This window comes from Vigna umbellata, chromosome 1 (genome assembly GCF_029865625.1).
Source record: "Vigna umbellata cultivar VRB3 chromosome 1, Vumbellata_1.0, whole genome shotgun sequence".
NCBI classification, from domain to species: Eukaryota; Viridiplantae; Streptophyta; class Magnoliopsida; order Fabales; family Fabaceae; genus Vigna; species Vigna umbellata.
The window spans coordinates 27346200-27418288 of record NC_142165.1 but is presented as its reverse complement, the minus strand read 5'-3'; the positions used below and the strand labels follow the sequence as shown (position 1 = coordinate 27418288).

The 72089-nt window shown below is 34.7% G+C and overlaps 5 protein-coding genes and 1 pseudogene across 7 annotated transcripts; 1 reads left to right on the top strand and 5 right to left on the bottom strand.

The window, feature by feature from the left end:
• Window positions 1-9520: 9520 nt before the first annotated feature.
• On the bottom strand, window positions 9521-12704 carry LOC124826493 (uncharacterized). The gene is made up of 6 exons (XM_047299326.2): window positions 12459-12704; window positions 12307-12361; window positions 12181-12231; window positions 10265-10356; window positions 10107-10184; window positions 9521-9884 (listed from the first exon to the last, which is right to left on the bottom strand). The coding sequence occupies exons 1-6, from the start codon at window positions 12512-12514 to the stop codon at window positions 9737-9739; spliced, it is 480 nt and encodes a 159-aa protein (XP_047155282.1). The 5' UTR covers window positions 12515-12704; the 3' UTR covers window positions 9521-9736.
• Window positions 12705-18411: 5707 nt separating this feature from the next.
• LOC124826494 (zinc finger CCCH domain-containing protein 38-like) lies at window positions 18412-26217 on the top strand. Of its 3 annotated transcripts, none has more exons than XM_088102323.1 (5): window positions 18412-18560; window positions 19711-22100; window positions 22946-24054; window positions 24241-25316; window positions 25834-26217. In XM_088102323.1, the coding sequence occupies exons 2-5, from the start codon at window positions 21736-21738 to the stop codon at window positions 25861-25863; spliced, it is 2580 nt and encodes an 859-aa protein (XP_087958449.1). In that variant the 5' UTR covers window positions 18412-18560; window positions 19711-21735; the 3' UTR covers window positions 25864-26217. The 3 variants fall into 3 exon arrangements, with proteins under 3 accessions (XP_087958449.1, XP_087958440.1, XP_047155283.1); XM_088102314.1 differs by having other exon boundaries at window positions 19711-22109; XM_047299327.2 differs by having other exon boundaries at window positions 18425-18560; window positions 21688-22109.
• A 6193-nt stretch (window positions 26218-32410) lies between these two features.
• On the bottom strand, window positions 32411-35389 carry LOC148205038 (uncharacterized; annotated as a pseudogene).
• A 6601-nt stretch (window positions 35390-41990) lies between these two features.
• Window positions 41991-43896, bottom strand: LOC124826490 (GATA transcription factor 9-like). The gene is made up of 2 exons (XM_047299320.2): window positions 43454-43896; window positions 41991-42892 (listed from the first exon to the last, which is right to left on the bottom strand). The coding sequence occupies exons 1-2, from the start codon at window positions 43745-43747 to the stop codon at window positions 42140-42142; spliced, it is 1047 nt and encodes a 348-aa protein (XP_047155276.1). The 5' UTR covers window positions 43748-43896; the 3' UTR covers window positions 41991-42139.
• Window positions 43897-61067: 17171 nt separating this feature from the next.
• Window positions 61068-62968, bottom strand: LOC148205037 (uncharacterized). Its single transcript, XM_088109723.1, has one exon. It carries the CDS (start codon window positions 62870-62872, stop codon window positions 61361-61363), a length of 1512 nt encoding a protein of 503 aa, XP_087965849.1. The 5' UTR covers window positions 62873-62968; the 3' UTR covers window positions 61068-61360.
• Window positions 62969-68340: 5372 nt separating this feature from the next.
• Window positions 68341-71097, bottom strand: LOC124831847 (putative inactive receptor kinase At4g23740). The gene is made up of 2 exons (XM_047305936.2): window positions 69678-71097; window positions 68341-69198 (listed from the first exon to the last, which is right to left on the bottom strand). Exons 1-2 carry the CDS (start codon window positions 70897-70899, stop codon window positions 68549-68551), a joined length of 1872 nt encoding a protein of 623 aa, XP_047161892.1. The 5' UTR covers window positions 70900-71097; the 3' UTR covers window positions 68341-68548.
• Between the last annotated feature and the right edge of the window lie 992 nt (window positions 71098-72089).

Genomic DNA, 72089 nt, shown 5'->3' with positions numbered 1-72089 from the left:
AAGCATTCAAAACCTTTGCAAAACGTGTTCAAAATGAAAAGGATTTGAAAATCAAAACCTTAAGAAGTAATCACGGTGGTGAATTTCAAAATGAATCTGTTGAGATTGCTGATAGGGGGAACACTGGTTTAGCTGAACCTACAATCTCAGAGTTTCTGGTCTTTTATGATGACAACACATAATTAATAACACATGTGTTTATGTGTTACATGTTCATTACTTTCATGATTATTTGAGAACATGAATTCACTATGTTTTACATGAAATCTTATCTGTGAATGCATGACATATATTTTAGAAAAGGAAAACCATAAACACTTTTGTTGAACTTATAATATGTGGCAAAACAACAGTTTTAAGTCGACTTCATTATGAAGTAAGTCGATTAAAACTCGTGGCTTTGAACAAACTTTTTCAAAGTGTGCTGTGAGGATTTTTGAAGAGAAAGTTTTTCAAAACTTTGTTTAACTGTGTTGTATTGTCGATTACATGCAACCTGCATTCGACTAAGTCTGTTACAGTTTTGAAATTTTGTTAATGCTTGTATTAAATGTTACAACGGCTATATTTTTAAATATGTTGACCAAGCATTTATTGTGATTCGACTGCATTAATTGTCCATTCAATTAACTGCATTGCGTATTGCTAACTTTTATAATTGTTTTGTTATATTCGACTTTATTAGTAGCAAAGTCGATTAAAATGCGTCAAAGTTGCGAATTGCTATAAATTGACGCGAATTTGATTTCTGCAAGAACTTTTGTTATTCTAACGATTTGATTGATTTCTTTCAAATTATTGATCTCTTGCAGAAAGTGTGAAAGCTCCAAGAATTCATCAAGAAGACTATGGTGTTCATCTTTGGTGATTGCTTGACGAGAAAGAATTTGTGTGCTCTTACTGTCTGATCAATCTGCACTTGACGTGTCTATTTCGTGATCAATTTCTATCAATCTTGTGAAGATTGGAGTTGCACTGTTGTGATTACAGGAAGAGAATGTGTGACATTCTGAACTTTGAGGATTGTTCAAAGTGATTAAAGACTGCAGGAGAGGGGACATCTTGTTGTTGTTCTTTGTTTGTGTATGCCTATATTTTGATTAGAGGGTTAGAGATGTGTTTTATATTTTTGACGTGGATGTCGCTATAAAAACCTTGTTGTAAAAACCTTGATCATTATAGTGCATTTGCTTCCTGTGGTGGAAGGACACTGGATTTAGGCTTGGCCGAACTAGTATAAAAACCCAGTGTTTTTCACGCATTTGACTTTATTCTGCTGCACTACAAAGTCTTTTTCCTTGCGTTTCAAGAAAACTTTTAAAGGCATCTACTTTGCGAAAAAGATTTAAAGAAAACATTATTTTTGTGTTTCACCAGTTCCCCCCCCCCCCCCCCCTCTCGGTATTGAAACTAAGCCATTCTATTTTCAATAGAATCTTTTGAAAAGTTTTGTGATGAGTATGGAAAAAATCATAATTTTTCTGCTCCTAAAACTCCCCAACAAAATGTGGTTGTTGAAAGGAAAAATAGATCATTAGAATAATTAGCTAGAACTCTTTTGAATAAATCAAATGTACCTAAATATTTTTGGGCTGATGTAGTTAGTACTGCTTGTTATGTGCTAAATAGAATGCTTATTAGGCATGTTCTTAAGTTAACTCCTTATGAATTGTTTAAAGGAAGAAAACCGAATGTGTCTCATTTAAGAATCTTTGGATGCAAATGCTTTGTTTTAAATAATGGTAAAGATAATCTAGGTAAGTTTGATGCTAAATCTGATGAAGCAATTTTCTTGGGCTATTTTTTGACTAGCAAAGCATATAGGGTGTTTAATAGAAGAACTTTGATAATTGAAGAATCAATGCATGTTGTCTTTGATGAAATTGTGGACCTTGAGGTGAATCCTCTTGAGTCAAATAAACCAATTGCAAGTGATGAGGATTATTTAAGGGAAGCTCTTGAAGAGATGTATCTAAATGAAAACAATCATAGAGAAACTCAAAATCAAGATATGGATCCTAAGAGCTACAAACAACCTCATGGCCTCTCCTTGGACAACATCATTGAAGACATTTCAAAAAAGGTAACTACTTGACACAATCTAAACAATTTTTTATTAACAGTAGCTTTTGTGTCTCAGATAGAACCTAAGAATATAAAAGAAGCTCTTCAAGATGATAAGTTGTGCATTGCTATGCAAGAAGAGCTAAATCAATTTGAAAGGAATGACGTTTGGGAACCCATTCCTAAAAAAGAGGACTATCAAGTCATAGAGACAAAATGGGTTTTTAGAAACAAGCTTGATGAAGATGGAAACATCATAAAGAATAAAGCAAGGCTAGTTGCCAAGGGATACTGTCAAGAGGAAGGTATAGATTATGAGGAGACCTATGCCCAGTAGCCAGGTTAGAAGCAATTAGACTTTTACTTGCTTATGCGTCATTGATGAAATTTAAACTGTATCAAATGGATGTAAAAAGTTCATTTTTTAATGGTTTTATAAAAGAGTTGGTATATGTTAGTCAACCTCCTGGATTTGAAGATTTCAAATTTCCTGATCATGTGTATAAACTGAAAAAGGCATTGTATGGCCTTAAATAGGCACCTACGTCTTGGTTTGAAAGACTTAGTACCTTCTTGATTGAAAATGATTTTTCTAGAGAAAAGGTTGATTCAACCTTATTCATTAATAAATTAGGAAAACATATTTTGATTGTTCAAGTGTATGTGGATGATATTATCTTTGGATCTACTGATGATTCGTTATGTGAGGGTTTTGCAAATATAATGCAAGGTGAATTTGAGATGTCTATGATGGGTGAACTGAATTTATTCTTAGGTTTACAAATTAAGCAAATGGAAGGTGGAACTTTCATTTCCCAAACCAAGTATTGTAGGGAAGTACTTAAGAAGTTTGGAATGGACACCTGTAAAAAAGCCAACACCCCTATGGCAACCTCTTGTTACTTAGATAAGGATGAATCTGGAGAAGAAGTGAATCAAACTATGTATAGAGGGATGATAAGATCTTTGTTGTATCTTACTGCTAGTAGACCTGATATTATGCAAAGTGTTTGTGTATGTGCTAGGTACCAATCAAATCCCAAGGAGTCTCATTTAACTGTTGTTAAGAGAGTGTTAAAATATCTTAAAGGAACCACCTCCTTTGGACTTTGGTATCCCTCTGATGCTACACCTAGTTTGATAGGTTATTGTGATGCAGATTATGGGGGCTGTAAAATAGATAGGAAAAGTACTAGTGGTACTTGTCATTTTCTAGGCTGTTCTTTAGTGTCTTGGCACTCAAAGAAACAAGCGTGTGTAGCCTTATCTACCACTGAAGCTGAATATATAGCAGCAGGCAATTGTTGTGCTCAAATCCTGTGGATGAAACAACAATTGGAGGGTTTTAATATCTTCCTTGATCACATTCCCCTGAAATGTGACAACACTAGTGCAATAAACCTAACCAAGAACACCATAATGCACTCTAGAACTAAGCATATAGAGATTAGGCATCACTTCTTAAGAGATCATATCCAAAAAAGGGACTGAAAGATAGAATATATTGATACTTTGCATCAATTAGCAGACATTTTTACAAAAGCCTTGCCTAAGGATAGGTTCTATGATCTTAGAAGAGAGTTAGGAGTTATAGATATGTCTTAGTCTTAAGATTCATGACTTTTTAAGTTCTTTCGTACTTCCAGCGTATTTAATTGATTATTATAGGAATATAATCGATTATTTCGAGCTTGTAGAAAAGGTTTTCGTTCGCTCATAATCAATTATTACGAGTCATAATCGATTATCCTAATGTGCATTGAAATATGGGTAATCATGAACAGACAATCGATTATCACCAATCAATAATCGATTATCATGCAATTTCTGGAAATTAACTTATGAACAGATATATCACTTACAATAATCGATTATCATGCGTGCAGATTCGAAAATAGAGTCGTTACAACGACTATAAACGGCTATAACCGGCCACAAATGGCTAGTTTTTCAATCTTTCTTATAAATAACCCCTCATAATCGATTAATAGTCACTCCTTTGCACCCAAAAACTCTATCCAACTCATTTTTGCATCAAAATCCCCTCTTCCTCTCATCACTATTCACATATCCAAATTCTCTCATCTTGTCATGGCTTAAGCAAGAAGACCTCGCAAAAGGGCAGTTGGAGCTTCTTCATCCAGACCTCGTGCTCCTCGCCCTACAACCATTGAAGGATGGATCTCTGATCAAGAAGAGCATGCAAAATATATTCACTTCATGCAAGAGCATCAGATTATGGCTGTAGAATTCATCCGACTAGATTTCTACCGATTATATGGCTTCCAATTCCCTGATCTCTTTGGAGCTCAAGGTCTCACTCATCTTGTAGAACAAAAGGGGTGTATATACCCTGATCTCATCATAGTGTTCTATTTCAACCTAAGGTACCGCGATGGAATCATCACCACCAAGGTAAAAGGGGTTCCCATTATTTTGGATGATGACATTTGGACAAATGTTGCACAGCTCACCATTTGGGATGATGTTGTGAAAGTTCATCTTGGGGTGCCAGATTTCAACCGCCTCCTTGCCTTCCAATCCTTTCTCCATCATCTTGAACAGCAAACAAATCATCGTCAATTACTGGTGGGCGGCTTCAAAGTTGAAGAATGCTTAATTCATTATCTGATTGTGTGGCTTTTGTGCCCCCGTGCCACAAATCATGCTCAGTGTTCTGAGCAGAATATTCTTTTTCTGTATGGGATTTTAAATCACATACATATTGATTGGCCTACACTCATCTCAGACACTATGCTGAAGGATAAAAAGTATCATGCATATCATCTTCCTTATGCATTCCTCATTTCTAGAATTCTTGAATACAAAGGAGTAAATGTGGAAGGAGAGCTCACCCAACCCATCCGAGCAATTGGCACTGAAATTGGGGAGACAACGTTTCGTCAAACGGGTTTTGTTGCCCGTGGGCGTGTGATCATTCACAAGGATGACGATCACCAAGATAATGAAGATGATGATATGGACGCTCACATGGTTGAACCAGTCAGAGTTGCTGCTCCTTCTAATGTTGGTCCTTCCCAAATGCCTTCATCTTCCACCCTATCCATGGAAGAATATTTTTTCAATTTGTCCAAACAACTGGAGGTTTAACGACTTTGACACCCATCTTGGAAACATTGAAAATCATCTCAATCTTCATCCTCCAAAAAAATCACCCAGTCCAGAATTTTAGACTTTAGGTCTTGTGTTTGTTTGGTTGCTTGTTTGTTTTGTTTTAAATTGGTAAGATGCTTCTAAATATTTATGTACTTCCTTATGTTACGAATGCCATTTTCTCTACAATTAAATAAAATGCTCTTTTGTTCAAATATAGTGCATACATTGTTTTAAAGAGAGGGAGACCCTTTTGAGGGAGAGATGATTAGTCTTTTTGTTTCTGATAAAAAAGGAGGAGAAGAACAAATTCATAGTGCAGTTACTGCTAACTTGTTTCTTTGTTTGTGAGTTTGAATTTTTTTTGCAGATAACACAAAGTTACTTTTAAACAAATTATTTTTTATCATCATCAAAAAGGGGGAGATTGTTACCAATAAGGTGCATTAGTATTTTTAAAAGATAATGATTTTGATGATGCTGCAAGAGAAGAACTCGAAGAATGAAGTTGTAATTTATTTAAGCTCTTTTGTAGACTGAAAATGTATTAGGAATAACTTTGAACATATAAACACTTAGGAATTTTCTGTAATCATCGATTATCACGAGCCTTTTTGAAAAACCATTGTTCTCGCAAAAAATCGATTATTGCGTGAAATAATCGATTATCCTGGTCTACATGTGAATTGCTCAAGTCTCGCAGATAATCGATTATTCCTTAGGATAATCGATTATCATTCTTTTGAAAACCCTGTAATGGACTTGAATAATTGATTATTACTTACAATAATCGATTATTAGTGGCAGTTGTATTGTCTTTTTAATTTCAGACCTGTGGGCTATATATAGTTGTCTAAAACCCTTAGAGGGTTCATCTAAGTCATTTGAGAATATAGTGTGATCTGGTGAAGTTCTCAAGTGTTAGTTCATCACTCTTGTCAAGTATTGTGAATAGGAGAAGCTCGCGCTTTGTGTGTCAAAGGTCGGAGCAGTTCTCTTTAAGTTGGCAGAGTTGTTTTCTTTCGGTTCGTTGGTCGAAGGAAGATACTTGTTGCACTCTTTCAGTTCGTCTGTTGAAGGAAAGTGTTGGTTGCTCGCTTCTGGTTCGTTTGTTGAAGGAAGTTTCCTTCCAATTCGTTCGTCGAAGGAAGGTTTTGATTTTCTATTTACATTCACTATTTTGTATCTGTAAAACTGTTTGAGTGAAACCGTTAATCACTCTTTATAGTGTTTAACAATTGGATGTAGAATCTTTTGATTCGAACCAGGATAAAAATCATCTGTGTGATTTTTTCTACTCCCTGCACTCTGTACATTTTTTGCACATCAACTGTTTGATAAAATGTTTAAGAGAAAATCAAAAGAACCATTTTTAAAATTGACCGAACAAGCTCTTTACTTTTAACAATTTGTATCGTACTCTGAGTTTTAATATTTTCGCTGCGCAATATCGGTACCGATTGTTCCAGCATAAGATTCTCAACAATGGTAGACTCTTTCATTTCTAAATTGCAAATTTTATTTCTCAAAATTACTTCTTCATCTAAAGCTTTTTCATACTTAATTTGCAAATCATGAAATTCACTTTTTAATTTTTCATTTGTAGCATCCAATTTCTCAAATTCATTTAGCAATTCAAGAAAGCTTTTTGTAAATCAATCTCACTAGTTTCAAAGCTAGAACAACTTACTTGGCTTGTAGTGTCATCAAGATTTTCCATTAAGCAAAAGTTAACTTCTTCATTGGAGTCGCTTGAACTAGACGAGCTTGAGTCATTTTCCTCCCAAGCATTGTACACTTTCTTCTTTTTGTGAAACTTATTTTCCTTCTTTTCCTTACTTTTTTTGTTTTTAGGACAATCCACCTTGACATGACCTTTTTCTCCATGTCCATAGCACTTGTAACTTGAGGAGGCGGTAGGAAACTGCATAAAAGGTTTGACTTAGACCACCAGAGAGGTGGTAAGGAACAACATGAAAGGTTTGACTTGGACGGTCGGGTAGATGGTATGGAACTACATGGAAGGTTTGACCTGAACTATTGGGTAAGCGACAAGGAACTACATTAAAGGTTGTTCAAGGATCGTGAGTGGATTCCCATGATATCCTCTGATGGCAAATCCCCTAACCATGGTCAAGAACTTTCAAGAGAGTGAAAGTCATCCATGAAGATGACATCAACTCTACCTCGTGGGCCACCTTTAGAACCATCATAGAGCATGGATTGAAGAGTAGTGTAGGATATCTAGGTCATTGTATTCGGTCATGTAGTGTAGGTTTAAGGCTTGTATTAAGGCCTAAGTAGCATAGGATTTTCCTTAAGTTAGACATCCAAACCAAGTGAAAAATGTGTGTCATGTGTCATGCTTCCATCGGAAATGATTTGCTTTTTAGAAGTGGCCACACGGCACCCTAGGAGGGGAGAGGATTTCTTTTTGCTAGTGACCACATGGAACTCTAGGAATGAAGAGGATTGTATTTTATGAGTAACCACATGTCCTCCCATCATTTGAGAGGATTTGTGGACAATTGACCACTCCTTAGATGGCCTCATTTTTTGCCAATGAGAGCAAAGATGGGAAATCATATTTTTAGGGTTAAAAGGAGACACTCTTAGCCTATAAATAGAGGTGTCTCCACCCTTGTATTTCATCTTAGATTAATGTAGTGTTATGCTGCCAAATTATGGTCATACACTTCTTAGATCAAAACTAGAGAAACATTAGAGATCCCTCTAGTCACCTTCCTCCTTGAGTTGGCCTCACTTCTTTTGGAGCCACCAAACACTACATCATCACCACGGTATCTCCTAGAGGTTGTGAGCTTCTACACCATCCACAATTTAGCTAAACATCCTTGGACCATTTACCACCACTTTTATGCACCATCCATCCAAGGAAACACCCCTCCATGCACATTTCCTAGTTTTGGCCCAACCTAGCTAAGGAGGTTGTCATCATCCTCAAAGCATGATCCGGAACATATTAAGCATAGGTTGTGTCACCAACCTATTTTCCATGGCTTGGACTCATCATCTTGTCTTGCCTTGGTTGTGACATATGAATTCAATTCACTAAACCTTGAAAAGAAGACCTAAAGACAATTTCACTAATGTAGACAGGAATTCAGAGTCAAGGAAAGGGGGCTAGAGGAAGCTATCGAGAATCTCCAGCTAAGGACTCTCAAGAAATGAAAATGTCTGAAGTGATCTCAACATAGTTTCCATTAAGGAATTCAGAGTCCAAGTGTACAGTGATAGAGGTCTCTATTTATAGGAAAAGAGACCTCCAAGTCTCGATTAACTGATTTCTAGCACATGTCCTATCTTCACATCATGAATCATGGATTAGTGGACAAGTGGCACCACACGCTTTGTATGCTTTTACCCTCATGCGAAATGTGCTAAACATGAGGTGTTCTTGAAGAAAGGTTGGTCTCTTGTACAAAGCTCGACATTTAGTATAGAGCACAACAACCTAACCATCATTATCAGCAGCCTAACAATCAGGATGGAGTTAGGATGAAGGTATAAGAGTTGAGATGAAATAAAGGAGCTCGACAGATTAACATAAGTGCTTCGAATGAAAGCTCGACTAAACACACGGGAGTTTGACTAGTCACATGAGAGCTCAACTAAAAGCTAAGGTGTTCGACTATAATCAGAGGAACCCAGGTGAAAGCATGAAAGCTCAACTACAAACTAAAGAACCGGACTTGAAACAAGGGAGCCTAACTATAAGCAGGTAAGTCCAACAAAAAATAGAAAAGACCAGTTGAAAGCATGAAAACCCGACTAAAAGCAAGGAAAACTCAACTCGTAACAAAGAGAACTCAATTGGCATAGCCAACCTGACATATGGAACTTGGTCTATAAATACAAGGTCCAAAAATAAGGACCTAATACACTTCTACATTATTTGTATATTTTAGAAAAAAAGAAAATTAAGTTAAGTGTATGTAAGCTCTAAGGGTAATTGTAATCACATTAGCACCCTGTTAGGATTTTATGGAAACTCCATAAGTAAACAGAGCAAAACATCTGCGGTAGGATTTTCAACGTAAAATTTCAACTATTCGGATGTACAACATTGGAATGCACTTGCAATGATCCTTTTCAAAAAATAAAGGGGGATCACGAGGTTGCGTAACAAGTTATTGATTATTGATTTAGGTTCAAGATACCGAAAGAGATGGAGATCAGATTTTTCTTGAGTTTTCAAGGACAAGTCGATTCATTAAACCTTTTTTTCCCCTGTAAGGCAGAATAAAAATTCATTCTTTCTGAGATTACAATAAAGCTATCAAGTTTCAACTAAAAATATAATCAAACTAAGGCATCAAACTTCAGAAAGATAAATGTGTTCTGAGATTTTCCTTTTCTTTGGTCAATTATAGATTCAGTTGAATTATTTTTACATAGCGATGAACATTTTCTCTAGTAGTAAGAGAATACTTTTTTTTTCAAACCATTTGAAGATAGATTAAATAAGCAAGACAAAAATTCAGATATCCCATGCTATGGAGGGAAAAGCACAGTATCCGCATTGCTTTCGATAGAATCACAAATCAGATCCAGATTTTTCCTCTTTAGGAGGAGCAAATTGCCTACTGAGATGAGAACGTGTCCAGGGGTCCAGGGGTGCTCTCTGTGGCGGCTGAGGAGTTGGTGGCTTTGCCTGCCTAAGCTCATTTTCTCTGTCAATAAACCTGTTTTAAAGCATACAATGTTTTGAATATAAAGTTTCATTCTCAACCTCGTAATTCTTAAGCACCTTGGAAGATTTAAAGGATTGAACTATGACAACACCTTATGGCAGACAGGCAACAGCAAGAACAATGAGCAAATAAACACTTCTTCAGTGAAATTAAGTGGGGCCACCCAAATAAACGTAAAATGAGTGTAAAACTAGAATATCAAAATGTACTCACTCAATATAGGCCATTGGTGCAGCATCACCCACTCGAATTCGGGTCCGCAGCAATCTGGTGTATCCTCCAGCTCTATCCCTGCACAACATAATCTCCAGTCAGTGTTAAAACAAACTACCATAAATGACAACTGAAACTATATCTAGTTTATTCCTTACTTGTACCGATAAGCCAGTTCTGTAAACAGCTTGTGAAGGACATCATCTCCTCGTACAAAACTAGCAGCACGTCTTGCAGCACATTGAGATCCCTAAAACAATTTATAATATAAACTCTAGGCCAAAGCCAGCAATCAAGCTAAATGAAAAAATTCAAATGATGACCCTGATAAAGAGTTTATTCTCAAGGCCAAAATATATAAATAAATTGACAACATTTATCTGTTTCTAGGGAACTGCATAAATAACAAAGCACAATCCATGGGAACAATAATATCTAACATGGGAAATGATGTATATGTTATTGAAGTTATATGTTATTAATTGTTTCTTTGCATATTTCTATATCTTATATATTGAAGTATATGTTACATTTTTTAATGTTTATGAATATTACTATTCACAACACGATACAATTTCCGATTCAAAATTTAAACTCTTCAATACGTGATACGATTCGTGATTCAACTACCATGCCACAAATAGTTCTAATCTCTATTAATTCTAATTCAAAACTGTTTTTGGTAAAATATACAGTTTCTAACAATCCTCTGCAATATCGTGTAGTTTTGAAGATGCAGAATGGTCATTCCTCACCTTAATTCACATTCAGTTACATACAGTTGCCAATTCTTAACAATTATAATCTAAAGTCCCATAAAAGCAGTGTAAAAGAGTCTTAACAAACTTCGGAAAGGAGTTAGTTGCAACAGGAGTTTGCAGCCCATCATTAGGTTCCACACATTGTTTCATACTCTTTTCAAGTTTCAAGTAATTATATTTCTCCTTCTATGGATCAAACTATCCTTACACTTTTTACTGGGATCAAAATTGGATACAGGAGGGCTGAAAGTCTTTGCCTAGGATAAGTTTCACAAGTAGAAATAAGCTAGCAGTCATTTTAAATAAAAATTTCAAAGATATAAACACAAGTTAACATTTATGTGTTGTCCTTGGACTACTAATTCAAAACTAATCATCATCTTGTGGAGCAATGAGAAAAGAGGAAAGTAAAATGAAAAAAATAGAGGAATAATAATGCATCATTTTATTGCAAATCAAAGTTATAACGCTTCCCACAAAAAGTATGGAGTGCTTTCAAACAGAGTTAAAAAGATCCAGTGATACCGAAGCATGTTATTACTACCTAAGAAATCATGAAATGGTATGAATTTGTTTTTGGACGGAGAAATAGTAAAACAAAGACGAAGATAGCAAAAGAGTTACCAAGGCATGAAGAAATTATGGAACAGGAGCAGCAGGTTTTTCATTCATAGTTTATTAAAGATATTCATAACCAGTGGTGAATATGATACATATGTAACTCGAGAAACGGGAGCTTCAGGTATTTTGGTCTGCAATGATCAATTTTCTGGGGTGAACAGATGAATTTCAGTAACTAAATATAACCTCTAATAGGCTGGAAAGTCACAATCTCAACATAGGGAAGGTTAAAAATTCCCCACCATAGAATGACCCATAATTCTTACAAAGAAGAGAGAAAATGATTATGTCTTACGTGTATCATCATATAGGGATAAATTCACTTCACAGTTCACAATACAAAATTCCTCCCCCAAACCCCAACTTGCCATATGCCCTGATTGAGGTGGAAAAGATGCAAACATGAAAAACTGAGACAACATAACTTGGCCTAAAAATAAAAAGCCACTTGGTGAAATATCAACAGTTTCCATTATAGAAAATATAAACCTCCAATAAATTTCGAAATGCATTTGGAGGTAAGAACACCTATTTACAAATTCCACGCATCAACCAACCCCCTTAATAGATTCATCCCAGTTTTTAAAGTAATGTTCGAAGACAGATAAACCAAAAGCTAAAATTACAGCGCAAATTAAATTAACCGAACCCAAAATGAATCAGAAATAATGGATGAAGAATAGCACACAAACCTCCTTTCCAAGCTGAACCATATTATCCGCTAGTCGTCTGATCTCTTTGGCCTGAACGCAACCAAATTACATGGAATAAAATGTGAGATTGAAGAAAGTGGTAAATGATGTCGCTTGAAGTGGTACCTTGGCCACAGTAGTTTCGATACGCTCGTGTTTCACCAACTGGGAAACCATGGTTCTATATAAAGGAAAGTCAGACAGGACTCAACATCTTTCCAAACCAATAACTCAAAGAATGAGCTGAATTGAAAGTGTTAACTAACAAACTAATTAACCTGAGCATGGACATACGGTGACCTGTGGGTCGACCCAGCTTCCTGAATTTTGTCATTTTCGCAGAAAAACGAAAACCCTAACAATGGTAGCTTTATTGCGGTACACTCTCCGCAGAACCGCCGCATAGACCAGGGTTCGGCTTCAGTTACGAGGCTGCTGACCAAACTTTTGAGTTTTAGGGTTTTCTTACCGATCAAGGCATGGGGGCATAAATTACGAATATTTACGAAAATAGGCACAAGTACACACCACTTCAAATTAAGAAGTTATGTATTTTCTTTTTTGATATAATTGAAAGGTGAGAGTCCATCACCTCTTTAAACATTCAATAATCGGTCATCCTAATTCAAGCTAAAATAATGAGTTTGGTCAAATTTGGTACACTTAGACTAAAGTCTAATAAAGCTTGAATAAAAAGTCTGACTTAGATTTAACACAACTCGATCAACTTCTGATATAGTCCGATGTAAGTCTAACACAACTTGATTAAGGTCTGAAAGTCTAATGTCACATGAAACCGAGGTGAAATTTTTTATTTTTTTACATGAAAATTGGTTCATGATAGACTGTCAGGATGTATCAAACCCTGGTCGAGTTGTGTCAGACTTTATCGAGTTATATTAGACCTAGTTCGAGCTTTATCAGACCTTGGTCGAGTTGTATCTGACATTGACCAAGCTATGTCATACCTTGGCCGAGCTGTTGGGTTGTGATTGTCAAACTCTTTGTAAGTTGACCAAATTGTTTAGCCAAGTTAGGTTATTTGGGCTATTTTGTATAGATTCTTTGGGACCTCGGTTTTTGTGTTCTGGAGCTTGTTATAGGGTGTTTTTAAGGTCGACCTAGGGTTTTCGGACCCCAACTGAGTTGTTGCTTGCAGTTCCCGAGTTGTATATGTGTTGAGTTGTTGTGTGTGATGTCGAGTAATGCTTTTGTGGTTTTCCTTGCTCTGTGCATGTTGGTTGAGTTGTTGTGATTGATTTTCGAGTTGTATGATCTAGTTTCATGCTAGATATTGGATGATTAATGAGTATTATTGAGTTGAATGGTTGATATGATATGATTCGTTAAGAGATGTGAGTTTGGTTGTTATATGTCTTTTGTTGCCATAACTATAAAGTCGGGATTGTTTTTCTTTTTGGCATAAGGACTTTCGTAAGCCAAGGAAAGAGGAAGAATGGTTTATTGGTTTCCTTCATAAGGCTTTGGTGTTAAGTAGAGTAACTTGTGAGACTTATGGAAGCAAGCAGATAGTGGTTTCACCGTAAGGCTTTGGACTTAAGCAAAATATTCATAATGCTTATGAAAGTAAGGGGAACAGATCTTAATCATAAGGCTTTGGTCTTAAGCATAGTATACTTGTAAGACACATGGAAGTAAGTAGAGAGAGGTTTATCCGTAAGGCTTTGAACTTAAGCATAATATACTTATAAGACTTACGGAAACAGGTAGGATGTCGGTATGTCATGGAAAGAAAAAGGCATTGATTGAATACTACTTGATGGTTTGGAAATTCCATGAATATGGCATGTTCTTATGAATTGAAATGGATGGTTTGAGTAATGTGAATGAGTGCAGCTTTGATATATTTCATCCTGTGTTTTATTTGATTAGCTCAATCTTACTTGTTTATGTTTGTGTAATGATCATATAATGTGTGTTGTTATAAGGAAGCAGATGTTGTTACAGAAGATTATGGAGTGAGTTAGAGCAAAGAGCATTGTTAGAAAAATCGTTTGGGATTTTGGAATGTATTTTTTGCAGGTATCCGCGGATACGCACAGGTATTTTTTAAATGGGTACCCGCGCGGATAGCTGGTCGGATAACAGGTACAATTTTATCTAGCGGGTTGGGTTGCGAGTAGGCATTATCCGTGTCTGACCTGACCCGTTCGTTGTCATCCCTACCTGGTATCTTCCCGATACATTGTCTAATTGAGTTTCACCCTTTTTTGGTTTCCATTACACAATCCCGTTTTGCTACCGTTTAACTTCACCAAATTAAATGTCAGAGTTTCACTCACTCTTGGTTTCCATTAGACATACTTGTCTAGCTATTGTTTAACTCCTCAAAGTTAAACGTAAAGTCTTTTAATTCTCTTCAAAATTTACAATCAAAAGATTGGTTAAAAGTCCTTAGATTTCAAAGAGGATATCTGATCAATACAATTCAATCTGACAGACTCATTGAATATTTTCTCTCTTCTCTCTTCTTACAAAAGTAAGCTTATATATAAATGAAGCTTAAAAGTCACTAGTACAAAATAAGGCTACAACATCTAACGTTCAACAACAGGAAACGAACAAACCAACGTTAAAAATGTCCGGTGACATTGTTGTAAATCAATGCAATAAGCTAGACGTCTATTAGGCCTCCCATCCGACGTTAATAAATAAATGATGCCTGACCATGCACCCAAATGACGTTAAATTGTACCGTCAGTAAACATATAACGTCCACTTAGGCAACACCAGCCGTCCATACCAAAATAAATATATATGAAACGCTCATTATATTCCCCACAGTTTCACTTTCAAAAGAGTTTTTGAATCCTTTGAAAATCCTACAAATCCTTTCACCAATCTTTTGCTTCCCTATAGAGCTTTCATAGCCAACAATCATTTTGTTAACTTTTTGTCTTTGAATTTCTATTAACTCCCAAGTTCACAAAAGCAAGACATTTCTTTGTTGTTGATTCATCATTATTATAAATAGTTTTCGTGAAACTAAGGTATGATAGAAATCTAGAGCAAAAAGTTAATAGATATGGATTTCAAAAAACCTTCTCCATTTTACATAACCTTTCGTTATTTTGCTGGTTTGGTTTTCATTTTTAAGCCTATGTTTTGTTATAGTGGATTTCTTTTGGTTTGGTTTTCATTTGTGACCATATGATTTGTAATAATGAATTTCTTTTTTAAATCCTCGAAGGTATTTGACATCAAATTAAGTGAGTATTTGACGTCATTTTGTATATGGACGTCATCCACTACCAATGTGTGACATCAAAGTTATAGTGTGATTCATAAAAAGAAATCATTTGCTCTACAATCTCATCATGAAAAAACAACTTCAAGAAAATTTATAAAATAATCATCTAAATATGATAAACTTTTAAATTGTATTAGAACAAACTATTTGAAGAAGACAAATGCTCTGAAATCTAAAGGAAAGAAAAATATCCATGAAAACATGAGAACGAATCTTAATATGTTCAATAGGGAAACAATTTTGAACTAAAGTAAGTACGAAAATCTTATTTTATAAACGAATATTAGACGTCAAACCAAGGTATAGTTCAACGTCAACGCTTTGATGGTAACAACATTTTAATTAATGCTCTCCAACTGCCCCTTCCCTTGACCAAGTTGACGTCGAACCATAGTATAGTGCGATGTCAACATATTCCTTGATAACAACACTATTATTATGATTCCCAATTGTCCTTTTTCTTGAACACATTGACATCGAGTGTTATATGGGTTCGATGTTAAGTAAAGTTGACCATTATAGGCTGACATTAATTTAACGTCTCCTTATATGATGTTGGCCTCATATTGGACATTAAAGTCTTAAAGATGTTTTCTTGAGCTTTTCTCTCTCAGATATTCTCTTTTGAGTTTGTGTGCCTTTTTAGCTTTTCTCTCGACGTTGTTTGCTTGAGCTTTTTCTTTCTATGTGTTATTCTCTTTATTCTCTCTTTGAATGATATTCTACTGAAAGGCTTCTCAAAAAGATATTCTTTAGACATAACTTTGCCTAGATCTTTGAGTCTTTTTAGTCTTGTTGTATGTAGCAATTGTTGGTTAAAGTCAACTTGTCAGAATAACTTTATTTTTTTAGTACTTTGACGCAAGTAAGCAGTACGATTTTTTGCCATGATTTTTTATGAAGAGAACTTTCATTGAATATCTTCTTTGTTCCTAACGTCTACTTTTGATTGGTATAGGATGGAATAGGGGGATGCATGTAATAAGAAATCTGCATAAAGCAGAGTAGATATGCATGCAACAAATATGTCGTTTCTCTTATCACTTTTGTGTTTATAAAAGTTGAGCATTTAATAAGATTTAATATATGTTCACAACAACAAAGTGTTTTTTACATTTTCTATCGTTCAAGTAGGATTTGATCATTTAAGCTTTTCACTAAGAGACCAAGTAATTTATGAAGACTTCACCATTGAATGAAGTAGATCGTTTGACACATGGTATTGTCCAGCCTATGTAAACACTTCTTTAAGTTTTTCTCTATTATATTCAATAAATGCGTTGAGCAAGGAGTTTTTCGACACAAGTTTTTGGAATATCCTTTGAGACTTTTATCATGTTTTCCAAAAACATATTTTGACACTTTTATATAACAAGACCCATTGGGAGTTTGTTTGATCATCACCTAGCGATATACAACATTTATTGCATTCAATAAGACTCTCATTTACACATTAATTAGGGAAACTGTTTAGAGGTGTGTATGTTCGTACTTATGTGTTTTACTAATGCTTTTCCTAAGGTATTTAGGTTTCTTAAAGCATTTTCACAAATTAATTATAGTTTACCTATGTTGTTATTCTAATGATAACACTATCACATACTCATTTCGTTTAATGTTTTTTTTGTTAAACTTCAAAACATATGAGAACGTTTAGACAATTTAGTCTTATAAACGATCTTGTCTTAATATGGAGCCCGACATGTCAGTCAGGAACTTGGTTGCTTGTATCTTCCTGGCCACAACCTTAGTAATAGGTCCACTAGTTAGACCAACCTCCCCATTCTTCAGACTGACCTCCCCCACTGTTTAGATCGAGCTCCCCATAGTGCAGACCATCCTCCCACTATGTAGATCGGGCTTCTCATTATGTTGGCTAATCTCCTTACTATGCAGGCTGAACTCTCCACTTGTAGACCGAACTTCCCATTGTGTAGATCGAGCTCCTTATTGTGCAACCCAAGTTATTACTATGGAGATCAACCTCCTAATTGTACAAATCGACCTCATTGTTGTGCAAACAGAGCTCCTCATTACGTAGATTGAGCTCACACCAAAGCGTGCAGACTAGGGATGGTAAAAAAATCCGCGCTTGCAAATATTCGCGGATAAAATCCGCAATGGATAGTTGGTACCCGCAGATATTTATTATCTGTGGGTTGCGGGTAGCAGATATTTTAATAACCGCTTATAAACGGGTCGGGTTCAGGTATTACACTATTCGACCCGTTGATACTCATTACCCGCTAAAAATTGAAAATACGTTTTTATCCTTAGATTTAAACTAGGTTTTATTATTTTGCGCTTTTGCCTCTTTCATCTGTGCAACAACCTCTTGGAATGTTATTTTTGAAACAATTATTTTTAAAATTACTTGTATTTGAATATATGTTTTACTATTAATTTGTATTAATTTAAATTTATGTTTTAACTTTTATTTACTTATCATTCACTTCTTTTGAATATATGTTTTAAATATTATTTATATTTTTTTGCAATTTAATTTGGTTTTCATTTAACAATTTATAAAATAATTTTATTAAAATTTTTGCGGGTTTAAAATGGATATTCAAGTTTGGTTTTCATTTAACAATTTATAAAATAATTTTATTAAAATTTTTGCAGGTTTAAAATGGATATTCAAGGGGTATCTACGAGTTGAAAAAATCTACAAATTTTTTTTATGTTAATATTCAACGGAAAGCAGGTATAATTTTAACCGGATTGTAAATAGAAACAAACTATCTGTGGCCGATCTGTTGTCATTAAAGTGCATTCACCTCACAAACTTTCCGTTATTTTAAAACTCCCTGGAAACTTTTTTATTTAACGCCATTTAACTGATTTAATGATAAGGATTCCGTCAATATTTTTAAATTAATTGAAAAAAAAAAGTATAAAAAGACCGATTTTAAAGAAAAAAATAGAACTTCATTAATTAAATAAAAGACCTAAAAGAATATTTAAGCCAAATAAAAATGAAATCCGCTTATATTTGCATAGGAAAGAGAAGCCAAAGCTCATTTGCTTTCTCTGGCAGCTTAGACATAGCACAATCACAAGCTCCATTCTAGGGTTTCGCTTTTTACGTCGTCTTCACCACTAACGCGTGAGTCTTCTCTCAACCTTACTATGCTTTTACCTTTCTGCTTCTTATTTAGGGTTTAAATCGTCTCGTGTAATTTCAATTTGGAGCTTCTAGAAACCTAATTTATGCTGTTTTACTCTGTTTCTCGAGCCTCAGTGCTTGAATTTGAATGTGGGATATTCGATCTTATTTTTCTTTTCTTTTTTATGTACGTTAGGATTGATAGTGTTATCAAAGTCGTTTACGCGAAAACTACCGGTTAGTAAAACAGAAACGGAAACTAGAATGTGGAATTGTACTTGCGTAACCTTTATTTGATATGGAATATAATACCAGGCAGAGAAATAACTATTTCCAGGGAAGAAAACACTAGGAAAGAGAGAAAATACAGAGGAGAGTACTAATGATAACTAGGCTATTCTTCTCGCTCTTACAATACTATTAATCACTCTTCTTGTGTTGGAGTAAGTAACTTCCTCCTCATGTGGTTATCTTTGGGTTAGCCTCTATGGCCACTATCTTTGTGAGGCAATATGTCAGTGTCCTAGTTAGCGACTTACCCTTTGGCATTGAAATTGGAGACATGAAAGGGAATCATTATAGTTGCGGTGACAGTGTATTCTTAAATCTTAATAGGTTACCTTTTCTTAGTGGGGAATCACTAAAACTATGCTTTGGTTTAGACTAACATAAGAAAGGCCTTTTTATCATTGCATCTTCTTGTTTTGGACTATCTGATTGGTTGTCTCTGTTCCGTTTTATAATAAACATTCTGGTGCTTGATTTTGGATAAGATTTACTTGGTTTTAGTATTGAGCTACAGGACCTTGATCGTGATATTTGTTTTCTGTTTTAGCATTTTGTCCTTGCCTCTACTATAGTGTGAAAATTAATTTCGTATGCTACACTTACCTAAAATATGTTTGACTGATGTCATGGGAAAGAAACTTATTTGGTCAATCCTACATGTTGCTGTACCATTACATCTTTAGATCCTTTTTCTATCCCCAAAGCAGGAGTCTTTTTTAGGCGTTCATCCATAGAATTAGCTTATGAAGATCTGAGATATTAGGTTGTTGTGTAGTTGGGTTGGAAGTCTCCTGTGTGCTTTAGTTCTGTGTCTCAGAGTACATTATTCCAAGTGCTAATATTAGATACAATTTTTCTGCAGTAATTTCATGTGATCAATGCGTGGAGGTGTTACCAAGTTCAGTCAAACTGTCAAAGTAGCTGGTGTAAATGGGTTTCCAATGGCATTTGATCCTTCCACAGGAGCATTATGAGATATTTAGCACACTAATCAATTCAATATTGAATAGTTTTGAAGTGGAGAAATTTTCAATATATTCTGGGATAGCAGAGTAATAAATAAACCATTGACTAGTTCAAGAAAGGGAAAGGATGTTCCACCTCATGAATTATGTTTTACTAGATACACCAGTGCCCATTTGACATCAAGAACAAATATTGAAGAAAATCAATGGAATACACACTGTAGCTTTGATCTACTTTTGGAGTGGCCAATGGTTGAGTGTTTTGAAATATTTATGAGATGGATTAAATCTTATAAATTTGGTTATATTTCTAGTCAGTGTGGGATTTCCAAGAGTTGTAAAGATGCTATACCATTTCCATCTTCATGGCTTTTGGAGAATAGACACAGCCTTTGGAAGATTCTTTAGAAGAGCTAGAGTCTTATATTTGCTTATTTGAAGATTGAAATATCTTGAAATGGATTTGACATCAATTTTGAGGCCTTGGCAGATGTTCTCTCTAATTATTGAATCAGATAGTTACAGATGACCAAGAAGACTATTTCTAAAAGATTAATAGATCATTAAGAAATGGTCAGGCTGTATCTGACATATTACACAAGGAAGACTTGATGGTATAAGCAAACATTATAGAGCCTTACTAGGTGTTTGTCACATCTAAGTGATAGTTAGTCGAATATGGTTGAAATTTTTTTCTTAATGCAACCATATAAGTGTATCCTTTCCTTAGGATTTGACATAACCCGATAGGTAATTCATTTAACCTCCACGCATCTTCCATACCATCAATTATCCTGATTATCATTTCCTCTTGACTTTGACCACCACTGTCAATGTTTGCTCTTTAAATTTTTCTTTATCGTTAATTTGGTGTCATGGGAGAAGACTTACATTTTCGAGTTACCTGACTGGCAGTTAAAAGGTTACTTGACCTCTTGACCAGATATCATATATTGATTTATCCTCTGAAAATTGTGATAAATTCATTTTCAACCCTTACCTTTCATATATACCAAGCACATTCTACTATGTGATTTGAAAAACACCTATACCTTCATTTTTTCTGCTGGTATAAAATGGTTTGGCTGTTCCTTTGGTTGATTAATCTAATCTGGGTATGGCACTTTGGAGGTCTTGGTACTAAGATTAACAGACAATACCCTACATCCTCAAAAATGATATGCTGTTTTTAGTAATCTTTATTTAGAAGATAGAAAGAAGATATCTAAGCAACTTGTGGAGAATTTCCAATTCCAAGTCAGATCAAGAGGATTTGCCTATACAACTGAATTGTTTCTGTAGTCAATTATATCCAGATGAAGTGCTGGAATTTTCAGCAAGTGGTTTCTGTTTCAAAGATTTTTGGGATTAGATAATTTTGCTTCTTTTCTGCTCATGTTTCTTTGATTGATGCTTCTTATGTTTCCTTTTTCCATGTTTGTTGGAGGATTTGGATCCTCCTGTCTCGTACTCCTCTTTTCTAATGATTCATTTCTGTTGAAAATGATCACTTATACATGTCTTGAACGGTTCATTTGAAGTTAGACTAATACGCTTATTAACTCTTCCCACCACTTAGATGGACCTCTGGGAACCCCCTTAAGGGGCCTGGGGCAGATGGAAGATAGTTAGATTCGGACTGTTATTAACTCTTCCAACTGAACACATTTGTACAATATATGCTCTGTCAACAGAACTTAAACGCTCTGGCTTGATACTTACTGTTTTACATACAATGGACGTCTTTCATTACTTTATAATTTCGCTCTTTCATGTCTCCTAGCTTGTTGTATTAATTTAATGAAGAAAAACATAGTAGAAGGTTGAGGATATAATCCTAGGATTCTTGTGATTTATATGTTTTGTTAATTCAGAGAACACTGCATTTGTCAAAGTGAAGCATTACAGTTTTGGTAAGTGAGATGAGTGGAAGTGGCAAAAAGCGCTCTTCAAAGTGGGATTTGAGAGTTGATCCTGAATTTTCACCTGATGCTAGTAAGCAATTACGGCCTGGGTGGTCCTCTGCAGATGTTGCTGGTAGCAATAGTTCGAAGTGGTCGTATTTGGAAGGAAGTGATCAATTAAAGCCTGATATGGGATTTTCATCCAAGGAACCTTTTTCTGGAGGCCGAAGTTCACATAAGGACGATGTTATGAATAAAGACTATGGATGTTTGGATGCAACAATGGAATGGGATGAGGATGGTTACAACAAGAAAATTTCTCCTGAATCGGAGGAATGGAAACCTAAGAGACATAGTCAATCTCCTAAAAATGGTTGGAGCAGGTCAGTCAGGTTTGTTTCTCTTCTTGGTGTGTCTGTGCTGATCCTATTTGCTGAATATTGGTTGAAACATTATATTTTAAGTGTTCATATGACGTTTTTTGTTGAGAGCATACTGTAAATAACCTTGTTTGGGTATACTATAAGTTGCACATGTTCAAAAGATCCTACAGTATATTTGTTGTCTCCTCTGAAGCACTGTGCTTAATGTAGGAGCTGTATACACACAGGAGAAAGCTATGACACCTCTGAACCCTCCTCAGTAGTGTTGTTGGGACAATAATATTCTGTACTTAGCTATCTAAGAAATTTCTGTATTGTGTTAGTTGAACATTTTTCCTTTATACTCTGTTCTATTTGTTGGACACATTGTGAAAGACATCATGGTCACTTGGTTTCACATTATTGGCTGTTTTATGACATATAGTTTTTCTTTAATCCCAACCATTTATACGCAACATCTAATAGTCTTTTATCTGTTTATTTTCTCATCGACTAATGTTCAGAACGGGCAGTTTTAAGATTTTGTAGAAAAGCTTTTTGTACTAAAGTAACTCTTCCCTTGTTCTTATACCATTTTGTGTTCCTTTCTTTAAGATGGGGCCAATGTATTTCTGAAGAGCCTTGTTTCTTATTATTTGCTTGAAGTTAAAGCACATCCTAGAACTCTCTGATTGCGTTATATTTTAGATCTTTATCAAAAAAGTAGTCTTTATTTTCAAATGTTCACACTTAAATTTCATGTTAAAAGATATTAGTGATAATACCATGGTCATTGCTTTGGTGGAGAATAATATTTCTAGCTGCTTTGTTAATTATATCTACCTTTGGATTATGCCAATTACCAGGAGTCGAAGCAGGAGCCCTCCTCATGGTTTTAGGTGGGATTCAGGAGTCAGTGACAGAAATAGAATGCGGGCTGGTGGATCGGCACAACCATGTAGAGACTTTGCTGCTGGTAAATGCAGAAGAGGTAGCCATTGCCACTTTCTTCATGATAGTCAAAATCTTGAGGATAGTTGGGAAAATAAGAGCAGGAAAGATGGAGCTCCTAGATATTCTGTTCCCCAAGATGGTAGAGACTATTCTCTCAAGAGTGGCAGATCTAATGAAGCTTGTACTAATTTTGCAAAGGGAAGGTGTAGAATGGGAGCATCATGCAAGTTTTTGCATCATGACAATTCTGATGGACATGGTAAAGTTTCTGTGGATGAATTAAATAGAGAGAGGGATATTGATAGAAGGCACAGAGATAGTTCTTTTGAGCAGGGAGGCGGACATGGACCAAATCGAAGTAGTGATACTCTTTGCAAATTTTTTGCCAATGGAAATTGTCGAAATGGTAAATATTGTAGGTTTTCTCATGATAGGCAAGCATGTAGGAGCCCTAATAGAAGATTAAGAGATGATAGGTGGGCAAGCAATCCTGGGTTAGATCATCATAGGATGGATAGACCGAAATTGAGTGATTCAGATAGTCCTAATAGAAGGCCCAGGGATGATAGGTGGGGTTCAGATGGTAACAAGGCTGATGCAGATGAAGTTTGGGGCAGTCCGAAGTGGAATGATACAGTTGCTGTATCTGATTCAGGAAAGCTGGTTGAGGGCAAAAGTGAAAATGTTGGTGCCACAGAGCCAGGATTCACTTCGTTACCTACAAGGTATGGATGGAGTCATAGTTTGGATAAGAGCAGAGTGCATGATGAGCAGCCTTTATCAAGTGATAAGAAGGAAGTTAACAGTTGGGTATCAGGAAGTACTGCTAGCAACATTGTTTCCCAGTCAATAGGTACAGACATTTGGTTGGGTGATACGAAAATGTCTCCTGATTGGCATTACAGGGTTGGATCTTCCAACACCATTGAAGAAAAAAAGCATGAACAAAATAAGCGTGGGGTAAAACAAGGTGGTATGTATTTAGCCACCTCTGAACGTGACAGAATACAAATTGCTGCAGGTACTCATCTATTTGATGTTCATTTGATTGTCATTCCTTGTAAATTGAAAAATCTTTTATCCTGCCAGTGAAACCCAAAATATGAAATTATATTATGTTATTTCATTGACATGCAATGGTAAAGGTGACAAACAAATCTACTGATTCATACATAGATTTGAACTTTTCAACTTATGTTTCTTTCAGGACAAGGCACTAATCAGAATGCAGAGAGTTTGAATCCTTTGCATTCTTCTGGCTTGCAAACAGTTGGGCAAAGGCAGGCCCCAGTTCCGATTCTACCTTCAAAGAGAGGAATTGTTGATGGTATGCCAAACCAGGAAGTCTCCACTGAGAAAAAATACACTGCTGAACCAAATATTATGGATGCTGCCTTATCACAAGTTAGTTCAAGAAATCCTCCTCCCACTGAGAATCTAGTAGGCCAAGAACAGCTTGCTCAGCTTACCAATCTCTCAGCCTCTCTGGCCCATATCCTTGGGACAGGGCAACAGCTACCACAACTTTATGCTGCTTTAAATTCTCACTATGCCAAGGACACATCCTCCCTAGCAAAAGCTGAGGTGTCTGCTGTGCCTGTTTCCAATACATTCATCCGGTCTGATCCTGCTGTGCCTGTTTCCAATACATTCATCCACCCTGATCCTGCTGTTGGACTTCTGAAGCAGTATGACCCAATGTGTGATAGTGTTGAGCCAAAGAGTGCTGCTGCAAGTGGGTTACCCCCATCCATTCCTCCAAGTAAAAGAGTTGCAGAAGATGTTCTGGAAATTCCATCACAGTTGTCCAACACATCAAAACAAAACCATGGTGATTCTTCCAAGGCTGCTGGCCCAGAAGAACTAGTCAAGAGTGATCCTCTAGTCCAGTTGCAATCAGGTCAAAACACTGAATTTGGTAAGGATGATAACAAGGAAGTGTTACCTGACGAAAGACACAAATCTCGAGATGATCCTAAAAGTACCAAAGAGAATGGTCCTTTGGAAAACATGGAGCAAACTGGAGGTCCTGATGAGGCCAAGAAAACAAAGGATTTGAAGGGGATTCGTGCGTTTAAATTTGCACTGGTTGAGTTTGTTAAGGAGCTGCTGAAACCAACATGGAAAGAAGGTCAAATCACCAAAGATGATTATAAAACAATCGTGAAGAAAGTTGTTGATAAAGTAACCGGTTCCATGCAGGGGGCCAATATTCCTCAGACACAAGAGAAAATTGACAACTATTTGTCATTTTCAAAACCAAAGCTTAATAAACTTGTACAGGTTAGTGTTGGTTGGCTTACACATTCCCGTTATGTTTTGAAGGATTCCAGTCCTTTCCCCCATTTTTATTCTGTTGATGAAAGCAAATATTGATGATGCTAATAATCATTTAATTTTTTTGGTAGGCTTGGATGTTTATTGGAAGTTGCTAAAAAATGAGATTTAAAAGACGAGACATTTACTTCTAGAAGACTTTTATGTGTTGCCAAATTTCATCATTAAGAATACTGTCTAATATTTAATCAAACTTAGTCTGAGGACCTGTTGAATTTTTTTTAATCAATCTAACAAAATTTAATGGTATTTTATTTTGTATATTAAGAATGAACAAGTATTTCCAATAAACCTTTCACGCCTATCCGTCAAATCCGCCCTGAATTTATCAGACGGGTACAACTTAATTAATCTCTGCACGATTCTGAACTCAGTGATTGTTGCTGATGGTCTATTTATGTTATTATGCGCGACGGAGATCTATGTTGGCCTCTGGTCTCACAATTTTTCTCTCTGTTTGCAGGCGTATGTGGAAAAGGTTCAGAAGGCTTAGTGCAACTATTTTAATTTGACTGTCAACTCTATCGTTTATATTTGACTCAGAATTGTTGTCTGAAATATGTATACTGCTTCTTTACCTCGTGTTTTTTTTTTGTCTTAGCCATCTGTTTGCTTACTTTAGTTCTCTGCAGCTCTTCTGTACACAATCTGAGCATTTTTTAGGCCTTTAATTTTATTTCGGGGAAAAATTATTGGGTGTTTGTGCCGTAAGAAGTTGGTTCGTAACTCAATAGTTAGACAGTCATGTGTGATAAAATTTATTTTGCTGGTTTAATGTAATTACAAGAGACAGTTGTATGCTTTTCAGAACAGTAGTGAGAAAGAGGAGGAACCGTAAGATGCTAGAGTTGAATTGTTGATTATTTCAAACTGCACTATGAAGGTTTCAAATGCCCAAACATTTTGAACTTAAAGTTCTAATTTATGTAGTCTGCGTACGTTATTCATCCAAAATTATAACGAAAACGACTAGATAGTCTAAGTTTTATGAAGATAATAAATTGGGGGATTTTGTCTTTATAAAACCGATGTCATTTACAAATCTGGATAATTCTCATTACTTCGGTAACATTGCTTAAGTTTAAATGTCAATATACAGTTAAATTAAATGTAATAACTATCATTCATGATTTACAGATCAAATAATTCACTTGTGCAAGGTCCTAATAATTTGTGCTAGATCCTAACAATCCAAGGAAGAGTATTTTCTTCTTCACGAGATATCTCTCACAGGGTAGGTAGCCACATGTTAGTCTCAAAAAAATTTCGGCTGGACTTGTCAACTTGAACCAATCTAAAAGGTTTGATCCTAGTCTATATAGGTTGAAGTGAAAAAAGGTCAACAGGATAAAAGAATTTACACAACAAGGAAAAGTGATAGCAGTCTTCTCAAGTTAGGTTAGGTTAAGACTAGAAGAGATATTGTAGTGAGGATGAAGATGTGAAAGCTATGGAGGATAAAAGATAATACTCACGACCTTTGGTGTTTTAATGGTAATGGATGATATTTGATGATTTTCTTCATAGGTTGGGCCAACTCTAGAGAATAGTGGCTAGAGTTGATCACATGAGAGGTTAGTCTTGACTTTACAAATTAATAAAATGACTCAATATTTTGACAACATTATATTATTAATCTTCAAGTGAGTTTATAAGGGGGAGACACCTTTATTTATTGATAAAGGTGTTTCTAAACTATACCAAAATCCTAAAATGTTATCTTTCACAAAACCCTAAAAATTCTATTTAGTGAAGGAGAGCTTGACATGTGAAACTCCAACTTTTAGAAAAACTCTTCACTTCTAAAGTGCCATGTGGGAAGTCATTTTAGCAAAAGTTTCCCATTAGGAAAATGACATATGACCGATACCTTTGTAAGAAAACCCTCCACTCAGAGCTTGTTATGTGGAAAACTACTTTAGCAAAAGTTCTCCACTAGGAAAATGACATATGGCCACTACCATTGTAAGAAAACTTTTCACTAAGAGCTTGCCATGTGTTCACCATGTTTCATGTGGGACACCCTCCACCAAGCGAGGGTTGCAAAACTAATCACCCAATAATAGCTTAAGCTAGGCACAAATATTGCCTTACAACTTGAGTAAGATTGTTCAAAAATCCTACACTTCTTGATCCTTAATAAAAGGCCTAATAAAAATCCTACACTATTTGACCCTTAATACAAGGTCTAATTACCCTTAATCTACTAGAGGTGCTCCATGATGGCCTAAGAGAAAGAGCTTTGTTTCACCTTACATACATGACTCTAGCTCTTCTTGAACGTACTTGGACCATGGCTAGAGGGTATGCAATAAAAACGTTTAGAGGGTGATACGATGTTGTTAATGTTATCAAATTACTAATACTTAATAAGGCAGCTTTAGTATTGCCAACTTAGTAGTTAACAAACTAGATAAAATTAAGTTAACCCTGAGTCGTATCCCAACAAATATGAAATTACTTTTCAATAATTGATTACTACGAAATCCTACTCGAAAGGTTAGTAAAACACAATGCAAATACTAACAGATAAAAGTATAAGTCTATCCTAATGAATTAATATTGAAGATTATATAAATGTGAATTTAATGAAATAAAAAATAAAAGGCTTTGAAACAATTATAATAAAACGGGAAAATTCCATTGTTTTTGCAAAATAGATTAATCATCGGTTAACCACATATTATTGTTCAATTGATTATCATTTTTTATTTCAAATTAATTAAAATACATTCTTAATTAATTTGATAGCGATATTACTATTAGCCAAAGTATATTCTCAATTAAAAACAAGACTTTTCTAGATTATTCATAATAAATTCAACCAAAGTATATTCTCAATTAAATCCTATTATGTTTAATCATATATATTCTTTTATCTCCTAACCAAGTTAAAAGTTAATTAATCAAAGTACATTTTTTACTAATTATTGTTAAAGTTTTTACTACTAATCAAAGTATATTATCAATTGGTAGCAAAAACCCGTGTAATCATATGAAAGTTCCTAAATTCAATCGAAGTTCATTCGCAACCAAAATTAAAAACATTTACACTCATAAGATCAATATGCATATAGATTAAAACACATTGCTAATTATCTAACATCAGAATTCATAATGAAGTTACAGTGGAACAGTCCTAAAAGCTTAGCCCTCCATGGATAAGGTGGAATACATGATGAATGAAAATAAAAGTAAGAGAAAGAAAGATGTGGTGGATGTCTACTGCTCCTAACTAGAGTTGTTAATGTCTCGTTTTCTACTTTCCATTGGTCTCTTTATATAGAACTTGATTGAGCTTGGATCTTGATGTTTTTATTTTTGAAATCTTATTTTTGATAATGTAATATCTCTCAAATATTTAACAGATTTAATTAGTTTTAAAAATATTTGGTAGATATTTTCTATTGATATTTTAAGATATAATTAAATTAAGTATTTTGTAAAATATATAATAAATTATCAACTGAATCTTGCCCAAAATTTCAATTCAGCCCTTGCATTCACACAATCTAAAATTGCAGAGAAGTCTGAAGACATTAATATTTGCAATTTAACCCCTCTTATTTGACTAGCTTTGAGACTTTGACCAGGGTTAAATGTTTGACCCATTATACTGTTCAATGACGGGCTGCCACGTGACTGTTCCCTCTTCTCTCAAGGTTAGGGTTTTTCCGCGATTGTAGACGAGAATGTTGTGGTTTTCACGTTTTTGACAAGTGAGGTTCAAAGTGCAGGTCGCAGTGCTTTGGTTTGATGACAGTGGATTCTGATGATTGACAACGTTGTTCGTGATTCACCATGGTTGATGGTTTGAAGGTGAATGAACCTTAATGGCTTTCACGGTTATTGTTAGTGACGAGGAAAGAGACCATGGTGATCTGGTGATGCTAGGGCATGGGTGGTGAAAGGTTAAATATGATGATATGGTGCATTGTCATTAGACGAAGTGGTATGTGGAGGATTAGAACACATGGTAGCACATTATTGGACAAATTCATAAGTGAAGGATTTCCACGTGGCCATATCTTAAAAGACCTAATTTATTAGTGATAGGAGCATTGTTAATAAGAAAATCAAGGGGTATACAAGAGATTCAATGTGTGACCCATTTATGAAAAAAGAAAGTGTATAAGTAAAACTAAGGGTGCATTCAACTCCTTGTATAATTCTTTCCAGGAACTTGGTAATTTTGAACTTATTTTGTAACTTGGAACAATTTAATTTCACAATTTGAATGAATCAAACTTTAACTATAGTTTAATCAACAAACATTAGAATATCTAGAAATAATTTATGCAACTAAAAATCACTTTTAAGACCTTTTAATTCACAAACTCGATAAGTCCAATTGCCATAAATCCTATTCAAATCAATCATTTAAACACCAAAATTCCTTCAAAATTTTGAAATTCAACCTAAAATGCAAGCATAAATATGTACTTATCAAAGGGTTACAATAGTAGTAAAATTTTTGTGGGATAAAGTCAACTTATGGATCGATCTGTGTGAGTCGGTTTTAGGTCATGATAGATTAGGTTGGGTTGAGTTGAAGTCCAGTAGATCGTTGTGTTGGAACCTAGTTAAGCTACGTCTAAGTTGGACCAAGGTTGATAGAGTCCATATTATGTTGAGTTGAATCGAGTCTATATTGGACAGAATTAAGACTAACCTATATTTGTCCAACTCGAGTTGGACACACAAAAGGTCGAATTGAGTTGGACCCACAAAAGGTTGAGTGAAGTTAGACCTACGTAAGGTTGGAGCGAGTTGGACACGCCTCTAATTAAGTTTACTAGGGTCAACTCAATCCGAATAAAGCAAATCAAGCTGGACCAGTGTCAGACCTTATTGAGTTGGATCAACATCAGGCAAAGTAGAGTAGGATTTGTTGAGATAAGATCGTCTAGAGAGAGATTGGATCATCTAAAACATATCTAGTTTTGAAGTTTAACAAACAACGTTAAACAAAATAATCTTGAGTAATCAAATGTCTAAGGAAAAGGAAAGAACATAGATATATGACACAAAGAATAATATCCCATTCTCGAGTAGTCATAAGAGAACGTCTGAACACTAGAAAATGGACAACATGGAATCATCTAAGCATCCATAAAATGAACCATCTAGATGCCTGCTCAACTAGAAAAAATGAGGTAGAGAGAAAAACGTTTAAAAATTAGATGCATCTAAGCATCAAGCCATATCAAAGTAAAAATCAAAGGTTATATCTAAGGCTACACGAGGCGCTTATATATTAAATAAGGGAAGAGATAAGATTAAATGACATGACGTATTCTTGGGAAGAAGCGTTTGATCAATAGGAAAACCTACATGCACTTGTCTGTTAGCAAAAAGATGAGGCATAAAAGGTTTGATGATACCCGAAATCAAGTCTCAACGCTCACTTTGCAAGAAGACCTTTATGAAGACTTGTATTATGTGTTAAAGCTTTTGTAATAAGTAGTTTATGTATAGGACTTAATGTTTTGTTTGATTCCTTGTAATTTATGCTTTAACATTCTCTTGGGAGTCAAAATACTCTACAATAATCGATTAACTACTTAAGATAATCGATTATCACATAGAGGTTTTTAAGTTTGCTAAAAACACAATTTGGCTCTAGAATAATCAATTACTAGAGAATGATAATCGATTATCCATAATCGATTATGACTTACCATAATCGATTATGACTTACCATAATTGATTATCACAACTAGTTGTTGGAGTTTTTGAGAATCTTTTTGACCATTGTGCATTCATTAAATACATAATCGATTACCATAAGTGGATAATTAGTTATCACGGGAGAAAAGGCTCACAATGGATTTTTGGATGTGTCCTTGAGTGAGGTCTTTAGATGTTTTAGACTCTCATTCTAATACACACACAATTGAACGTTTTTGAATGAAGTAAAGTGTGATCTAGGGTTTGTGTAATCTTATGCTTTGGCTTTGAGGACTTGGTATTGGCAAAAGCGAGAACTTTCACTGAGAATGTCATTAAGTGTTGCTGCTGTTGCTAAGAGAAACTTGTCATCCTTTGTGAAGATTCAAAGGAAGTGTTCATCTTTCGTGAATCATTTGGAGGAGGTGTTCATCCCTTGTGGCCTTAAGGGGAAGTGAGTTTCATCTCTTGTGGTAACAAGAGAGGTGTTTTTAAACCCTTAAGTCTTTCTTTCTATGTGATTATAATAATTTATTGGTTATTGGATAGTGGAACGTTAAAATCTGTTTGGGATTAGCAATTGGACACAGGATCCTTGTGATCTAAACCACTATAAAATTATATGTGCAATTTTATCTCTTCATTTACTCTTTATTATTGTTTAATTTATCACTAAGTAAGATAAATTTGAGAGAAAATTATAAAAGGCATACGTTTGCGAGAGGAAACCAATTCACCTCCTATTGGTTTATTTGTTCACGCTAAACATTCCGCTACACCGTTTTGACAATTATTAAATAGTGAAAGAAATGAGCTAAAATGACATGATCACTAGTACAAAAATGGTTTTTATACCTATTTTTGAGTAGGTATAGAAGCAAGAGGTATAGAAAGTTTATGATTTTTTATACCTACTCTTGAATCGGTGTAGAAAGTTTTACTTTTTATACCTGTGCTGTTCATAATAGGTATAAAAGTCTTATATTTACACCTGGTACTATGGGAGCAGGTATAAAAAATCCTCGTTGTTAGAGAAAAAATTTCTTTTTATACCTAATGTTGTTATAATAGGTGTAAAAACAAGATTTTTTATACCTGATGTGATTTTGACCCGTGTAAAAAGTGACTTTTTTTTAAATATTTTATTTGTATGTACTACTATCCATATCCAGATCTGCATAAGATTCAATCCCAGAATACAGTTTAAATAATCAATAACAAGTAAAATAATCAATATTGTTTTCATTAACACATCAAAATGTAATATTTACCTAACAAAGTTCCTAAATATATTTACCTAACATAGTTACTTAACATATTACACATAAAATAGTTCCTAAACTCAAAATGTAATATCGAAACATCCAATATCATTTACAAATGGTTAAAAGAAATGCAACCCATTGCTCCCGAACATCCTTTATGACATGTTCCAATGAAGACATGTCATCAAATATGTACGCAATGAATAGTTTGAGTACAGTTATAATATTAATGACTTAAGATTTTAGTTATAAAATGTTCACGTTACCAATTTCCATGAGTCAACGACATTTGCGGATATAATTTTCTGCATGTGCCTCATGACATAATATCCGCACTCAAAGCTTCCCGGTTGACATGAGCACTACAAGTTAAATTTATAATTGTATTTATAGTTTGAAAGATTAACTACTTACAGTTGGTGCAATGAACTACAACTTCTCTTTAGAGATGATGTGTGTTCCCTGCAACCTTGAATATGCCTCAACCACTCTATAAAGTTAAATATACATTGAAATGAGTCCTAAGGAACTTAGTAAAATCAGTTATGTCTACACTACAAATAAATTATTAAAAAACTTACAATATTAGTGTATTTTTAATTGCCAAAGTGTGAGGTTTTTTGTGCAATGAACATAAGAGAACTACAAGAAACTGTTGAGGAAGAATTAGTAACAATTGCCAGTGACCCCTACAGATTCAAACAATAATAGTGTTAAATAACATTTACATAAATAAAATTTTATTAATAAAACTTATATACTTACTGTGGCAAATAAGGTGTTAAATACACTTACTTTTTTCTGTTTACAAAAGCCTCTAAGAGGTAGTTTTGGACCTCTTCACCTTTATTCCCAACTCCTTGAATGACAATAGGGTCGATAAAACCATAAATGTGATCATTCTTCCTTTCAATGATGAACTGATGTAAATACCTTAAACATTGAAAATGAATAATGTTAGAATAAAATATTGAATATATTTAAACTTCATAAATGTAGAAATTACTTACAACAACCAAAGTTGTAGTACTGATATACATAACATATCAGTGTCAGAGAAAATTTCAAAAATATCCCTCTGACATATGAAGAAAGAGAGCGAAGATGTCCTGTTTGTGACTTCAGGAGACATTTTTGTAACTCTATAGGAGAAAGGGAGATCTTCACTGCCAACACACCAAGTTGTTCTAGAATTATTTGTTGTGGCGGCTACGACGATTGTTGCAGTGATTCATTCATATCTTCCTGCCCTTGTGCTTTAACCTGGTATACATATTTAAAAACTTCCAAAATATTAATATTATTAATAAAAACAACAAAGTGCCTAATTAAAACAATTACCTTCTTTACAATTGCTCTTGATAAAATTTCCAGGGGCCTGTCCCACTGTCTGAACATCCTCAGTGGGCATAGGGACTCGAGCTGTAGCATCTTGTACGTCTACAACCACCACTCTCATCATATCAGCTGTAATGGTTTCATGGTGTATAGTTGACCCCAATGTATACATTTTACCTAAGTTATCCAAATAATATTTGTAAAATATATCAAAGAATATGATTCAACAAATAAGTACATCCACAATATAATAAGATAAATTACCTAAGGCCACCAAGCACTGCAGGGCATCATCACTAAACAACTCGTAGTCTGCATCAATAGTGGGAGAAGCGTTTTGAGGAGAAACATCACAACTCTCCTTTGTGCTTATACAAAGATGAGAAGGTTGAGGGAGATTCCTAGGCTGGCTTGAGGAGGAGGCTAATTCTGCTCGCTAACAATTGTGCCTGCATATCAGAGTACTCCTTCTTCAATTGTGCTCTCATATCATTGTACTCTTTCTTCATCTCACTTATCTCCTCCCTCATTTCCTCCCTCATCTCCTGTCTAATTTCTTCTCTTATGCCCTTGAGGACCTCCTCACTGACATGGGCTTTACTATGATGACTAGTTGGAGGATCGAAGAATTGACGGATGCCAATAAATTTACCAACACCTCGAACACGTCCAGAATGCTCTGGACGACCAATGGCAACTACCAATATGTCCTCACGGCCACTTAGTGTTATAGCCACTTAAATTACCATAAGTTGGAAATTCGTTGATAGTACAAAATACCATTGCATGCAACTTGAATGAATCACCAGTGTACCCATCAAACATATCAACACCTTCCTCCCATAACATCTTTAAATCTTCAACTAATGGGGCTAAATAAACATCAATGTCGTTTCCTGGTTGTCTTGGACCCGAGATCATCAAGGATAACATCACATATTTGCGTTTCATGCATAACCATGGAGGTAAATTGTAAATCACTAACATTACAGGCCACGAGCTATGTTTACTACTCAAGTTTCCATATGGATTCATTCCATCTGTAGTAAGTCCAAACCTAATGTTGTTTGAATCTTTACAGAAACTAGGGAACATAGAATCAAAATTCTTCCACTGCATTGCATCTGCTGGATGCCTCAAATTGCCATCTTTTATACGTCCATCTGCATGCCATCTCATGAGTTTTGCATCATTTAGGTTACTGAACAAGCGTTTCAATCGTGGAACAAGAGGAAGATACCATAAGACTTTTGCAGGAGGAGCCTTACTGTCACATTCAGACTCACCCTCTTTTTGTTTGTATCGTGATACCCCATATTGTGGACATTGATGTAACTTGGCAAACTCGCTCTTGTACAAAATACAATCATTTGGGCATGCATGAATTTTTTTACACTCCATACCCATGAGACACAATATCTTCTTCGCATCATAATTGCGTGTTGGCAATGTGTTACCTTCAAGAAGCATGTCACTCAACAACTCAAGCAACTATGTGAAGCCTTTATCAGTCCACCCATTTCTTGCCTTCATATTGAACAATTTTAACACAACTGACAATCGAGTATACTTAGTGCATTCTGGATATAAAGGTTTTTCTGCGTCACTGCACAAGCTGTCATACATATGAGCACGTTGGAAGGAATCATGTTCCACATCACATATCATGTCCTCTAACCGATCACCCATCTCTAAATCAACTTCTTCTACTTCTACTTCTACTTGAGAGTCACTTACACTTGGCATGTCTATTAATTCACCATGCCATGTCCACTTTGTGTAGCTCTTTAGGAATCCATCACATAGAACATGCTCTCGAATAACTTCAGTTGGTAGTTTTCACTCATTCAAACAATTAACACACGGACAATAGAATTTCCGTTATTTTCTGGAACATTCATCTTTGCAAATTCAAGAAATTGTTCTACTCCACTCTTATATTCATTTGTTGTACGTATCAAATTTATCCAACTCTGATCCATTGTTATCTGTGAAAGCAACCACCTTTACAACAGTTAAAAGTATAAATATGACTTTTACAACAAGAGCAAGATAAATGAGATTTTTTTATTGGGATGAGTTATCCCAAATGATTTTTTCTTTGAAAATTTCCAGGTGGTATGGTGGCTGGTGGTGTTATTGATATTTTTTTATTTGGAGTTTTTTAATTAAAAATGTCAGAAATTTATATTTTAAATAATTTATTTGATGATCCAGATTTATTGAAGATAAATATTGCCATGTGATGTCTTCTGTTAATCAGTAATTAAACCTTTGACAGAAGGATGTATTGAAATAATAGTTATATTTTATGGATTAATTTAGAAAAGTTAAAAAAAAATAGTTTCCTTCAAACTCTTATTTTATATAGTACAATTTTTCCTCCTATTTATGGTAAAAAAGAAGGAAGGAAAGGTTTCATTATCTTCCTTGAGAAGGTGTAGACACAGCCTAAAAAATTGAGGGATCCGAAAATGTCATTACTCTTTTATACTGGAAGTTCAAAGTCTAAGGTAGTTAAGGTAATATATATTAAGGTAATATATTTATTCATTTTTGTAGATTTCTTTCAAATATTCAACGCATACAACAATTACTGAGGCATTTTATATTTTGGTATAAAATATTATTTTAAGCAATTTAAATAATATACTTCCATTGTTTTGAAGTTATAATTAAAACTTGTTACAGAACTAACTATCTTAAACCTAAACCTTGTTATATCTCTATTTCATGAAGATGTAAGAGAACTTAGGCTTTGGAAATCCAAACTATTCTTGTGTTATTTTCTCTTCCCATCAGTAGAACTTTATACATGCAACATATCAAAATGGGCTGTTATACATGCAACTTTATACATCACAGTAGAACTTTACACGAAGAGTTAGTTTTTTTTAACCAATTTTGATATATTTTACCTTTGTGAGACTTGACCTTTTAGTTTCTTTCATTGTGTGATTCACTTTTGATTTGTAGTATTTCAAGATAGGTGCAAAATCTCTTACTGATTCAAAGCATAGATCTTTTAGAAGTATACTATGTTATCATTGATTAATACATGTCATTAGATGTGAACCATTTTATTGACTAGGAATGCTTACATATCAATGACTAAAAACCTATTTCCTAAAATATGAATAAGTCACATATTTTTATTATTAGTTAGGATAATGATACTTGTGACAATATTTTTTTGACAACATTTTAACCTCATTTACGTGTCATTTTGTGATTGGTCCAAAATTACTCCACAATCAATAATAATAATCATAAACACCAACATGGATCAATGATAGAATGACACGTAAATGATGTTAAAATGTTGTCAAAAAAATGTTGTCAAAGTAACATTATCCTATTAGTTATATACTAAGTTTTTCTCTCTCTTTGACTAAGAGTATAAAGCACAAATGTTGCCTAATTGTTTTAAGAAACATGTTAGAAAATGTAGATAGTTATAGGTAATATATATATATATATATATATATATATATATATATATATATATATATATATATTAAAAGGTATAAAAAGTTTTGCCGTTTAACGGGGATTAAAAGTAATGTACAACAGGCAATATAAAAATAACAGATTTTAGTAGGGTTTTTTTAATCCTTTGTAAATAAATTTTCCACGGTTAACAAAATTGTCGGGAAAATCACCGTCACAAAAAATTACGGTGGTTTTGTTCGTAACTATCGCTATTTATGGTAGTTTTTCATAAATCGTCGCAACTTACGGATAGGGCTAGGCAAAAATAACTGATATGTATTGCACTATAGTTAATTGTACTATATTATTATACTTAAACAAAACTGATCCATTTTTACTAAAAGTTCAGTATACTATTTTATAGTTTTATAACAGTTTCAGTTCAGTTAACTGTGAGAATTGTATCTACTCTAGTTCCGGTTCAACTGTTTCGTCTTGCCAAGAAAAGTTATTTAATAATAAAATATTAATAAAAGAAACCGTTCACATAAAAAATTAATAATGACTTATTTAAGACAATTTTTTTATCACAAATTTTCATATTTTTTTATCAATAAACATATATTACTTTTTAAATAATATTATTTTAAGTAATAAAAGTAAAATATATTTTTTTAAATTTAATTTTATTAAATGATTAAGTAATAGAAATCATAAAAGAAAAAAAGACTGTATAAAAAAAATAATACTTTAAATATATTATATTCTTTAACATATTATTAAATATGTAAAAATATGTTAAGAAAACTTTTAATGATATTAAAATGTGTGTAAGCGCACACACTAAAATAACTATTTATTTTAAAAATTAACTTACTTTAAAATAAATATCAATATTATTATTTTTAAATGATATTATTTTACAGACTAAAACTAAAATATATTTTTTAACGTTAAATTTATTAAATGACTATATAATGAAATATCATAAAAAAAAATAGTAATATAGCAAAAATAATTAATTTTATAGAAATATCAAATGACAAAAAAATTAAAAAACGTTTGTTAAGAGTAACTTTTCTAGTATAATCTTTTATTATATTATAATAATTAATAAATATTAGTTTAATTTTTACATAATAAAATATAAATAATAAATAATTGATTAATAAAACAATTTTATGAGGCAACAAAATAAATATAAATAAAAAATTATTTTAAAATAAAATAAGTAGATAAAAAGATAAAATAAATTATACACACATATAAAACAAAAAAAATATAAATAAAAAATTAAAAAAAGAAATATAAAAGTAAAATAATATTCATGACAAAATAAATATAAATAAAAAATAAAAAATAAAATAAAATAAATAAATAAAAAATAAAAAATAAAATAAAATAAATAAATAAAAAATAAAATAATTTCCATACACATATAATAATAAAAGAAATATAAATAAAATAGAAAATAATAATATCAAATAATTAAAAGGTTAATTTGTAAGACACTTATGAATAAAATAAAATAAATATTAAAATAAATTTCAATTAAAAAGAACATGTATTGTTATATTATTCAATTTAGAAACTAGTATAATTCAGTTTAAAAATAGTACAATTCAGTTTAAAATCAGTATAGGTAGTAGTTCAGTTTATATTGTAGTTTAGTACAATTTAGTATAATTCAGTTCTCTCCAGTTTGATAAAACAAAAAACAGTTCAGTTCAGTACAAATTTTAGTAGTACAGTGCAGTTCAGTTCTATTTGCCCACCCCGGAAATTTATATAACCGCGGTCATTTGTGGATATTTTCACAAAAAATGTCAGTACTTATACGGGTTAGTAAAAACATTCCGATATTTTTCGGTTTATATAGTTGGGTTTTGAAAATCGCCTTATGAAAATAATTTAATTTTTTTATTGTCCAAATGATTTGGTTAATGTTATTAATATGGAATGTGTTTAATATTAAACTAAAATAATATGAAACCAAAAGTAATTATTATTATATAAAATAAACTATGAAATTAAAAATACAATTAATTTGTCAACTTAAGAAATAACATATGTTCTGTCCTAAAAATTAAAAATAAACTTGTTCTTCTACGTAACAAATCAAAAATTGCTCTGAGTAACAATTATGATTCTTGTTGGTCTTCATTTTCTTCATCATTTGACACGCTTTCTTGATCATATACCTTAAATATAAAATAATAGTTAGTAGATAATATGGTCACTTTGGGGTCATGTAATTCCCAAAAAGGAAACAATTATTCACATAAGTGAATCATGCCAATGTATTGAAAATGTAAATCAAGAACTACTCCTAAGCCCAATATCAAACAAGTTGGAAAGCATAGCTAAGTGGAAGTTAAAGGAACAAGAAAAGACTTATTTAGATGTTTTTTAAGCAATGAAATTGGAACAAGAGATATAAATCTTGCAAGAAAATTAAAAGAAAACAATAACACTAATTCTAACTGGCAAGACCAAAGAACAAATATACAAATTGAAATTGAAATCAGAGAAAAAGAACATTTCCCATAAGCTATTACCGTGAAACCAAGGCAATAAATCTAAAAAAAAAAAATGAATGTATGCAACCATCAAATTTAGTAACCAATATTGAGGAGTCATGGTACACGTTTTAAAAAAAGAAGACCATAGTTCCAGCCTATGCATAATTTAGTAACCAATTTAGGCAAGAAAACAATTGTTTACTCTACCCTTTATGACATAAACCGTGAGACTCACCTTACCACACATAACATACTATAAGCTTAGAGTAAACGTGAAACATGGAATGTATTGACAACCAAGTTCTCCCTTCCTTCATGAACTCAGATCAACAATGCATATATGAACTTATTTCATTAAGCCAATAAGCCGACTTAAAAAATTCAACAATAGATAGAAATGAGGAGGAACAAGGCAACGACAGAATTTAACAGTAAACCTTAACCGGACAGAGGAGACTAAGACGCAACATGATCAAACCACCTTAAAATAATGCAAATATATTACAAACTATGCTCTGTTAAAATCTACTCCTTACCATTTTGTTAGATGTGAAATAAGGCGTGAGAGAATCATATTTTAGTAGGACCTGTTGGAAGTCCCACATCGACTAGAGATAAGGCCAATTTATAATATATAAGTGAGGTGCAAACCTCACCTTACAAGCCGGTTTTGTGGGGTTGAGTTAGGCTTAAAAACCCACTTTCTAATATGGTATCAGCCGGTGTTATATTAAAAATTTAATTATTTAGTATTCTCTTTCTATCTATTGTTGAATTTTATTTTCCAACATCATCTAGCTACATCTTAGCAACAATTTTTATATGGCAAGGCAACAATATAAGCCAAGCAACAACATTGTCATACAAGAATCATTTTACAGATTAAACATTCCAAGTATTCACACAATCCAGACATAGATTAGCTCCCCTACACACATTGCTTTTTAACATACATTCAAGCATATCATCAACTCATACAAACAATTCTTTTTAACATATAATTACGCATATCATTCCTAAAACAGAGCATGTCCTATATACTTCCACTTTCAGATTATTGCAAGCTATCACTACAACCCAATAACATCACCAAAACACACAATATTTCAGATATTACCATATTAAACAAACCAACGGTTAACGCAACAATTCAGATATTAAACAAGCCAATATTTTGGTTTAGCTCCCCATACCTGGATTTTGATTCCTCTTCACAAGAAATGTGTACTCCCACCGAACTCCGTCACTCTCTCAGCCCTCTATTTCACTCTTAAGTTTCTCAATATGCTTGATTCGGTGGCTCTACCCTTCCTTACGTCTCCCCTTTTTCAGGTTTCATTTAAAGCCCCCATGTCGATCCCGAAATCCTAAAATCATGCTCACCCTCCTCTGATTTCATCTTCTCCTCTTTAATACTCTTATTCCGTTTCTCTTTGGAGCATTGAATGCAGGCTGCTCACCTTGAACTTAGGATTTACAAAATCAAAAAGAAAATAGAAGAAAAACAAGAGAGAAGTAGTAACAGAGGAGACGCGAATTCAAGTGCACTTACCGGTGGATTGGGAAATATTAACACTTACCGGCGGTTACATAAACTAACCGCTAAAAATGTCTTAAAAAATAAAAAATAATTATATTTTAATTGCGGTTTAGCTTCGAACCGACAAAAAGTAAAGAAAAATAAAAAAAAAACTAATAAAAAATATACTTGGAGTTTTTTTATAAAACTGTCAAAATTATCAAAGGTTTATAAAACTGCCTGAAAAAAAGTCTTGGTAAAATATGTTATTTTTTAGTGAGGAGTTACCGTAAAAATTAATAATATGTTTTTATTATGTAATTCAAAGTCTTATACTTCTACATGCTAAAGTTAAATGTAACGCATTATTTATCATATCAACTATAATTTATAACATCTTAAGTTAAAAAACAATTTTTATTAAAATTAAACCAATAATTTACGTTTGCATTTACTTAAATTTCTGTTAAATTGTTATGTATCATTCGAAAACTTATTATTGTATTCGTAAATTTATAAAACAATTACTTGTAGCCGCAAAAACTTTGTTTTATACAAGAACTTCAAAAAAGTTATAAAAATAAAATTAATTTGTTAAAATCAGTTCATGTATAAATTAAAAATAAAATTTGGATAAACCAAATGAAAAATATTGTATAACTTATACGCAACTTTTTATTTATGAAATAATTTATTGTATTTTATCGTTAAAAAGTTTTATGGAGAAGTTGGTAGGAACAAATATGAATCAGAAAATAAAAATTAGGTAGAGAAATTAACCTTTTGGATGGAGTGTAAGAAAATATGGCCGAAAGAGAAACGGGTTGAAGAAATATTAGAGTGATGATGAGTGCAGTCTACATAAACTCAAAAATTATGAGTGAGGAAAAGCCATTCCCGAACGAATTAGGATGAAAAAGAAAGAAACAATAACAAATTAGAATGTCCTAATGAACATGTAATAACTCTGCTACAAAATAAATTACCGGATGCTCCACCGCAGTTGTCCTACTCTGGCACGTACTAGATAAGCTGCCTGTAATCGGGTCCCACGTGTTGGTGGACCAAGTAATCTTCACTGTTGGATACGTCTAACAGCATGTTCTGATGATGATGGTGTTGTAGGAACTGTTGTTGCTGGTGCTGTTGGGCCCGCACCATCTCCTTCTGCCTTCGCAGCTCCAGAACCTTGCGGTGCGAGTTCGAGTGTTTTGTCAGAACAAACGTTGGGCTTGCCGCGGGTCTGTACTCGGGCACCAGCCGCCCCGACTTGTACCTCACTCCACACGCGTTACACAGCGTCTTTGGACCCATGGGCCCGGTTCGCCACTGTGGTGTCTTGTCCGTGGCGCAATGCAGACACCTGCGTCCGTCTCCACCACTGCCATCGCCGCTGTCCTTCTTTCTCGGTGTTGCCTTCGCGGGCTTTTTTGTGCCGGAATGAGTGGAAACAGGAGCAACGACCTCAGTGTCTGAAGACGACGTCGTTGGGGACAGGACGAGGAGGCGCGATGCCCAGTTGCATGGAGGCCCGCGGGACCTTTTGCTACGGGCCTTGGCTGGGACCGACACTTCCGAATTGAATATCGGGTTGTTTCGGGTGGGCTCTGAATGAAACCCATTTCTTGTGGGCTCGGAGTGGAACCCGCGGGCCTTTGGTACGTGGTCGTTTCTCGCATTCATGCCTGATATCAGCTGCATCTTCTGCAGGTCCTCGCTGGAAAACGACTCCTCCACGAAATTCGAAAGCCATTCTAGCTCTGCTATATCATCATACTGCTTTCAAATTTAAATGAAATAGCAAAAATTATACATATTGCGTAATAATATAATTTGAAAATTTATTATTACGTACACGAGACATTAAACTCTTGCACGTTTAGCATGTGCAACAGTTAATTGTAGGGTTCATTATGTTCGTCATAGATAAATAATAATTTTTATTGTTTAGAACAAATGTAGTAAATTGGAGCAACGATTGTAAGAAAAGTAGTTTATTGGACCGTGAAATGAGGGTAATTCTGTTAAGCTGATCCTGAAATTACTGGCCTAAGAAGGATAAACTGATAGTGATGTATGTATTTACACAAGTTAGCGATTTTAAGGGAGATAAAGATGGTCAAATTGGAATGCAGGCTTTGTGCGTTACCCTTGGGTCATGTAATGAGGTTGCGAGGTCATTGATTTTGAGATGGAGTAATAACTAATGTAATAAATAATAATAATAAATAATAATAATAATAATAATAATAATAATAATAATAATATTAATAATAGTACAGTAATTATTATTATTATAATGTTACAACTTTATATAACCAATATAATGTGCTATACCGGTACGCATAGGTCACCGGAAAAATGACCATCGGAGAGACTCCGGCTACCAATGTCCGGAATGGTATTGGGGTCGTAGCCGGAGAAGGAGGAGGAGTTGCAGCTATCAACGGCGGTGACGTTGGAAGAGTCGGTGGAGTTGACAGGGAGCGAATCGAATATGGTGTCGGCGTTTACAGCATCGTCGTTGGAGAAATCCAAAAGGTCCTCGACAATGAAGTGGTCAGGGTTATTGTTTTTGGTGGTGTCTAGGGTGAATTGTGGGAAAATGGCGGATGAGTTGGGTGATTCCATTGTCACGAATGTAAGAAAAAGGAGTTATTTTTGTTTGTGTTGTGTCTTTTTTTGAAGATTAATTTTTAAGGTTTAGGTTAGGAGGGAGAAGGGGATGACGACGTGACGAGAGAAGTGAAGAAAATTAGTGAGTGAGAAAGTATAGGAGTTTGAGGAAAAAAGTGAGAGAAGTTATGGCTTTGAGTGGAGTCTCGCAGAGAGAGAAAAGGAGAGAAGAGGGTTTATTTGCGCTAGAAGGGGACAAGCCACACTTAAATTAGAGGACTTTTTCCTCGTTTTTCACCTTTTTTGAAAAGGCCACTCCTACCTCCAAAATTGAAGTGAAATAAAAGCATAAACTATACTAATAGCCTTCTATTAAGTTAAAAGAAACAAAAGGAATTTAAATTCCAAGTCACTTTCATGTTCTTTACCAGTTTTCTCCATGTCATCATAAAAACTATCTTACAATTGTCTCCACAACTTCGTGCACAACCTGCACAAAATACAACCATCCATAAAAGAAATTGAAAAAATTATTAGAAATATTATAATTAGTTTACGTATAAAATAGTTAATTTAAATTATTTTTTTTATATTTTTCTTTAATTCAAATATATTTATATATATTAAGAGTGAAACTCATTGAATTCAATGTAAAATAATTTTGGATATATATGATTCTAATTTCAAACATTCTAATCACTCTAAACTCCAACTTCCTGTGTTGGTCGGCTTTTAACCGAATGAGTGCAAAAGACACTCTCACTTAGTCAAATCCGTTAGACGTTAATAAATATGGTAATTAATTAGTGTAATAATATGTTTCATCCAGTGTATTATTGATATTATGATTTATAGATATTTTTTACTTGAATGAGTCTAATTCACAAAGTTAACTATCTTTGATTATTTTTTAGGTTAATCGTTGTGTTAATTATATTTTAATCATGGCTTTAGATTGGACAATGTATTGTACAGTCTTTCAGGTTGACCAATGGCTGATCACCTAGGTCGATCACATAGGCCGACCACCCACTAGACTGATCATCCATGCTGACAACATAGTTAGCTTTATTAACGATAATAACTCATTAAAACTCTAATGCAAATTAAGGTGTGATTATGCCGTCATTAGGCCAACGAAAGGTAAAATCCCATTACAACTATTATATAAAGGTTACAGGTATGACTTTAGATCAACATGCAAACAATATGCATATTTAGCCATCTGAACGATCATCTACTAACTTAAACATCATAGTGCCTTTTACAGAACCCTTCCACATGGTTTGGATGAGCGGAACAAAATCTAGTTAAGCTTCCCAAAAGCTCAGGCAGTCTCTTCAATAACCTATTCGGTCTACTATAATGCTCGATGAGTCTCCTGCACGTCCTACTCAGTCTGCTACAGTGCTCCTCAATCATCTCCAACCTCAAATTTGCCCAAAGATCCTACACCTGAAACATTTTATCGCCCACTGTGGGGTCGAGCGAGTATCCCATTATAGTCACAAGGAACCAATGAGTGATACTTTGGAAGACCTCAATTGTCCAACCGCTCGACCTCAGTATTTATGTTCGACATCAACTTGCTCGAACCACTCGGCCACACTTGGCCTAAAGCATTCAGCCTCAATTGCTCGGCCATACATGGTCTCACAGGTACTCGGCCACACTTGGCCTAAAATGTTTGGTCTCAACTCCTCGGCCACCCATGGCCTCACAGGTATTCGACCACACTTGGCCTAAAGTGTTCGACCTCAACTTCTCGGCCTTACCTTGGACTCAAAGGAATCTCGGTCGACCTTCTCGAAGGTCGGTGACCATGACTCTTCATGAAAGGAATCCCGACTGACCTTTTCGAAGGTCGGTGACCATGACTCTTCATGAAAGGAATCCCGACTGACCTTTTCGAAGGTCGGTGACTATGGCTCTTCACTAAAGAAATCCCAGCCAGCCTTCTCGAAGATCGGTGACCGTGGTTTTTCACCAAAGGAATCTCGACCGGTCTTCATGAAGGTTGATGATCGTGGCTTTTCACGAAAGGAATATCGGCTGACCTTCTCGAAGATTGGTGATTGTGGCTCTTCACAAAAGGAATCTCGACCGGCCTTCTCGAAGGTCGGTGACCGTGGCTCTTGACTTAAAAAATCTCGGCTGACCTTCTTGAAGGTCGGTGATAGTGGATTTTCACCAAAGGAATTCAGGACGGCCTTCCCGAAGGTCGGTGATTGCGGTTCTTCGCCAAAGGAATCCTGCCCAATTCACCGAAGGTCGGTGACTGTGGATCTTCACCAATAGAGCCCTAGTTGACCTCACCAAAATTTGATGACTGTGGATCTCCACGACAGGTCGCTTAAGAAGGATTAATAGCCTATCTAGCTTAGTCGTCAAAGGCACAACCCGTTTTAGTCTTCCAACCACTCACCCTAATCAACAAACAAAGAGGGCACAAAGACAAAAATCAACTAGAGAACCCGTCCTTATCAAGAGTGGCACGTGCAAAAGCCCTTCGCATGATCAACATCATGCTTGGGCTTAGGGGTTGGTGTACCGCACGGTCTCCCAAGTCGACCACCAGGCCGACCACCAGGCCGACCACCAAGTTGACTACTGACTTAAGCATCAGAGTGTCTTTTACAAGTACCCTCCCACATGTTTTGAACAAGCGGAACAAAATCTATTCGAGCTTCCCAACAGCTCAGCCAGTCTCCTCAATTGCCTATTCGATCTACTACAATACTCGATCAGTGTCCTACCCGTCCTACTGAGTATGCTACAGTGCTCCTTAACCATCTCCAACCACAAATTCAGCCTGAAACCCCTACACCCTAAAACAGACAACTTACTTTAGTCCTTCTACGGAGATTGTCTTGACCATGCGGTCGTGCTATATGGTACAAGTTCATATTGTTAGCACGGAGTACATCTTGACATAAGAGGTTGAGATGTCCTCATATATATATATATATATATATATATATATATATATATATATATATATATATATATATATATATATATATATATATATATAATATACTAATCTCCAACGTTTCGTATGTTTATATTCAAGTCTTAAGATGTCTCCGGTGTGGTGGGATTGTATGCAAATAAATTTTGTATTTATTTAGTTATTTATTTATAGATGAAATTATATATGACTTGCAATAATTTCAAATTGAATATGGATTATGGATTCATGTTTGAAATAAATAAAGGAGTAAGGATAAAATCCGTAAACATAATTTTATTTCTAATTCAACATATATATACTATAGGCACAAATTAACCGAGGATGAAAAGGTGATTAATGTTTACAATTGCAGAGGAAGCCATCAAACAGGTTTACAGGGCGATTCCTGTGCTTTATTTATTTATTTATTTTTAATCTTTGGTTTCTCGATATCGTTTCAATAATTATGAAGAATGCCCTTTTCTAATGCTTTTTCGTTGGGTCTTCCTGTAACTCAAATGCTTTATTTTTAGGAAGTTAGTTAATTGCAAGAGTATTGTTATACTAACGAAGATTTCAAACCAGCGGTTAGTTTAATTATTAATATTATTACTTAAATCAATAATATTTGCACGGAAAGCTAAGAAAAGGGTGAGAATGTGAGAAACGTGTCCCTCGGCGTGTTCAAAGTGTACCTTTCCATTCCATATCAATCTTTTCACATTGCGTAAACTAAGATGTACGGATGATTTTTTCTTTCAAAATAAACTAAAATTAAAAAAATAATAATAATACAAGTTTTTAAAAGTGTTATCCTACTTGATCCTTTGCTTTTATTTTACCTAGTAGACATTTAAACTATTTATTCTTAAATTTAATCTAATAGTTTTTGAGATAGTTATTGAGATGGATTGACTAATAAGATAAAGATACGAATGATTATAAGAAAAAAAAGTCCATTTTGAGAATATAAGAGAGTATGGATGAATATTCATAAATAAAAAATTATTATTAGATAATTGTATTTTTTATGATAACATGTATTTGTAGGCTTTTTAATCATGTTAATGTAAAGTATAACATGTTGTATATCAATTTTGTTAATCATGAATGAGTTATGTTTATATCATATAATTAATATGAGATATGTAAAAAATATATTAAAAGATAAACAAAATATCACATTGTCGTAACTAGGGTCACAATAAAAAAGTAAATGAAGACACTACTAATATTTATTTGAGGAAAATATCGAAAAAAAGAAAATCCTAGAAAAGGAAAATAGTTTTCAAATGTAGTGGATTCTTAAGTGATTATGTGTAGAGAAGATGTACATAATAATATAGTTGCCTTTGATTAATGAAGAAAATTAGTGAACTAAGGAAAATTTATTTCACCTTTCAAACAAATCCAGTGATACCTAATTGCTTATTTGATATAAATTTCTTACTTGTAAAAAAATTATTATTATTATAAAAGAGAAACATTATATTTATATTTATTTAGCTTGACAAGGATGATGCCCCGTTTCTACGTACCTCTAGGTGCAATAGAGAATCAGAGTTACATAGCTTTTGATAGAAAACATTTGCGGGTAGAAAATTTTTATATTATTTTTAACTTTAATATAATAATTTACAACACTTAAGTTATGAATATATTTTAAAATAACTAAATTAGAAGTTCATTAAAAATGGTTTAAAATATTGAAATAATCAAATTAGAAATGCATTCAAAGTGATTTAAAAATATTAGTAGTAAAAATAGGTATATCAAAATTACAAATAAAAATAATTTCGAATAATTTTAAAATGATTGATGTATATCATTTTACTTTTAATTTCTTATTCTAAGAGCATTCTCTAAGTTATTTAATTCCTTATTAAACGATACATTTAGCACATTTATACATATATCATGTCATAATTCTATTTTTTACTAAAGTTATTGCGTTCTACATTCTTTTTACAGTAAAACATACATTCACCATCCACATTAAATTGCATATATCTCCCTTTGGTGGAAACTCTTAGAACAATGAAAAGGTTGGTTTGGAATAATTCCTACATCTCAGGACTTAAACTCTTCTCTCTCGGGTTGTTATCAGCTCTGTTAAGCCCTTGCAACAATGGACCGATCTCCTTCACAACTGAGCTAAGCTTCTACAAACAAAAGTCGGGCTCCTTGTCAGTTGTCGAGCTTCTTCATGTGAGTGTCGAGTTTCTTAGTGCTAGACCACACTCTTTAGAGCTGTCAAGTTTCTTCCAGTGAGTGTCGAGCTCCTTAGTGCATGGCCAGATTGTTTCCAATGAGGACCGAGCTCCGTAGTCATGGCCGGGTTAATTATAGTAAGTGTGTAGTTCCTTGGTGCTAGACCACGCTCCTTAGTGTTGTCGAGTGTCAAAGCGCACATCATGCAATTCTAAATTATCTCGCTTAACTCCACACACCAAATCATGCCTCAATTCACCACTCATGCACGACATTTGTAGCACCCCAAATTTTTTGGGTGTCCCCAAATGCGCCGAAATTAAAAATTTCACAATGTAGAATAATTTTTCAAATAAATCGAATCTAATTAATTTTTACAACAACAATATTCAAATTCAAAATTTTGCCAATACATAAATATGTAAAATTTTCTTAAAGTAAAAAACCACATAGACTTTTCCTGCTGAAAGTTTGTCCCATCTCTCACACGTCTATTCAGCATCAAGCAAATCTGCAAGTGTTCCGTATAACACCAACGTCATACAATCATCGTCACACACAAAAACAAATATGAGTGAGCTAATTGAATAAACATTAAACCAATACATCATTTACATCTCAGTCATTTAGTTTCTACCACTATCCTATCACCCCAACCAACATAAACTCACAATAAGATTATTACAAGAAATACAATGATAATTCATATTTTCTCTTAAAAGGAATCATGACCAACCCATTAGTTGTACACAACCTGTTCGTTAACAGCAACCTAAACCAATACTGGCCATCTCTATAAACGTATGTCTTCTTCCAAACTTCACTGCATCATTCTTGTTTACCCAAACATGACAATTCGAATAATCCTCCCCAACAAACTTCAGACCTATCTCCCTTACTCCTCAAGCTGCTCACATCAACTCTAAACTCAGCATGAGTCAGAACCCTACGAGTGAGACATCCATCTTAAGTACCTGAAAAACACTAGAAGGGAGGGGGGGGGGGGGTTGAATAGTGTTAATGGAAAGATTCTTTTCCCAACCCTTGTCATATAGCACATTGTCGAGTTTTGAGTTTTTCTACTAAATGCTTAGACGCTTTAGGCATAACAACGTTTAGCCATGCGTCTAGGTGTTACCAAGGGTGGAAACCACACCCAAGCATGGGTTAAGGTCAGAATCGACAAGTTAGACAAGTAGGACAATTCAATAGACCACAACAACAATCATCAATATGGCAACAAGTATTTGCATTAAATGAGAAATCATCAAACACTAGTGCAGCGAGGGGCTTTTACCGCGGTTCATTTTCACTATACGTCGCGGTTTAAGAACCGCGGTATATTCAGCCGCGGTAGTAAGTCAGACACTTTAGGCCGCGGTTATAACCGCGGTATATAGGTTGAGGAATATGCCGCGGTTGTCGAGGGAACCGCTACCTAAAAGCCATTTTTTTAAAAAAAAAATTAAAAAATCCACTATATGCCGCGGTTCAACCGCGGCAAAAGACGGAAGAATATGCCGCGGTTAGTGTTAAAACCGCGGCCATATGTCTCGTTTTTAAAAAAAAACGAAACACTATATGCCGCGGTTGTGGTTAGAACCGCGGCATATTCCCCTGCAGTTTTTTAAAATTGCAGGTCTGTTTTTGTGATATCCACTACCACAAAAACAGACCTGCATATAAAAACATGTACACAAATTCAATTTGAACATAACAAACACATGTTCAAATGTATTTCAACATCAAATAAAGTACAAAGTCTAAGAAAATTCTATCTAATCAAATGCATTGTTTAAATCTAAGAGCTATTGTATAATCTAACTATATACTTTGCAGCAGCGTTCCTAATGAATAATAGTGACTTCTCAGGAACTGGTGTAGTAGTCTTGAATCTCTGCAAAAGACAATTCATTTTAGTTATGTATATGAATTCAACATTTGTTAAAAAATCAAAATTTGTTAAAGTTAAATATTACCGTTTCCCAGCGACTTGTGATGTGAGAACGAACAATATGGGTCATCCAATACATTACATAGTATCCACACTCATATGACCCATTTTGTCTGTTACACTACAATATATCATCACAGTTGATAATAGTTAGTGAATAACATTTGTATAAATTCACTTCAAGGACATCTAAACTTTTCTCCCATCTAAACATTTGTATAACATTTGTATAAATTCAAACAGTTCACACAAGGACATCTAAACTTCACTTCATCATCACTTCGACCCTCATTACGTTGCGCAAATTGTATAAATTCCTCTACACCTCTCTCGTACTCAGCACTAATACGTGGTAAATTAATCCAATTTCGATCCATATTCCTAAATATTACATAAAAAGATAAGCTACTAAAAATCAAACTTGCAATTTCATACATATCATTGAAACTTAGTGAATAATATTTTAAGGTTTATAAATAATACAAGAACTACAACACACATTACCAAAACTATAGCAAAAACCATACCATACATTACCAAAACTATAGCAATTTCATGCATTACCAAAATTAAAGCAAAAATTATACCACACATTACCAAAACTATAGAAACTTCATACATTACCAAAACTATAGCATTATGCAAAAACTAATGAAGAAATCACGTTAAGAATGCAAAAGGGCATAAATACCTAGAAGAGGAACGGCGAAAACGCTTGGTGCAAAGAAAACGAAATCGCAGCGGAGAGGGAATGACGCGTTTCAAACGATTTTGATCGGCTAAAACTGTTTTTTCTCGTCAAAAATGAATAATGACCGAACAATATCAAGTTTAAACGGTGAAAAATGAGGAAACGGAGATGAACGGAGTCGGAGGGAGAAGAAAAACGCGAAACAGAGACGGGCACGCGAGGAAGACGACACTGTTCCAAGTTTTAATTTTTAACTCTGAACGGGGGAATCTACCGCGGTTCACTACTTACCCGCGGTATAATACGGGTATATGCCGCGGTTTCACGCCCAACCGCGGCATATACTGATTAAAAAAAAATCCTAAATGGCATTTTTGAAATTATTTTCAAACTATATGTCGCGGTTCAGCGGGCAACCGCGGTATATACCTTGAAATATTTCAAATATATATTAAATTAATTTCAGATAGGGGTATATGTCGCGGTTGCTCGTAGAACCGCGGCATATACCCCTGTAACGTGCTAAACACAACTGTCTCCCCAACTGCCTTTTGGGGAATTTCAGTAGATGACAGGGGTATATGCCGCGGTTGCCCTGCGAAACCGCGGCATATACCCCCTGTAACTTCTGAAATTCTCTGACTGGCAGAGAAGTTGAGAAGTTACAGCGGTATATGCCGCGGTTCTCTGGACAACCGCGGCATATACCCTTGTAACTTTTGAAATTCTCTGACCCAGTCAGCACCTGCAATAAATTGGCAGGGGTATATGCCGCGGTTGTCCAGAGAACCGCGGCATATACGCTGTTATTTAATTTTTTATTCACACGTGGCGTCAAAGGTAATGGTTGACTGGAGTATATGCTGCGGTTCTGCTCCGAACCGCGGCATATGTGTTCGATTTATTTACAAAACTGCCACCGCGCACCATTATGCTGCGGTTTCCATTGAACCGTGGCATAATGTGCGCTGTAAAAACCCAATTTTTTACTAGTGAAAGCTTGAAGAAACTCTTCAACAATTTATTCAGGTGACCATCTCCAACCATAAAAGCACTGAAGCTGCAATTAGAAATTTAGAGATACAGGTTGGTCAAATAGCTAAGGATTTGAAGGATAAGCCTGACAAGAGTTTTGGGGCTAATACTGAGGTTAACCCTAAGGAAGAGTGCAAAGTTAGTGTAAGTGCAGATGATGAGAGGGTGGATGAAGAAAAAAAGAGAGTTGAGTTAGAAATAAGAGAAGAAAAAGAAGAGAGAATAGGTGAGGTTGAGCAAAAAGAGAATGAAAAGAAGAGGGGAGAGAAAAAAATTGAGAAAAATGATAAAATTCTTCCTTATCCTAAGGGGAGTGAAAAGATTGAAAAAGAGAGATAATATGAGTGCTTTAAAGATATCTTCAGGCAATTGGAGATTACAATACCTTTGAATGAAGCATTGCAACAAATTCCAGCTTATGCAAAGCACATGAAGCAAGTCTCCATAAAGAAGAAATATCTAGATGAAAAGGGAGATTGTAGTGTTATTGAGAAGAAGCCACTTCCTCCAAAAGTGAAAGATCCAGGAAGTTTTACTATTCCTTGCGTCATTGGGATGGAGAATATAAGGAAAGCCCTAATTGATTTAGGGTCAAGTATTAATTTGATGCCTTTATCTCTGCTTGAAAGGATTGGTGATCTTGAAGTTAAGCCAACAAAAGTGACTTTGCTAATGGCGGGTGGATCTTCCAAGAAACCTTATGGTGTGGCGGAAGATGTGGTGATTTGTGTGGACAAACTAAAACTCCTAATAGATTTTGTGGTGATGGAGATGAAGGAGGATGAGAAGGTCCCAATCATTCTTGGAAGACCGTTTATGAAAACGGCAAAGGTAATCATCAATGTGGATGATGGGATGATAATGCTTCAAGACCGAGGAGAAAAGGTGATCTTTAATGTCTTCAAAGTGGAGCAGTAGATTCAAGAGAAGAAGGCTAGTCATAAAGTTGCATGTATGGATGCACCCTTGACTAGTTCAAAAGCTGCAAAGTCGGTCTTCAAAGGTAAAAATTGTTTCTTGTCACAGGTTAGGAAAGAAGAAAAAGATGGCAAAGAAAGGAAGGTTCATGATGACTTGATGGAGGTATAACTCAAACTTGGTACACCAGTAAGATTCAAGAACAAGTTGTGGGTTGTGAAAGACTATAAAGAGATTGGAGTTGTAGAGATTGAAGCTCCATATTCAAGGAGAGTCAAAAAGGTGGATCGGAAATAGCTGATGAGTTAGTGTGATGAAAGAAAGAGGAACACCAACATTGAAGATGGAACTTGAGCTTATTGGGTCAAGTTAATGACGTTAAAAGAGCGCTTACTGGGAGACACCCTAGTGATTTGAGAACATTAATTTCTTTGATTTTGGTTATGTAATTTTATAAACTTTGGGACATTGATTTGAGATTTTATGGTATAGCATCTGTTGATGGATGCTAGGTGGTTGAGTATCTACTTAAGGATACTAGGTTTGTTTACACCTACTGATGGGTGTTGGTAAGAAATACTTGCACTTACTGAAGGGTGCTGGAGGATTTTGGGTTAGACTCGTGACGTTAAACAAGCGCTACTTGGGAGGCAACCTAGTTGATTTACTTTATTTTTGTTTGTTTGTTTTTATTCTGCTTTAGATGCATGATAGGGATGGAATGTTTGAGTGTTAAGAGAACTTAAATGCATTGGGTGAGTGAGAGACATTGGTTTAAAACACCTAGGGCAAGCTAGGAAGAAGGAGAGTAGGTGCCGCAAATGCCGCTCAACGGTAATTACCGTTGAGCGCGAATACTGCAGAGTTGGGTGGACTGGTTTGGTTCAATTGGGCTCAGCGGGATTAGGCCCATTAGGGTATTTTTATACCCTAAGGCGTGGCTTTGTTTCTATTTTCACATCTCCCTCTTCCCACACACTCTCAAGCACTCTCCAAAGAGTTCTCTTCACTTTTCCCTTCTTTCCCCTTCACAAAACCTCTCTTCCACTCACTTTTGCACCAAGCTTTAATCCAAGTTTGGGGTTTGGTGAGAGCATTGCTATTGGGGGCTGATTTCTTCACATTCCTATAGCATTCTAAGATAAGGAGTGTTTTAGGGAGTTGTTTGTGGTTTACTAATGCTTAACAATGTGTCTCGTGGTTTTGTGAATTGTGTTTGATGCAGGGATGACCTCCTCATCGGGCAAAAGAATCAAGACTATAGGATCCAAGAAGAAGGAGATGAGGAAGATTCAGATGATAGCAAGGGTTGATGAGGAACTGAGATAGCATCTACTGATGGATGCTATCACCTCTAGAGTAGGATTTGTTATCTTTTGTTTTGTATTGTTGAACTTATTTGCTTCTGTTTTTAGAATAGGGTTGTGATGTACTCTGTTAGAAACTTTATCTGCTATGATGGTTTGCTTGTGACTTATGCATGATGAGTATTGCTTGATGATGCTTGGATATTGATTGATTTTGAGATTGTGCACATTATATGCTGATATACAGGTGGTTGTTCACGAGCTATGTGAACAAATGCATGATGTTGTGATTGTGATTATGATGCTAAGCAGGATGTGTATGTGGAATGTTGAATGAGCCTATATGTGAGGTTTTGAACTCCAGAGTTTTTGTGAATGAATGCTATTACATTGAAAGCATGAATGACTTTGCCCAGGTTTCTATGATTGAATCACTTGCTTGTATGTGTCATATGATCAAGGCCATCTGTTGTTACCCTTTATTAGCCAAATGATTTTAGCCCAATAAAAGAGAGCACAATGTGTTCTATCCTTTGAACACTTAGCTTTGAACATGATAGAAAACCCTTTTTGAAAAGCTTTACCTTGAGTGGAGTTGAAGATATCTTGTGGTATTGATAAATGTTCAAGTTTGGGGTTGTTGGGTGGTTTAAAAAGAGGAATATGAAAAGCATTGAGCTAAGCATGTGAACAGTAAAATAAAAAAGGAAAAGAGAAGAAAGAAAAAGAAAGGTCAATGCAAAAGAAAGTTGGGAAGAAGGAATAATGGTTGTGTTTAGATGATTCACTTAACTTAAGGATTTTGTGATCTAGAAAAACCAATTTTCTTGTTAGCCCAACCACATTATAAGCCATAGAAAAGTTCTTGTGATGATACTTGCTTGTGAATGTGTTTGATTGTGGTTAAATGAAAAACAAAGTTAATTCATGTGACATTGTGATAGTAGAGTGAAGGAGTGACCTCTTATACACTTATGTGTTTGAGTGAAACACTTTATTTGGTGAGGAAGGATTCCATGAGCACATGTTCACATCTATGCTTAGTTGATTGATCATTCATTAGAATAGCATTTGTTGGATATTATGTGATTATGTGAACACTAAAGCATGTGTGCATCTTCACTGAATTCATTGTGTTAAGCTGATTTGAGTAATTACTTATCTTGAAAGAAGTAGTTTTGAATGTGGTGAACCATTGTATAGATTGGTGGAAGATTGAGTTACATTTTGTTTGCTTGAGGACAAACAAAGTTTTAAGTTTGGGGTTGTGATAATAGTTGAAAAACTATTATTTTTATACTTAATTTTGACCTTAAAGACAACCTTTATGACTTAGAAACTAGCTTGGAATCATGTTTTTGTTTAAGTTTTGGAAATAAGAGAGTTGGATAGGTTTTATGCTTGGTTTTCCTTGTTTTTGCAGGTTTTAAGATGAATTGAATGAAAGAAGTGAAGTAGTCAGAAGTTGGACTCAAAAAAGGAAGAAAAAGTGCATAAAAGAAGAGCCGCAAGTACCGCTCAACGCCACTTTTACCGCTGAGCGGCACTTTGTAGTCCCGCAGTCACCGTTGAGGGGCAAAACTACAGTTGAGCGTCAAATAGAAGAACCGCACTTACCGCTGAGCGCCATTTTATTGGGCCTTGGGCCACTTTTCTGTAATTTTTAGAAGGCTATATAAGGTTTTAGCCGAATTAGGGTTAATATCTTTGGCCAGAACGAAGCAAAATCACACTTTCTTCACCCCTTGGAGGAGGATTTTGGATGCTCAAGCTCCACTCTTCAAATTCTAGGGTTCTATCTTTCATTCTTTCATTATTTTTCATCTAGTTTCACCATGATTATGGTGAACTAAACCTTCATTGTTGTTGGGAAATCAATGTAATCCTTTGAAACTCTCATGTATTGAATTGGTTCTTTAATCTATATGCTTTCTTTCATTAATTGTTAGTGTTTTTCTTCTATACACTATGCATGCTTTGTTTAAGTCATTCAATTGCATGATCATTGATGTTATTTATATGGACACATATGAGTAAATCAAGAACTGAAGAAATTCTCCCAAGAGTAATATTGCCTAGTGTTAAACTGCTTTTCGTCGCGCAAAAACAGAACAAAATCTGGTCCCCACTAATGTAGTATAGGACAACCAGAGAATCAATCCTAGGACTCAACAAAATTAAGTTTTAAAATGTAGAGTTAAGTCTTGTATTTATTTACTAATTATTTACTTACTAACTACTACTAAACAGGTGGGGACGTTTAAAATGAAAACAAAGAAATAAAAAAATTAGGAAAAGCGAAATCTGTTTTAAAATAAAAGAAGGAAGAAAATAAAGAAATAAAACCTAAACTAAAGTAATGAAGAGATTAAACCTATTTATATCCAAAACAAAACCTATATACTAAAACTGGAAAAAAAATCAGAAATAAAACCAAATTGAAAAGAACTTAAAACTCAAGATTGAAAAGCATCATATCAACAAGAATGTAAAGGCTGAAACAGAAGTAAAGCACATCATAAATTCTAAAATACTCAAAGTGAACAACTGGAACATCAAAACTCAAACTGAACTTCAACTATCACTATCGAAAGCAAAGACAGAATTGATTTCATAGGTGAATGTACATTGATATGAATAAAAGAGTGCTTAGAGCTCTCAGGAAGACATCCTGATAATATGAATTCCAATACAAGATATTCTAAGTCATATTTCAGAACTTTAAATTGACTCTTTCCACTAATTTTTCCAATCAATGTTCATTAACCTATTCATCAATCTAAAATGCACAAACAAATTCAAGAAACACATATTTGAATCAATTTTTATGCATTGGACTGTTCTCTGTCTCGAGAAGACATCTCGATGAAGAATGCTCACTACGGAGACATTTAATTCCAAACGGAACCATAGAAGTGCAGAGTTACAGAATCCAAATCATTTTCTAAACACATAACAAGTACAGAAATCAAAAACAAAGAATAAAATCGAAACGTAAACAAGAACAGAACAAGAACACAAAACTCAACTTTATTAACATGAAAAGAAAATTTTACAAACTACCGGAAATCACCAAGACTCTCGCGGCCTGTCACCCTCGCGATCGTCTCAACAAAATCCAAAAGTCGAGAACTCTACTTCTACGAAAGCGGAAAGGAACCCTAACCTAAAGAGCTTAGAACTATGAACAGAGAGTGTATCTCAAAAGTATATGAAGAAGTGTTCTCCCATCTATTTACATAGTGAAAGCCCTTTTTATAGGGTCAGAAAAACAAAGAAAACGAAAGAGGGAAAAGGGAAAAACTTGCTCACTACTCTTCTTCTTGATCCAGCGGCCACTGTTCATCATTTTGTTTAAGCCCTCCGATCAACCTCTTCATTGATTCAAGCTTCCCCTTTCGGTCACATGCCAGCTAGCTCCGTTCAGCTCTCCTTCTATGGGCAGGATCGGACCAACTATGGAGCTCTTCTTCCTTTCTCTGCCCTAGCTCTCAAAGGGTTTGGTTTTCTCTTTTTCAAATGCTCGAGGGCTTCCTTTGTTTTTTCCAAAATGACTCACAAATCTCAGACCCCCAATCAGCTGCAGCACCCAAAACTCACCGTTTCACTTAAGCCCACATCCATGCATTTTCATTAAACCAGCAGCGGCCCAGTTCTAGCATAACAGCAGCACCCAATTCCTGAAATCAGACTCACCAAGCAACAAAGAAAAATTTATCAGAAATTAAAGAAAGAAAAGAAAAATTAACAAATAAAAGAAAAGAATTTTTATCAAAAAATTTTCTAAAAAAAATATTAATTTTCTAATTATTAACAAAAACTAAAAATTGTATCTAAAAATCTAATTTTAACTAAATTTCTACAAAACTAAAGAATTCAAAGAAAAACCTAAAACTAGCCTAATTCTAAACAATTAAAAAGAAAATAATTCTAAGAAAAGATTTTTAACGTAGAAAAATATGTAAATCTAGAGTGTTATCACACCTCCACACTTAGACAACTGCCCTCCTGGGCAGGGGCAAACAAGAAAGACAAAAGGAAAAGAAAAACTCAATCTACAAAGGAAAAGACTAAACACATAACTAGGAACACTGGACTCTATCACAATTAAACTCAACTCTGCTAATTACACAACTACCAGCTATTTTTCTCTAATAAGAACTGCACAAACAGAATGACCAACTCTAAATCTAAGTTTCAGTAACTCTAGCAAGTAAATAACAGTTAAATTCAACCAAAAACAAGCAGAAAATTACAATTCAGAGAAGTAGCAGCCCAAGTTCAACCTCACAGGATAAAGTGTTTCTCTCAAATCACTCAAGTGTTTTAGGTCAGCCTGTGTTTCACTCCACATAACATGATAGACCACAATTCTTAACTTTGGAAAAACTCTAATTGACACTGCTTGAATCAAGATAACTCTAGGTCACTAGGACTTTCATGGCTTGTAATGTAATGGAGAATGGAAAGGCTAGATGTATGGGAAATAAAAGCAGAAACTGGAATGGATAAGAGAAATGTGAAAGAGAGGACAACTAGAACTCACTGCAGGTATTGCATTCTTTTCTTGGCCAGAATCTCTTTTTTTTTTTTCAGGTCTTTTTCTCAATCAATTTTCTCTTTTTCTCTTTTCCAGACCTTTTTCTTCTCTTTTTCAGATCAGATTTTTCTCTTTTTAGAGCTCTTTTTTTTTTCTTCTCAACTTCACCTCTGGCCTCACTCTTTTTCTGCTTTCTGAGTTCTAAATTCTCCTTACTTCTCACAAATCTCTCAAGGTTTTATGTGTATGATTGGGGGAAAGGTTTGTAATGGATGGAAAACAAAGAAAAGGCTAAGGCTCAAATGAGGGTACAATGGAAAGAAATGTGAATGGGAAGAAGAAAGAAGGCCTAGATCATCTCTAAAGTTCTACCAAGATCAAGCACACTCAAAGAGAATTAATACAAAATCAGAACTATGACTATACATGCATGCATTCACACTAGAAAGAAAAAATTGGCCCAAAACTCTCCAGGGTTAAAGATTTGTCGAAAATGGAATTGCTACTCTCTATCATGCAAAAACTGATTATTTAGTCTGAACTAACTGCAAAAACTACTGCTAGAGCTACATCTACTCAAATCTAGAGCTAAAGACACTATTGGCAATCTATCTTAAAGAAATAAAGCTAAGAAGTTAAGTAAATCAGCAAAGAATTAAGTAAATTGTGATAGAATTTAGAAATACCTGCACAACATTACCTAAAGCTATTTACAACCTAGACAAACTAAAACTAAACAGAATGCAACCAGAAAGAATCTCAACTAAAGCTCTACAAAGTAAAACAGCAAAAGAGACATCTAAAGCAGAATGATATTAAGCTAACAAATCCTAATTACAAGCCTGGAAAGAAAACAGCAAAAGAAGAAAGAAAGAACTCTAAACATAACCTAAACCAACTCCCATCTAAAACACTTCTAGAACAGAAAGACAGTAAAAGGAAAAAACAATCAAAGAGTTAACTCTGAACCTAGCTAAACTAAAACAGACTCGAATTTAAAAGAGAAAAAAAAACTAAGAAAATCATAACAGTAACAATGAATGGAAAAGATCCTAGAAAATTACTGAAAACCAGAACAGGACTCAGAAATTAAAATCTCAGAACAGAACCTATAAGGTAAAATAAAACTGAAACAAATGGTAAAACAGAAATTAAAGAGTATCTAATTCGTGAAATAGAAGGCAAGAATATAAGCAGAGAAAGGAAATTCTAATATGAATTCTAATTACAGAAACTATAAGCAAAAATAAAGTCTAATCCTACAGCCTAAAACATATTCTAAAAGCATAAAAAACTAAGTATTGACAAACTAAATTCAGAAAATTTTACAAACAGTAGCAGAAAGAAAATAGAAACTAATTATGAAAAGAAAATCCTAATTGAAACTTGAAACAAAGCATGAAAATAGAATGAAGAATAGAAACTAATGAAGAACTAAAACAGAGCAAGAAACTAGCATAAGGAAGACAAAAATAATAGAAATAGGCACAGAAAAGGGACCTAAAAGAAGTTCTAAAACAGATTAAAAAACAGTAAAAGAACCTAAGCTAAAACAACATAAACCAGAAAATGAATGAACTGTAAAAACCTAAAGAACTATTAACAACAAAGCTAAAAACTAAACTAAAATAGATCAGTAACAAAAGTAAGTATTTACAGACTAAAACAAGAATGGGAAACTACTCTAGGTATTTAAAACTAAACCAGACCTAAACTAAGAGAAAAACAGTTCAGAAAAAAAAATACCCCTATTTTATTACTAAAACAGATACTAAACACATCTATCAAAGTAAAAGCAAAAATTTTAACTACAACCCCTCACCCCCACACTTAAGAGGCACATTGCCCTCAATGTGTGAGTGAGTAAGGTTTTCTAATCAACAAAAACATACTCAAATCAAACAGCAACAAATATGTACAAGAATAGAAACTGAAAAACACAAAAAGAACAACAACTGAACAAGAATAGAAACAAGACTTAAAAGTAAAACTATAAAACTAAAGAGGAAAAGAACTTATTCAGATTGGCCACAAATCAAAGTTAATTCGTTTTATTTTTATGAAAAACAACATATTATCTATCCTACTATTTATTATGCTACTTAAAGCTATGTAAACTACTATAAAAGATCTGTAACTACTATTTAAAAGAAGGGAAAAGAAAGAGCTTATTGGATTTTCTCCATTGTGCTCAGCTCCTTTGTGTATTGTCTCCATGGCTGCATTGAAGTTCTCCTGCTTAGGCATTTGTTGCAGTAACTGCGGTTCTCCATTCAAATTTTTCAATTGCTTCTGCACGTTCAAGACTCCTTTAGCAATATTGACACCATCTATTGCCTCCACCAGGGTTGCCTTTGTCTCTGCAGCTTCCTCTTTGTTCAATTCTGCAATGCCATCACTGAATTCGAAGTCAGCATGTGTCTCCATCATAACCTGTGTATTTACATTACAGTCATTCAGCAGGTTCTCAAACAAGTTATCAGAAAACAATGACTTAAATTCAGAGCACCTATCAGTAGGTATCTTTACATTATGCACAACAGAAATTTCATCAAGCAATTTAAAATGCTTAGAAGTATCAGGCACATCAGGTAAAGCATGCAAGACATGAAAACGAGTGTGCATTTCAGCTATACCAGTAGAAGGATTAAAGTCAGATTCAACCTGGACTAGTTCCTCAAAAATGACCTCACTAGCATCTATCAAATCAGCAGCTAAATGAACACCTACTGTGAAGCTATCATCAACTGGAATAATGTCAAAACCAGTGCATAACTCTGAAACAGCATAAGGCATGTCAATATTTTCAATGGAAAAGGCTGAATCTAAAATATGAGTGTGTGCAGGCATAACAGGAACATAATCTAGAGTAGGTTCTATGGGTTCAACTTTAAACAGATCCAAAGCATTAAATTCATATTGAACCTTAGAGAACTCTATGGGAATGCTAAGTTCAGAATAAACCTGTGTTCTCTGATCACTAGCTACCTCATCAGGGTCATTTCCATCCAGCTTGAACATAATGATCTCTTCCTTGGCACCTGCAAAATAGTTAGAAGCAGAACATATGGCAGAACTGATTTCTTCACAAATTTCACAACCACCCCCAAGGCATGTACAACCAGTGAGTTTTTCATTACTCAGTTCTAAAGAGTTTAAGAACCCAGCAAACTCAAGTTCAAGTTCTAATCCTAAATCAGCACAAGCATTTTCAAAATCAACCATATCAACTTTCACATCATCAAAAACTACATATCTATCATCATGAGCATCTGATTCATCATCAAGAAGTGCATTTAAATCTGTGCAATCATAAAAAACAGTAGATGCAGGTATATGAACTCTATCAATGGAAAATGCTAATTTTATGATATTAGAATGATCAAAGCAAGGACTAAAATCAACAACTTCTACAGGCACATCATGCATATGATCAAACACATTGAAATCATTTTCAGGCTCACACACATCAGCATCAAAATCCATTTCATAGTACTGAAGCACCAAAACATGGTCAGCAGCTTCCCTCATTTTTTTCAAATACTCTTTGGACTTTCTGAAATCAGTTTGTACTTCCAGTTCAGCAGATTCAACTTTTAAATCAGCAGTACAATCAATTTCATTGAAACAAGAATGAGGTTCAGTACTATCACCATCATAATACACATTTTCATTGAAAGAAGGATTAGAGTATACAGTTACAGAGGTGGTTGGACACTTAATCTCTTGAAACTCTACGGCAGCAGCTACCATCAGTGGTGCTTCATTGGTTGCTGCCTCTTTCTCCTTTTCAACTCTCCCAGTCAACTTGTTGACTACAGCTACTAACTCTGCCACTTGATTGGTTAGTCCTTGAAGTTCATATGCTGGAATCCCCTGCTGCTGATCACATAATTGATCCTGCCATGGCTGTACTGATTGCAATTCCTCCAGCCCTGGTTCAGCATACTGGTGCCAATATGAATGTGGCAGCTGCTGCTGCATAATCCAGGGTTGCTGCTCACCATATGGTTGAAAACAAAGTGGTGGTTGCTGCTGGAAATCTTGATTGATTGGCTGCAACAATTCCTCAGCAACAGGCTCAAAGAACATGTTAAATCTTTGTGGTGGAGCATTGTAAGGGAAAGGGAAATTACCATATGCAGAGGAGTGATCCATGCTTACCAATTGCTCACAAGATAAAAACCAATCAGACCAATAAAGCCTCTATCACAGAATTCAACAAAAGAATTGAAAGAAAAGAAAAGCCATACAAGCTATATTCACAATTTCTACTCTGCAGAACAGATCCTAATATACAAAAATGAAAACAGAACAAACAGATCCTAAACTAAAAAGGAAAAGATATGAACACAAAACAGAAATAAAATCAAGAAAACAAACCTAAACAAGACTAACCTAACACTCTAAAACTTAACTCGCCGAGTCCCCGGCAACGGCGCCATTTGTTAAACTGCTTTTCGTCGCGCAAAAACAGAACAAAATCTGGTCCCCACTAATGTAGTATAGGACAACCAGAGAATCAATCCTAGGACTCAACAAAATTAAGTTTTAAAATGTAGAGTTAAGTCTTGTATTTATTTACTAATTATTTACTTACTAACTACTACTAAACAGGTGGGGACGTTTAAAATGAAAACAAAGAAATAAAAAAATTAGGAAAAGCGAAATCTGTTTTAAAATAAAAGAAGGAAGAAAATAAAGAAATAAAACCTAAACTAAAGTAATGAAGAGATTAAACCTATTTATATCCAAAACAAAACCTATATACTAAAACTGGAAAAAAAATCAGAAATAAAACCAAATTGAAAAGAACTTAAAACTCAAGATTGAAAAGCATCATATCAACAAGAATGTAAAGACTGAAACAGAAGTAAAGCACATCATAAATTCTAAAATACTCAAAGTGAACAACTGGAACATCAAAACTCAAACTGAACTTCAACTATCACTATCGAAAGCAAAGACAGAATTGATTTCATAGGTGAATGTACATTGATATGAATAAAAGAGTGCTTAGAGCTCTCAGGAAGACATCCTGATAATATGAATTCCAATACAGGATATTCTAAGTCATATTTTAGAACTTTAAATTGACTCTTTCCACTAATTTTTCCAATCAATGTTCATTAACCTATTCATCAATCTAAAATGCACAAACAAATTCAAGAAACACATATTTGAATCAATTTTTATGCATTGGACTGTTCTCTGTCTCGAGAAGACATCTCGATGAAGAATGCTCACTACGGAGACATTTAATTCCAAACGGAACCATAGAAGTGCAGAGTTGCAGAATCCAAATCATTTTCTAAACACATAACAAGTACAGAAATCAAAAACAAAGAATAAAATCGAAACGTAAACAAGAACAGAACAAGAACACAAAACTCAACTTTATTAACATGAAAAGAAAATTTTACAAACTACCGGAAATCACCAAGACTCTCGTGGCCTGTCACCCTCGCGATCGTCTCAACAAAATCCAAAAGTCGAGAACTCTACTTCTACGAAAGCGGAAAGGAACCCTAACCTAAAGAGCTTAGAACTATGAACAGAGAGTGTATCTCAAAAGTATATGAAGAAGTGTTCTCCCATCTATTTACATAGTGAAAGCCCTTTTTATAGGGTCAGAAAAACAAAGAAAACGAAAGAGGGAAAAGGGAAAAACTTGCTCACTACTCTTCTTCTTGATCCAGCGGCCACTGTTCATCATTTTGTTTAAGCCCTCCGATCAACCTCTTCATTGATTCGAGCTTCCCCTTTCGGTCACATGCCAGCTAGCTCCGTTCAGCTCTCCTTCTATGGGCAGGATCGGACCAACTATGGAGCTCTTCTTCCTTTCTCTGCCCTAGCTCTCAAAGGGTTTGGTTTTCTCTTTTTCAAATGCTCGAGGGCTTCCTTTGTTTTTTCCAAAATGACTCACAAATCTCAGACCCCCAATCAGCTGCAACACCCAAAACTCACCGTTTCACTTAAGCCCACATCCATGCATTTTCATTAAACCAGCAGCGGCCCAGTTCTAGCATAACAGCAGCACCCAATTCCTGAAATCAGACTCACCAAGCAACAAAGAAAAATTTATCAGAAATTAAAGAAAGAAAAGAAAAATTAACAAATAAAAGAAAAGAATTTTTATCAAAAAATTTTCTAAAAAAAATATTAATTTTCTAATTATTAACAAAAACTAAAAATTGTATCTAAAAATCTAATTTTAACTAAATTTCTACAAAACTAAAGAATTCAAAGAAAAACCTAAAACTAGCCTAATTCTAAACAATTAAAAAGAAAATAATTCTAAGAAAAGATTTTTAACGTAGAAAAATATGTAAATCTAGAGTGTTATCACCTAGACATAGAGATAGGAGGATTGATTGCCTTTAAGCTTCTGTGCGAATGTAATGCATGAATAATTGCTAGGGAGAAAAGACATTGTAAACTAGTGATTAGGAGTAGGCTTTCTTCACCGAGACATCGGGTTTAAGGTAAATTAGAAAGTGGCATTAACATTAATGAAGAAAGATGAATTCTTGAACACATGAGAGTGGATAGGATGAATTGAAAACCCCAACAACATCATCATTCCATAATTTACATCAATCACCTTTGCTTCTTTCGATCCAATTGATCAACACATGCATTCATATTTAATTTTCAGTATTTGTATTTAAACCTACAAGAATTCGTTCACAAGTCTAATTTAATCATCAAAACACATAACTGTTTAGTCCGTGAGTCCTTTGGGAAATGATACTTGGTCTTACCATTTTATTATTACTTAATACGATTCGGTTACACTTGCCGAAGGTTAACAAGCACACTCAAGTTAGCAATCTGAATACAACACTCAATCTCACAAAGGAACAAACTACATTATTATTCTTGTAACAAATAATGATGTATGTAAGCATCCAAGGGAGCAATTCGCCCTTCACACAGGATGTAATACTCTTGTCTAAACAAAGATAGACAAACATACGTGTTCTGCGTAAGACACTCATCCCCCCTTAAATAACAACCCCTTACACAAAATGTTAGCATAAAGATTAATCTTAGAAGTTTTGATGATGTCTCAACGTCAAGTATCAAATGCTCTTATTGCAAGAAGATCTTCGTGAAAACTTGTTTTTATGTTAAAGCCTTTATAATTTAGTAGAGTTATGTATAGGATGTGATTTATCTTTGATTCCGTGTATTGTTTGCCTTAGGTTGCGTAAAAATTCGTTTTGAATCAGAAAATCTCATTTTTACTCAAGATAATCAATTAGTAACTAATGATAATCGATTATGACTTGCCATAATCGATTATCACGAACATTAATGACAATTTTCAAGCAATTTTTTTACCGTTGTGCATTCATTAAATGCATAATCGATTACCTTATTTAGATAATTGATTATCACGCGTTAAATAGATGACAACAAGCTTTTGGAGGTATCCATGAGTGAGATTTCTATAAATTAAGTTGAGACCCTCATTCTAACATACAAAATACGTGAATTTCAAAAAAGTTATTTGTTTTGATGTGTGTTGTGATAAAAGCACTAAGGCACGATTTTGGGGCTCTTGTCATTAAGGAATTTAAATAATACGAGAAAATTATTAAAGTCACGATTTGCGATAAGAGACCAATTCACCCTCCTCTTTGTTTGTTGTTCACGCAAACCATTCTGCAACACCTCTCTAACAAAAAACACACATAAGCCACCCACCTAACTACCTCTTAATCCTCCTAACAACTATGTCCTATTTTTTATTTTCTTCCTCCTTACATAAACTCTCAAGGTCTTATAAGAAGCCCTTGAATATTTCTATTTGTTTTCCTTCTATTTCTTTTGAGCTACAGTAAAAGTAGGGGTATCTTCTGGAATATTGAATTTCTCTTTTATAATGTCCCATAAGTCTTTAGAGCGAAGAAATGTCTTAATTTTGACACTCCAAAAATCATAATTTTTTCCTATTAAATTAGGTACTGGAACTGATGATGTTTGATTAGTAGTAACCACTATGTGTTGAGAAAATATTTTGAAAGTAGTATAGAATGAAGTTATGGTTAATTTTCTTAAAGTGGTTTAAAGTTTTTATTTATGCCCAACTGATGGAGAATGTAGCTTTGGTACCATTGTTATTTTGACGTTGTGAAATGAATAATTGATGAGATAGAGAAAATGTGGAGATAGTAAAATATATAAGTAATAGTTTGAAGAAGTGTATTTTGTAGTTGTCTTAATTGTGTTACATGTGGTCTTATATCAAGTGTAGAGTACAAGAGTATTTATAATCTTATAGATTATTCTAGAAAATGCTAGTCATAACTTTTGTAGAATGTTTTAAATTTTTAAGAATGTTATTGATTTTTTTCTTTGACTTTTTTACAATATTCTAAATTTATATTACATTTTAATACTTCATTGGATTTTCTATATTCTTCTTAAAATTATATTACATTTTAATACTTCATTGGTTAGAGGAAACTCCCGTTTCTCTCGTGCTGTGCGTTCCTTTTAGAGGTCTTTTTTGAGGTTTGAGTTCGATGTATTCGATGTTGTGATCTTCCACTACCCATTCCGAATTTAGGGAGTGTCTCCTTGAGGATGTTCTTTGAAAGAATCGTTCTTCTCAAGATTGTCGAACTTTTGATGTAAGGCCTGAAGCTCCTCGTGGTGAGTTGAGTTCGGAGCAACATTGCTTAAGCTTGGTGTTAGATGAGGGAAATCTTGCTTTCCAAAATTTTATGGCATATATATATATAAATTACCGTACAATTATAATATATATTTTTTTGTAGTTTTAGTATATTTATAAATTTCACACTCCGAATTTATGTGTACCTTTTTTATTAAATGCGTCAACGAGATAAAATTAATTGGAAGAATTTTACATTCTTTATCGTTCTTTGTTTCTTCGTGAATTATATTAATTTCACGATCAATCCTCTCACCTGTCAAATTTGCGTGGAATGCGAAGCATAGGACAGTCGTGGAGCCCAACCCCGGAATTCATGGAAAAACAAGATTCCCTGCCAAAATAATAGAGCACAATACAACACCAAATCTAGGGACCCATCTTCACTTTGCTATATCTTTAGTAGGTTAACTACTTAGCATCAATTTTGTTACCAACTTCACTGTTCTGTCATGGTCAAAATTGAAATTGAGAGTGACTAAATTACATCTCTAACAACTTCTCAATCAACCAAAGGAATGTCAATATGCAAAAGAGGTTGAAGGTATCTCAATGGAATGAGGGGTTGGAGTGGAACCTTCTGACCTTGATTCAGTGGATGATCTATTTTCGGCATTTACCCTACGAATTTCCTCCACCATTCTCACCACATCACCAATTTTTGGCCTCTGATCTGGTGTTCTCACAACACATGCCATCCCTATTTGCAGCATCTCAACCATTTCCTCCTCAATATTAGGATACCTCAGCAACTCCACATCAAACACTTCTGCAGTCCACTCCTCTCTAACCACTGAATTCACCCATCTAACCAAGTGCACAACTTCCTCACCTCCTTTGGCATGTAAGGGAAACCTCCCAGTTAGAAGCTCAAGTAGCAGCACCCCAAAACTATAGACATCAGATGCGGCTACCGATTTTCTGGTGTCCGTGGCTTCTGGGGCACGGTATCCTGTTGTTCTCGTTGCTGGATTTATCAGTGTTGCAAGACCAATGTCAGATACACAACCATATCCTCTTGGGTTGAGGAAGATGTTAGAGGACTTTATGTTTCCATGGAGGAGTTTTCCTCCTTGTTGAGCATGGATGTGAGCAATGCCTCTTGCTACTCCAATTGCTATTTTCAAACGGCTATCCCAGTTTAAAGAAACTCTACTTCCTTCTCTTTTGCCTGCGTTGATAAAGTTACCAAATCATAGTTAACATTAGACAATCCCTCAAAGTAGTTGTAGGATGCCACATAGTTTAACTTTGTTGCATAGTTGTAAGTCTCGTGACTTTGTTGGTTTTAGAACATGCTTGGTAAACATATCCATAATCATTTATAAGAGAAGAAATTAAGAAGATAAAATGAGTTAAGTTTCTTGTCCAAGTTAAAATCAATTTATGCAATTCGGTACAAACTCCTTATATTTAACCGTTTCAAAAACTAAGGCGCATAAGTTGAGGTTATCTTATGGAGAAGTTTACTAGGCATGTAAGGAGAACCAAAAAAACGAATGAAAGTAGCACTATAAGCCTTAGAATGCTATAGCAAATATTTGTATCAGTCTATTAGAGAAAACCAATTTTAATTGTTTAGGTCTGTCATGATGAATTAGATTAACTAGAAGTAGTTAAAGGGGAGATTATCTTAACAAGATAGCATACCATGCAACATTGAAGACACACTGCCCTGTTCGTAGTAATCATATACCATAAGTTTCTCCTCCTTTGAATAGTAATATGCCCTTAAAGCAGCCACATTATCGTGCCTAATCCTCCCGACCATCTCCATCTGTTGTTCAAACTCGCGTTTTCCGACAATGACATCCTTCAATCTTTTCACTGCCACGGTTGTTACGTCTTCTAGAGCAGCCTTATACACTGTCCCAAACGTGCCCTTTCCAAGCACTTCAGCAGATGCTCTCAACAAGTCCTCCAAGTCAAATGCAAGAGTGCAACCCTCAAAGAAAACAATTCTGTTGTTGTCTCGACTTTCAGAACCTTCCTTTTTCCTGGATGCTTCTCCTTTCTGAGACTTCACTTGTTGTCCACTTCTACCACCTTTCTCATAGAAACACACAATCACAAAAGCTGTTATCACTGAAATTCCCAGCACGCAAGCACCAATAATGACACCCAACAATGCTGGTTCTCGCAGCCCTTTGGATTTTTTCCTTGTTGGATGAGAATTTCGGGGTTTAATAAGAAAAGAAGGAGAAAGAGCATGTGAAGAAGCAAGGTTGTTACCAGAAAATGCGCCCCTTGGAAATCTCTCCAACGATTCGGGCACAACCCCACTAAGGTTATTGTTGGCAAAATTCAGCTCCAGCAGGGTAGGGATAGTGAGATCAGGAATGTCACCCGAAAGGGTGTTGTTGGCTAGAACTAAAGAAGAGAGATGAGTCAAATTTGAAAGTGAAAATGGGATGCTCCCATTAAAAGAATTGTTGGACAAATTGACAATACTAAGATTCTTCCATACTGAAAAGTCTGATGGCAATGGACCAGAAAATTTGTTGAATTGGAGATACAGATAGATCAAGTTATTTAGCTGAGAGAAATCAGAAGGGAAAGAACCAGTTATGCTATTTGAGGCTAGACTCACAGTTTGGAGCGCTGAGAGACGGCTAAGAGTGTTGGGTGGGATTCGACCACTCAATCCAGTTCTGGTCAGTTGGAGGGCAATAACATGTGATTGCTCAGAGTTGCAGGTCACTCCTATCCAACTTTTGCACACAGAAGAGCTCTTGTTCCAGTTGATCAGATGATGAGAGTGGCTAATGTTGTGAAGGAAATCAAGCAATGCTTGTTTATCTTCCGTTGGCTCAGCTCTTACTCCGAACATCATTGCTCCAATCATGAGCAAGACACCCAGCATCTTTGCCATTTTCTAGCTCCAATGGATGCAAAACAAGGACTTCCCCTGGACAACAAACTGGAGACCAAACAAATGATTAGATGATTGAGCGCTAGCGTGTGTGCTGTCTTTGCAAATCTAAAACAACAAAGAGAATTTGGGGTTATTTTTTAGACATGTTAAGTGTTAGGCTGTACGGTTTGTATTATATAAGACGTAAGACATATTGTAGTTATTTTCTTTGATTTTGATCTAAAAGACTAAACGACACTTTTAAAGTGTCTTTTTACGTCAAAATAGGCAGCTCCTGTTTGACATAGAAAATCGCCTTATTATCTTTCTTCTGTTCACCTACTTTGATTGATTCCCCACCAATGTCCACCAAAAAGATGTAAACGAATACTTTGACGAGTCAGTTTACTAGTTAATAATCCAGTGATCAAGACCATGCCAGCAGACAAACGAATGAAAAGAAAATACTATTTTGAGGAATTTAAAATGACCAGAAACATTTTTCCATATGTATACACAAGGATGGTGTACAGAAATCATCCAATTCTAAGATTTATAGAGCTAAAGTCAGAGAGCACTTGACACTTTGATACATAGAGAAAAGGGATACTCACATACTCCTTCCAAAATTCACCAATCAGTTAAAAGTGCAGATACAACCGGCAATGTACCACACAACCATAAGACATAAGGGTCAGAAAAGTGGTGAATTTTGGAAGGGAGAAAGCAAGAAAACTGGTAGGTCCAGAAGACCAGGACCATTCACCTGTAAGAATCGTTTCAATAATGGCGCTCTTACTATTATAATATAACAGTTACATATCAGTGAGAAACCTAAGATATGTTTTTCTTTTTTAAAGAATTGGAAGGGGCCATGTAGAAAAATTTATTGGAGTAACTAGACAAATATGGAAATTATAATGTAAGTTTGTGAATAAGGCAATGATTATGCTGAAATGTATCGAAACATTAGACATAAAGAAATACCTGTTGATTGTAACAGATCCTAAGGTGGTGCTACTTCTTTTGCTTCCCCTTGGTCTATAACGTGTATTCTAAGAAAACTTTCAACGGCTTGCATATGGAGACGTAAATGCAGAAGGAGCGGAAAACAATAATATAGAAAAGTGTAGGATGTGAAAATGGACAAGGAGTGATGTCCTCATGAACTTTGTCTTGAACTTCAATCACACATGCATAGGTGATCC

Excerpts from the sequence above, each read along its gene's own strand:
- LOC124826494 (XM_088102314.1), top strand. The coding sequence starts at position 21,736 with ATGAGTGGAAGTGGCAAAAAGCGCTCTTCAAAGTGGGATTTGAGAGTT. Across the intron at positions 24,055-24,240 it reads CAGAATACAAATTGCTGCAG|GACAAGGCACTAATCAGAAT; the intron begins GTACTCATCTAT and ends TGTTTCTTTCAG. Across the intron at positions 25,317-25,833 it reads AGCTTAATAAACTTGTACAG|GCGTATGTGGAAAAGGTTCA; the intron begins GTTAGTGTTGGT and ends CTCTGTTTGCAG.
- LOC124826493 (XM_047299326.2), bottom strand. The coding sequence starts at position 12,514 with ATGACAAAATTCAGGAAGCTGGGTCGACCCACAGGTCACCGTATGTCC. Across the intron at positions 12,362-12,458 it reads CACCGTATGTCCATGCTCAG|AACCATGGTTTCCCAGTTGG; the intron begins GTTAATTAGTTT and ends TCCTTTATATAG. Across the intron at positions 10,357-12,180 it reads TGGTTCAGCTTGGAAAGGAG|GGATCTCAATGTGCTGCAAG; the intron begins GTTTGTGTGCTA and ends AAATTGTTTTAG.
- LOC124831847 (XM_047305936.2), bottom strand. The coding sequence starts at position 70,899 with ATGGCAAAGATGCTGGGTGTCTTGCTCATGATTGGAGCAATGATGTTC. Across the intron at positions 69,199-69,677 it reads TGTGTCTTCAATGTTGCATG|GCAAAAGAGAAGGAAGTAGA; the intron begins GTATGCTATCTT and ends TTATCAACGCAG.
- LOC148205037 (XM_088109723.1), bottom strand. The coding sequence starts at position 62,872 with ATGAGGGAAGCTGCTGACCATGTTTTGGTGCTTCAGTACTATGAAATG.
- LOC124826490 (XM_047299320.2), bottom strand. The coding sequence starts at position 43,747 with ATGGAATCACCCAACTCATCCGCCATTTTCCCACAATTCACCCTAGAC. Across the intron at positions 42,893-43,453 it reads CCGGTGACCTATGCGTACCG|TATGATGATATAGCAGAGCT; the intron begins GTATAGCACATT and ends ATTTGAAAGCAG.